We start from the raw sequence: 71,177 nt of genomic DNA, 5'->3' as shown, positions 1-71,177 counted from the left end.
ATCACACCATTGTGGTTATCTGGGTCGTGAAGATCTTTTTTGTATAGTCCTTACATGTATTCTTGCCACCTCTTCTTAATATTTTCTGCTTCCTTTAGGCCAACCATTTCTGTCCTTTAATGTGCCCATCTTTGCATGAAATGTTCCCTTGGTATCTCTAATTTTCTTGAATAGATCTCTAGTCTTTCCCATTCTATTGTTTCTCTTTATTTCTTTGCATTGATCACTGAGGAAGGCTTTCTTATCTCTCCTTGCTGTTCTTTGAAACTCTGCATTCAGATGATTGTATCTTTTCTTTTCTCCTTTGCCTTTAGCTTCTCTTCTTTTCTTAGCTATTTGTAAGGCCTCCTCAGACAACCATCTTGCCTTTTTGCATTTCTTTTTCTCGGGGATGGTCTTGATCACTGCCTCCGGTACAATGTCACAAACCTCCATCCACAGTTCTTCAGGCACTGTCTATCAGATCTAATCCCTTGAATCTGTTTGTCATTTCCACTGTATAATCATAAGCGATTTGATTTAGATCATACCTGAATGGTCTAGTGATTTTCTGTACTTTGCTCAATTTAAGTCTGAATTTGGCAATAAGGAGTTCATGATCTGAGCCACAGTCAGCTCCTGTTTTTGTTTTTGCTGATTGTATAGAGCTTCTCCATCTTTGGCTGCAAAGAATATAATCAGTCAGACTTTGGTATTGACCACTTGGTGATGTCCATGTGCAGAGTCATCTCTTGTGTTGTTTGGAAGAGGGTGTTTTGGTATGGCCAGTGCAGACTCTTGGAGGGCACAAACCAGGAGCCAGGAGAAAGGAGCAGTGTCCCCACAAGAGACTGAGCCAGACTTGCCTGAGAGTGTCCAGGTGTCTCCTGCAGAGGGGTGGGTCGACAGTGGTGGCTTGCTGGGGGTCAGGGGCACTGAATTCAGCAGTGCATGAACAAGTCCTTTTGAAAGAGGTGGCCATTCCCATCATTACCCCTACCATAGTCTGACCTCAGGCCAAACCACAGGGAGAGAACACAGGCCCATTCACCAACAAAAACTTGGATGAAAGATTTACTGACCATGGCCCTGCCCATCAGAATAAGACCCCACAGTCAGTCTCTCCCATCAGGAAGCTTCCATAAGCCTCTATCCTTATCCCTCAGAGGGCAGACAGAATGAAAACCACAATCACAGAAAAGTAACCAAACTGATCACATGGCCCACAGCCTTGACTAACTCAATGAAACGACGAGCCATGCTATGTCAGGCCACCCAAGATGGAAGGGTCGTGCTGGAGCGCTCTGACACAACGTGGTCTGCTGGAGAAGGGAATGGCAAACCACTTGAGTATTCTTGCCTTGAGAACCCCATGAACAGTATGAAAAGGCAAAAAAATAGGACACTGAAAGATGAACTCCCTGGGTTGATAGGTGCCCAATATGCTACCGGAGATCAGCGGAGAAATAACCCCAGAAAGAATGAAGAGATGGAGCCAAAATGAAAACAACGCCCAGTTGTGGATGTGACTGGTGATGGAAGTAGAGTCCGAAGCTATAAAGAACAATACTGCATAGGAACCTGGAATGTTACGTCTATGAATCAGGGTAAACTGGAAGTGGTCAAACGGGAAATGGCCAGAGTGAACATCGACATTTTAGGAATCAGTGCACTAAAATGGACTGGAATGGGTGAATTTAACTCAGATGACCATTATATCTACTACTGTGGGCAAGAATCCCTTAGAAGAAAGGGAGTAGCCATCATAGTCAACAAGAGTCTGACATGCAGTTGCTATTGCTATTGCTATTGCTAAGTCACTCCAGTCATGTCCGACTCTGTGCGACCCCATAGACGGCAGTCCACCAGGCTCCCCCGTCCCTGGGATTCTCCAGGAAAGAACACTGGAGTGGGTTGCCAATTCCTTCTCCAATGCATGAAAGTGAAAGGTGAAAGTGACGTCACTCAGTCATGTCCGACTTAGCGACCCCATGGACTGCAGCCTACCAGGCTCCTCCATCCATGGGATTTTCCAGGCAAGAGTACTGGAGTGGGATGCCAGACATGCAGTACTCAGGTGCAATTTCAAAAATGACATAATGATCTCTGTTTGTTTCCAAGGCAAATCATTCAATATCACAGTAATCCAAATCTATCCCCCAGCCACTAATGCTGAAGAAGCTGAAGTTGAGCGGTTCTGTGATGACCTACAAGACCTTCTAGAATTAACACGAAAAAAAGATGTCCTTTTCATTATAGGGGACTGGAATGCAAAAGTAGGAAGTCAAGAGATACCTGGAGTAACAGGCAATTTTGGCCTCAGAGTACAAAATGAAGCAGGGCAAAGGTGAACAGAGTTTTGCCAAGAGAGTGCACTGGTCATAGCCAATGCCCTCTTCCAACAACACAAGAGATGACTCTACACATGGACATTAGCTGATGGTCGATTTTATGTGTAAAATACCCTATTTTTAACAAATAAATGTTGGCAGTTTAAATTCCAGAAAGATGACAAAACGATGAAAAATTATTTTAAGCTCTTTGTAGGAAAGTCATTCATTTTGAAGTCTATCCTGACTGGCATCAGGTTTATAAACTGTGTTGACTATAAATGCATATCACTCATGAACACATGAGAAATAATACTTTCTTTTATTTCTGTGCTCACACTCTGAGCTCTGTGCTGTCCTTTTCTTAAGAAATGACCTCTGTCTGTAGCTGAGTCATGTTTTCTAAGCCAGGTTCCTCTTTATCGAACTTCTAAGAAAATCCCAAAGGCCTTTTGTATGCCTTGGTCTTGGTTGGACTTCCCAGATGGCTCAGACAGTAAAGAATCTGCCTGCAATGCAGGAGACCCAGGTTCGATCCCTGGGTTGGGAAGATCCTCTGGAGAAAGTGAGAGTGAAAGTGCTCAGTTGTGTCTGACTCTTTGACACCCCAGGGACTATAGTCATTGGAATTCTCCAGGCCAGAATACTAGAGTGGATAGCCTTTCCTTTCTCCAGTGGATCTTTCCAATGCAGGGATTGAACCCAGGTCTCCCACATTGCAGGTGGATTCTTTACTTGCTGAGCCAAAAGGGAAGCCCAAGAATACTGGAGTGGGTAGCCTATCCCTTCTCCCACAGTCCCTGGTGTCACAAAGTGTCAGACATGACTGGGTGACTAAGACTTGGTCTCTGTTAGGTCAAGCAAGCAAGCAAGCAAGCAAGTGGTATTTTTGCTGCCAAGGTTCTTTTTAAAGTGTTTGGTGTCCTGTCAATTTGATTGGGGTTCATGCCATTGGAAAAGCTACCCTCAAAATCTGAGGGAAGCATCATACCTTGGGCTTCCTGTGAAGCTTTGCAGGATGATGCCTTTAAAATTCTTAGGCTCTTAAGATCCTTAAAGGAATCTGAGGCACCAGCTTGAGTCTTTCCAGGGTCTTAATGAAGGGTTTTACAGTCTACAGCTTTTGCCTTTAGACCATGCTTTCCTCGACAGCACCCTAGGTTTGATCTTAGCCAAGAAGCCATTTCTGTCTTTTTGCATCATGTGAAAGGTGGAGATGCTGTAACGGGGATACAGATATTGAACCCAGTGAGTCCTGGTTCCTTTATATTTAATAATGCCCTTTTTTTTTTTTTTTTGTCTCATAGCTTATCCTTCTCATTGATTTTACTTTCAGCTGCTTCATAGCAAGCATCTCCGCCTCCCATGTTTTAGTGTCATTTTCTTCTCTTGCCTAGAAGCCGTCACTGGCAGCCTCTTCAAGGGCCATCAGGCTTCTGTTTACAAAGTCATGAAGCCCTTTGGGTTTTCATTTCTTTCTCTGCATCCATTCAGGTCCCACCTACATCCAGGTTCAAAAGCATTCTCACGTGTTTTCATTCTTTTTTAATGGCAATACCTCATTTTTGGGCATCACTGACTCGATGGACATGAGTTTGAGCAAGCTCCAGGAGCTGGTGATGGACAGGGAAGCCTGGTATGATGCAGTCCATGGGGTCACAAAGAGTCAGGTATGACTGAGTGAACTTCACTGAACCCCATTTTTAATATCAGTATCTGTGCCAGTTATTTATTGCTAAAAAATTGCATTAGAGATCACCCAAAGCCTAGTGACTCAAAACAGCATTTCCTTTGTTTACAAGTCTGCGTTGGGGCAAGGCTCAGTGAGTGAGGCCAGCTCATTTCTTCTCCAGTCCTTATCAGCTGGGATGTTGTGAAGGTGGGGACCGGGCTCATCTGAAGGCTTGTTCATGCACATGTCTGGCAATTGGAGCTGGCTTTTGGATGGGTCATTGGGTGGGGGTGGTCAGTGGGGACACTGACGTGCTCAGCATGTGGCCCGGGCTTCGTCATAGCGTGGTGACTGATGCTAAGAGTGGGTTCCCCACGGAGCAAGGTCAGAAGCTATTTAGCTTGAGAAATAACAGCAGTTCCCCCAGACTCTGTCCACTAGAATCAGTTACGGAGGCCAGCACATATTTAAGGGGAGGGAATTTCATGAGAAAAGTGTCAAAGAATTTGTAGACATGTTTGAAAACCACCAGGTCCACTCACCTCAACTTACCAAGTAATCATTCTGTCTAAATGAAAGTTCTTTCCAACTCTGTGTCGCTGAAATTCCAGCAAATATTTTTTGTTTGTTTGCTATGTTCTCTTATTCTGTGGAAAGTAACAAAGGGTTACAAGAAAGAGGCATTTTTTTGTTGTTCAGAAAAATGTATGGATCATCTCACTAAATTTTTAGAATGGGATATCTTTAGCCTTGTGAGTCATTTCTGTTTGGAATGCAATTCAAATTAGGAAAAACTATTTCTAGTTCAGAAAAAGGCTTATTGGATTAGAATCCATATTTACAAGATTTAGTCATTAGAGTCTTATTTTCACAATCTTCTTTTGGGAGGCATTTATTAACTCAGCCCTAGATAACTCAATACAGTATACCTCTAACTTCTTGAAAAACTATGGGACATATTGAGGGGAAGGAGCAAGAGATGTTCTGCTAAGGGGTGACTTGCAGTCATTCCATGGAGGAAAGATAGAAAAGTTTTATTATAAAACAATAAAAGAGTGTAAAATCAAGTGCAAATGTTGTGTGACAAAGATGATAACAGTGAAGAATATATTTTGTGACTCTTGGTGACTTCTTTCTTGATTCTCTGAGTAATTCCTGGTCCTACATTCAACAATACAGATATCATCATATTTAGTTGATCCTCAGTTTGTATGAGGCTGGGCTCAGTCCACTTCCCTCATTACCAAATGGTATTTGTTTTATTCTTGCAGACTGATGATCTTCCAGCAGAGCTGGAAACTGCACGTTCAGAATGTCTGCACATGAATGCAAAAATTCAAGTTCTTCAAGAGGAGTTATTATCAATGAAAGGAATGCAAAAGAAATGTGAAAAACTAGAGAAGAATAAAAACAAGTTGGAGCAAAAAGTAGTGAACCTCAAAGCTCATATAGAAATGAATATGATAGAATACAGTCAAGTAGAGCAGTATAAACAGGAGATTGAAGAAAGAGTGAGACAGGATCTAATAGAGAAATTAAGAGAAATCAACATGTTTTTACAGGTTAGTTTGTTGATCTGTCATGTACTTGAGTTCATCTCCCTGTAAATTACATTTTGGGTCTATACAGCTTATGTGTTTCCTCTGCTTCCCTTAGGACAGTTCGTTTTGTAGATTTCTGGAAGGAAGGGGGCACTTGTCTCTCCCTGAAGAGAGAAATATTTCAGTTTCCATCACAGTTATCACTAAATTGATCTTTCAGAATGATTCTCACTAGAGGATCCTTTTATTTATAAGACCAACTGGTATAAAACAAGACCATGAGGAAGGAAAAAAATACTGTGGTTAAGAATGGGTACCATCCTCTTGAATTATTCTCAAGTTGTCTTGTTCAGTTTTTAAAATTTTAAGTTGATCTTTTTATTCTTTGAATTATCAGGTTACATAAGTACTTCTATAACATTGATTCCACTTTAATTTTATAATTCACATTTAATTTATTTCACATTGACCATGATTATTTTAAAGTTTCACTTTTCTTTTTTTTGCCTTGAAAATTGCTCTCTGAATTACTGACTCAAAACTAAAGGGAACAAATATAATTATTCAGGTTATAATCATTAACAAAAGAAATATCTCTTTTAAAATTTGACTTAGATACAAGCAGCATCTCAAGATAGCTTAACGCAGTTACAAGAGAATAATGTTGCTTCGAAAATAAGTCAGATGGAACTCAGAATTAAAGAGTTGGAATTTGAACTCTCCAGGACAAAAACTTCTCAAGCAGAGTTGAAAATATATAGGAAACTCTACCTAGAAGAACTAAAAATTAGAAAGTCATTGGAAAATAAGCTAGACACGTAAGTCAAAACACAGAATCACAAAATAAATTTAGTTCATTAATTTGTCTCTAAAGCCTAATTTTTATAGAGCCAGGTTCCTGAAATTAGTACGAAGTGAAAGCTAACTAGATAGCCACTGCTAGAGGGCACCCTAAGACAAATTAGTAATACTATATCCTTGTAAGTTTTCCTACACTATGTAAAATCATGGTTGTGAACTCGGGGGAAATGAACGTAGAGGTGAATGGCAGGATAATTCACAAAGTGCCTAAAAATAACATGGTGACCTGACTGAGGGGGGTGTGGAGGGTGCAAAGGGCAGATCACGGCACCTCCAGTGCCGAGTCCAGGTTTCCCTACTACCTGAAAGCAGAGCACTCCTAGGAAGCCTTTCATAAGCCAAACCATAAACCAAAGAAGCAGGGACCCGAGGACACATTCTGCTAGTAGATGCATAAAATGAATGTGCACGAGTAAAGCACAGGTGCTCCCAGACAGGGTTCAGAGGTATGGCGACTTGATGCTGAGATGTGGGGTGTCGCTTCCGGGGAAGGAGCTCGGTGGGGCTGGTCTCCCTGTTTGGAACACGAGGCCTCTCGCTGTAAAAACACACACTGAACACCATATCAGCTTTCTGCCTTTTTAAATGAAACCAAAAATCCTCTTCAAATTTTTTTTTTATTATTCTGAAAAACAGATGCCTATGTAGGCCCTTCGTAGAAGTGAAGTAACGTAAAATGAACTTTGGAAAAGCAGGGGATGCTTGTAATTGTTCCTGGGGCTGTTATAGCCCTTTTCAGTCTCACCCAATGACTTTCTCATCCTACCCTCGAGATTGTGGCTCTAGGTTATTCCTCAGAGCAAATGCTTAATTTTTCTGAGGTCATGAGTGAAACATTTATACAAGGGTGGTGAAAGCAAATACTTGAAAGTGGCTTTGTGGGATTGTGTGTTTCTTCATCCCTGAACTGTTTCCTGGAGGCAGGTGTGTCCCAGAGGCAGCAGGTGTCACTGTGAGGCCACCTCCCTTTCTCTCTGATGCCCTTTCTCTCCTCTCCCAACTGTGACCTGTTACTTGAGGAGCCCCAGACACGTGTGTACTTCTTTAGAGCAAGGTTACAGCTATCATTGTTTACAGGAGGTCTGCTCTGTGCTTTCAGTGTTCAAACAGTTTAGTGGGACATTCCATTTACTATATGGCAACTTTAAAAATGGAAATCATTTAGGGAACCATGCTGTAAAGAGCAATATTGCATAGGAACCTGGAATCTTAGGTCCATGAATCAAGGCAAATTGGAAGTGGTCAAACAAGAGATGGCAAGAGTGAACGTCGACATTCTAGGAATCAGCGAACTAAAATGGACTGGAATGGGTGAATTTAACCTCAGATGACCACCATATCTACTACTGTGGGCAGGAATCCCTTATAAGAAATGGAGTAGCCATCATGCTCAACAAAAGAGTCCGAAATGCAGTACTTGGATGCAATCTCAAAAACGACAGAATGATCTCTGTTCGTTTCCAAGGCAAACCATTCAATATCACAGTAATCCAAGTCTATGCCCCAACCAGTAATGCTGAAGAAGCTGAAGTTGAACGGTTCTATGAAGACCTACAAGACCTTTTAGAACTAATACCCCCAAAAGATGTCCTTTTCATTATAGGGGACTGGAATGCAAAAGTAGGAAGTCAAGAAACACCTGGAGTAACAGGCAAATTTGGCCTTGGAATACAGAATGAAGCAGGGCAAAGGCTAATAGAGTTTTGCCAAGAGAACGCACTGGTCATAGCAAACACCCTCTTCCAACAACACAAGAGAAGACACTACACATGGACGTCACCAGATGGTCAACACCGAAATCAGACTGATTATATTCTTTGCAGCCAAAGATGGAGAAGCTCTATACAGTCAGGAAAAACAAGACCGGGAGCTGACTGTGGCTCAGATCATGATCTCCTTATTGCCAAATTCAGACTTAAATTGAAGAAAGTAGGGAAAACCACCAGACCATTCAGGTATGATCTAAATCAAATCCCTTATGATTATACAGTGGAAGTGAGAAAGATTTAAGGAACTAGATCTGATAGAGTGCCTGATGAACTATGGACTGAGGTTCATGACATTGTACAGGAGACAGGGATCAAGACCATCCCCATGGAAAAGAAATGCAAAAAGCAAAATGGCTGTCTGGGGAGGGCTTACAAATAGCTGTGAAAAGAAGAGAAGCAAAAAGCAAAGGAGAAAAGGAAAGATATAAGCATCTGAATGCAGAGTTCCAAAGAACAGCAAGGAGAGATAAGAAAGCCTTCTTCAGAGATCAATGCAAAGAAATAGAGGAAAACAACAGAATGGGAAAGACTAGATAGCTCTTCAAGAAAATTAGAGATACCAAGGGAACATTTCACACAAAGATGGGCTCGATAAAGGACAGAAATGGTCTGGACCTAACAGAAGCAGAAGATATTAAGAAGAGGTGGCAAGAATACATGGAAGGACTATACAAAAAAGATCTTCACGACCAAGATAATCACGATGGTGTGATCACTCATCTAGAGCCAGACATCCTGGAATGTGAAGTCAAGTGGGCCTTAGAAAACATCACTACGAACAAAGCTAGTGGAGGTAATGGAATTCCAGTTGAGCTATTTCAAATTCTAAAAGATGATGCTGTGAAAGTGCTGCACCCAATATGCCAGCAAATTTGGAAAACTCAGCAGTGGCCACAGGACTGGAAAAGGTCAGTTTTCATTCCAATCCCAAAGAAAGGCAATGCCAAACAATGCTCAAATTACCACACAATTGCACTCATCTCACATGCTAGTAAAGCAATGCTCAAAATTCTCCAAGCCAGGCTTCAGCAATAGGTGAACCGTGAACTTCCTGATGTTCAACCTGGTTTTAGAAAAGGCAGCGGAACCAGAGATCGAATTGCCAACATCTGCTGGATCATCAAAAAAGCAAGAGTTCCAGAAAAACATCTATTTCTGCTTATTGACTATGCCAAAGCCTTTGACTGTGTGGATCACAATAAACTGTGGAAAATTCTGAAAGAGATGGGAATACCAGACCACCTGACCTGCCTCTTGAGAAACCTGTATGCAGGTCAGGAAGCAACAGTTAGAACTGACATGGACCAACAGATTGGTTCCAAATAGGAAAAGGAGTACGTTAAGGCTGTATATTGTCACCCTGCTTATTTAACTTTTATGCAGAGTACAGCATGAGAAACGCTGGGCTGGAAGAAGCACAAGCTGGAATCAAGATTGCTGGGAGAAATATCAATAACCTCAGATATGCAGATGACACCACCCTTATGGCAGAAAGTGAAGAGGAACTAAAAAGCCTCTCGATGAAAGTGAAAGAGGAGAGTAAAAAAGTTGGCTTAAAGCTCAACATTCAGAAAACGAAGATCATGGCATCTGGTCCCATCACTTCATGGGAAATAGATGGGGAAACAGTGGAAGCAGTGTCAGACACTATTTTGGGGGGCTCCAAAATCATTGCAGATGGTGATTGCAGCCATGAAATTAAAAGACGCTTACTCCTTGGAAGAAAAGTAATGACCAAACTAGATAGCATATTGAAAAGCAGAGACATTACTTTGCCAACAAAGGTCTGTCTAGTCAAGGCTATGGTTTTTCCAGTGGTCATGTATGGATGTGAGAGTTGGACTGTGAAGAAAGCTGAGCGCCAAAGAATTGATGCTTTTGAACTGTGGTGTTGGAGAAGACTCTTGAGGGTCCCTTGGACTGCAAGGAGATCCAACCAGTCCATTCTGAAGGAGATCAACCCTGGGTGTTCTTTGGAAGGACTGATGCTAAAGCTGAAACTCCAATACTTTGGCCACCTCATGCAAAGAGTTGACTCATTGGAAAGACTTTGATGCTGGGAGGGATTGGGGGCAGGAGGAGAAGGGGATGACAGAGGATGAGATGGCTGGATGGCATCACTGGCTCGATGGACATGAGCCTGAGTGAACTCCGGGAGATGGTGATGGACAGGGAGGCCTGGCGTGCTGCAATTCATGGGGTCACAAAGAGTCAGACAGGACTGTGCGACTGAACTTAAAAAATGCAAGTCATTTTGGGAATCGTGAACAAAATTGGTGTTTTCCAACTTCTCCAGCACTGATGGGAGGCTGGCAGAGATGGGCACCAAACTTGAGGTGGAGAAACAGCAGGAAAGATCTTTACTGAGCACTCTCACCACTAGGCCAGTCCTGGAGCCACCCTGGCATTGAAAATTTCAATAATACTTCAATGTTCCTTATGAATCTTTCTCCAAAAGCAAACGTAGGATTTTCTACCTCAATTCCATGCCCTTCAAATAACAGCATGGTGACTTACTTGATCAAGATTAGTTCTACTATCTTTTTTTTCCTTGGGTTCAGGATTTCTGATATGATTCTTATTTTTAATTTGAACTTCTGGACTGTTTATTTGACTTATGTGCACTAAATAAAAGCCATAATTAACTGTGCTAATCAAGGAGAGAAAAATTTTATGATTTTTTTGTCCTAAATTTCTATTTTTGAGATACTTATTAACTTCTTAAATTTCTCGAAAAGCTGTATTTAAATTCTACTTTAGAAATGAAATCTTATACTTTCAGATATTTGACCTCCTTTGTAATTGATTTCACTTTGGCAAGTGTTCATAATCATCTCCAAGCTCTGCTGAACCCACTGCAGTTTTTCTACCCCTAAGCATAAGTGAATGACTGGCATCTAAACACTAAGCACATATGGATGTTTTTTTATTTGAAGGAATCCTAGATAAATCCTTTTTATGGATTAAACAAACTTGTAACACTTGTAACAGAAGATTAATTTCTAGTTTTAGGTTAACATTTTTGTAATTTTCTTACACAAGAGTGCATCTTTAATTTCTATTTTACTTAATAGCCTTGTTATTTAAATTTCTAAAAAATATTTTCTGAGCAATTGTAGAATGTTTCTAAATTTGTAGTTAAAGCAAACATGAAAAAATTTTAAATGAAGCTCACTTTTGTCTCTATATCAACAGCACCTGGATGATTGATGACTAAGATAGTAATGATGCGGAGTCTTTAAGTTGCAGCTAGTTTTCATTGTGTAATCACAGTGATTAAAATATCCATTTTAGTCAGAGCACATGGGTTTATGGTTTTGATGGTGTTTTCATGATGGTTATGGTGCAGATAAAAATAGCCCTTATTAAGTGCAGTCTCAACCTGTTTGCTCATTTGGCTCTTGCCATCACAGAAGAGCAATCTAAGGTTTCTTTGACAGCACTGCAGCTACTTTGGGTCTTAGTACTTGAGAGCCATGAAACTGGAAAACGTGCTTTAGCTGTGCAGTCATAGCAGGCCTCCAAACTTCATCCCAATCAGACACTTACTCCTGCAGGCCTAAGAGGAGGAAACCAATGTTCAGTCCCTGTCCCAGGGGCAGGATGCCTACAGCAGACCAAGTTCACGGTGCTGTGGGCACATACATCTTTTCAAAGAAGAGATTCGGAACCAAGCAAGCACTTCTTAGTTCCATGTCCCATACACACCTGTTAGGTAAATCTCCTTGCTTCTCATGAGGAGGGTAGGAGTATAAGTCCTCCCCTTGAAACTTCAGGCTGAGGAAATGAAGTTCAACTGTAATTTCTGACCGGATTTAGATTATAGTTGAGATTACACTCATACTTTTTGTATATACCAATTAACGATGAGAACTCGGATAGAAGTATGCTAAATAGTAAAGAGAGATCTTATATGTGTTTTAAATTTTGTCCTAAATAACTCAAAACATGGATAATTCATTTTGCTGACTCATTTTAATAAACCAGGTTTTCTGGAGGAAACGAACATCTTTTTTAGGCTAATCTCTTCAGTTTTGGCCTGCTTGATTCAACTAAAGATTTTCTTTTTCAAGTTTCCTGTCCTGTGTTTAAAAAATATCTATGCTTTACAAATTAACTATATCGACTGCTACAAATAGGAGTTTGATATTGATTTATTTTGTTCATGCATTTAAGACATATAATTTAAAACATTTATTAAATGCCACAAGCATTACTGAACTATGTAACAAGGTTTTACATATTCATTTTCTCTATGTTATAGTTAAAAATCTATATGTGTTTTCTTAATCTGAGGAAGTAGCTGGCATAGGACTCTAGACTCTTTTGCAGCATTGTAACTTTGACTAAATTAATGACTCTCATACCTTAAAAAAAGTTTTTTTTTCGAAGAAAACCACCTTTCTTTTTAAAAAACCTTCTGCACACAACCGCATTATATAAAAGAGACAAGCATAGAGTCACTTAGCTAAAGGAGTGGCCAGAGACGTCTCTGTCCCTCAACCCTTCAGGGACCCCATGGGGCCTTCCCCTTCTATGGGACATAGTTCAGGAACTAACACTTGGGAGAGAATCCTTCTCGCTAAACACCTTTAGAATGAAAACTTGCCAGTACATTGTTTTCTGGTGTATAATTTTCTCAACTTTCCGTTTTTGCTAAACGGAAAAGTTTAAAGAAAACTGCAGATGTGTTCTCCTTATTAATATTTGACTTCAAACTTCATTTGAACATGACCCTCACCTAGAAATCAAAATAAAGGTCTCAGAAGGATCTGTTAAGGGAGAAGATGGTGATCTTGTGGGTCATTACCAGGATTATGGGTCATTCCCTAATTCTCTGAAATTATGTGTACTCGATAGACTGATATTTATACTTTTTATCAGATTAATCTAAATAGCATTCCATATTTATGTTCTCTGTTATCTAAAAGCAGAATAAGTAGGAATTCATTTTCTTTTATTTATGTGATTATTTTTCTGCCTAAGTAATCTTCAAGTTAGGTCTAGTCTCTAAAAGTATTATTTAAATGTCACATGTAGTAAATTATATGTCACTCCTATGATAATATCTCTTGTTTAACTTAAACATACATAATATTTGACTTATTTCAGATGCAGCAGGAGTTGGACAGGAGTATAACCAGAGAACTAGAAGAAGGTATGTTGCCAAAATGTATGAATTAAATTTAGACATTGATTTCTGAAATACATGGTAAACAGTCAGTGGCATCTCTTTCCATTGTTTGGATAACAGTGGCTATCTTAAATATTTTTTCTTACATATAGCTAATGAAAAATGTGAAAGCACGAGCAGTCATAGTGAAAAATTCCTTCTTCTCATTTATTCACCGTGTTCCATTGCTTAAAATACAATCCCAAAAGGTCTATGTATTTCTTTTATTTCTGGCTATTTCCTTCTTCTACTGCCTCCATCCCTGTGGAACTATCCGCCTACACCCTTCACTATTCTCAGAAGACGTGGAGTTCATCAACTTCTCAAGTGTCTGATAGTGGTTAAGGCTAGGAAACCCAGACTGAAGCAGTCACGTTTGTGTAGCTGTCACTTGGTGAGTGACTTTAAAATTTCTCTCTTGTTGACTTTGTCACCAGTTTGTCTTTCACCCTCAGGAAAAGCTCCAAACACCCACATCAATTTGGTTCCTGCCAAAGTAGTTGACCTTATCTCTTTCGCACCTTACTCTGTCCCTCCACTCTGCATCTAACCAGCCAGACTGTGTAGGATCCCACAGGTGTGCTTCCTCACCTCTGGTCTTTGTACATGTTTTTCCCCTCTACCTCTTGTACTTTTTCCTCTCCTTCAGATAGCTACTTACTTATCACCTCCATCAGAAAGCTGGCAGTACTGACACAAAGCTGGCAGTCTCTTTTGAGCGTTCCTTGTACCATCTTTTATATCTTAGTATTTATGACTCTGTATGGAAATTGCCTGTTCATCTATTTTTCCAGTTTAGGGCATATCATTTTTCAGGGTGCAGTGGGTCACCTTCATCTTGTAATTCCAGTGCTTGTCACAGCACCTTTGCACATAGTTATTGAGTACATGAATGAAGAATGAGAAACCCAGAAGCCTTGATACTCAGCCACATGTGCGACCATGAACAGATTATATAATTGTAATCTTGTTTTTTGTGTTGTGTCTCTATAGATATATTTCATTCTTCAGAACACTTGGAAAGGTCTCAGTTTTGTTTTGTCTTTTTCTTAACTAATACTTAGTTAACTCAAGTATTTTAGGTAAAGAATATAATCCTTTCCTTTTCTTTCCAGTTGATGCTGAATTTGCATCTAATTCCTTTAGAGTGTCTCCTTGAGGATCTACAGATGGGTCAAATGTATATGAGGACATACTACTGAAAACATCACAAGAATATGTACAGACTTTGAAGAAAAAAGATATGATTTTAACAATAAATAGTAAAAGTTTCCCTACGGGACTGTTTCCATGAAGTTTTCATTGTTTCCCATTAAACATGATGAGAAATTATTTAAGGAAAATATTTTCATATTATGTGTGTATGATAAAAATGTATAGGGTATTTTAAGCGATGTTTCTCTGCATCTAACTTAGCAGACTTAAAAACCAGCACTGTTGAGTTTTCCATATTCAAAATGATACCGTTAGTCACTCAGCCATTTCGACTCTTTGTGATCCCATGGATGAGCCCACCAGATTCCTCTGTTCATGGAATTATCCAGGCAAGAATACTGGAGCAGGGAGCCATTCCCTTCTCCAGGGGATCTTCCAGTCCCAGGGATCAAACTCAGGTCACCTGAATTGCAGGTGGATTCTTTACCATTTGAGTGGCCCTTTATGAACTCAAACTGAGCCCTAATATCAGCTGTTTAAACAGCATCCAAACAACCAGACTTGTCATTAATATTTAGTGGTGTTGATTGATAGCTTTTTTGTATTTTCCAGTTTTTATCACTATATATAGACCTAAAGATTTAGATACTGCTGTTATGGCTATCGTCAATGGTTTGATGTATTACAACTGTTAATAGTGGCATAAAACTTACTATATGTAACTTTAAACATGGATTCATAGGTCTTTCCTCATGGAGAAATAAGATTTGCCTGAGTTTTTGCCTTTGCAATGAATTAACTTTAAAAAAAATTTTATTTTTAATTAGAGGATAATTACTTTACAATATCGTGATGGTTTCTGCCATACATTGAGTTGAATCGGCCATGGGTATGCATATGTCCCCTCCCTCTTGAACCTCCCTCCCCCCATCCTCCCCATTCCACCCTTCTAGTTTGTCACAAAGCACCAACTTTGGGTTCCCTGCATCATACAGCAAATTCCAAAAAGACACATGTACCCCAGTGTTCACTGCAGCACTATTTACAATAGCTAAGACATGGAAGTAACCTAGATGTCCATTAACAGATGAATTGGATAAAGAATCTGTATATTATTCAGCTAGAAAAAGAAATGCATTTGAGTTGGTTTTAATTTTGATTTACTTTTGGAAACAGTGTTAAAATGACAGAAAAGTTCCAAGTGCCAGACAAACAAGACATTTTTGCAAAAGTCCCCTATCTCCCATATATCCTCCTAAGGTACCATTTATATTTCTTAAATGTTTTTGTTATCAGTGCCCCTCCTTCCCAAGTCACCTGTTTTTCAGACGATGCCTTTTTGTCCTCCTCCCTGTCATTTATTAAGTAGTATATCAACCCCCAGTTGTAGCCCCTTCAAGTCACATTTCTTTGTGAACCTCTGCATGTTGTTGTTATCGTTCTGTTGCTCACTCATGTCCATCTCTTTGCAACCCCAAGGACTACAACATGCCAGGCTTCCCTGTCCTTCACCATCTCCCACAGTTTGCTCGAACTCAATGTCCATTTAGTTGAAGATGCCATCTAACTATCTCATCCTCTGTCGCCCCCCTTCTCCTCCGGCCACAATCTTTCCCAGCATCAGGGCCTTTTCCAGTAAGTCGGCTCTTCCCATCAAGTGGCCAAAGTATTGGAGCTTCAGCATCAGTCCTTCCAATGAATATTCAGGGTTGATCTCCTTCAGGATTGACTGGTTCGTTCTCCTTGCTGTCCAAGGGACTCTCAAGAGTCTTCTCCAGCACCACAGTTTGAAAGCATCAATTCTTCAGCACTCAGTCTTGTTTACGGTCCAACTCTCACATGTGTACATCATTCCCGGAAAGCTATTTAAATTTTTTTTTCTCATGGCTATCTGCTTTTGTCAATTTAACTGGCAGATTCCCAATAACTGAACCTAAGAGGGTGGAGGAAGCGTTTTCCTCCCCATCAGTTCCAAGAGCTGACATGTTACTAATGCTCTCTTAATCCTTGACCCTTGTCTTTCTGTCCTTTCAGTGATCTGACTTGGCAGAACTCCAGTTTCATATGAGACTGATGATCCTTCTGCCCCGTCACCCTCTCCAAGCGTCTCAGTGCTGCACTGCCCAGTGATCCTGCTACTTTTATTTAATTTGTATCTTCTGATAAGGATTTCAGATCTCTTCTCTACAAACTTCTCACCATGCTTCTCCCCTCTCACTTGTACCAGACAATCTTAGGTCCCACAAAAAACTTCTTGAAAGGTTCACCTGGATCCCTAGCAGTTCTAGACTGTCTTCCCTTTCTTTCCTCAAAACTACTCCCAAGTCACTCATGACTACCACGTCGCTGAATCAAAGCCGCACCTTTCCTGCCCTTGTCTATCTGAATTTCTCCTACCTCTTGGCGTTCACTCTAACTGACCTCTTGGAGACACTCCCTCCTTTTGGCTAGGCTTTCAGTATTCATTCCTTTTATCCTGAAGGCACGGACAGGTCATTGTGATCAGAGACACAGTTCTTATTAAATAGCTCACAGTAAATACAGGTGTTGCCCCCTCGCCCAGGACTGCACCTGGGGCCGTGTGTTGAGAGCAGCTGAGCTGTTCCACACCAGCAGGTGTAGAACGGAAGGAAACCTTGTTCCTGCTGCTGAGAAGGGCCTTCTCCTCTCCTGGGAAGGATGTCCTCCTTACTCTGGCCTTTGGTACGTAAGTAAAGATGTCACCCACCCCAAAAAGGGTCCTTCTACCCAATGTTTCTCTGCCAATGGAATGAGTTGTGTTGAGAAGCAAAGGAACTGAGAAGTGGGAGCACCCACTGTACAGTCCACACTCTCCAACAGGCCATGGGGCGGGGCTGCTCTGTAGGGCTCTCATCAGCGGGGGAGTGGGTGGAGTCGGCAGGGTTCTGGGGAGCAGAGATAGGCACAGCTGCTCCAGGTAATGGGGCTCACAGGGCTCATTGCCATCTTGCACTAAGGTGTCGTGTGCAGCGTCTCCACACACAGCACCCCCAGCCCAAGCAGGAGCATCGGCCAAGCTGGTTCACACCAGGAACTGGGGTTTGAAGACCCGGGAGCAAGGCCTCTGCACGAAACACCCGGCAAGCAAGAGAAACCAGACTAAGCACAAGGGAAAGGAGGTTAGTATTTTTATTCCTAATATTGTTTTTTTTGTTTGTCTTTTTAACCTGGTAACTGTTTATGGGCTTTGCTGGTAACAAAATCTCTCCAGAAGCCTGATCTGGAGTCTCCAAGGTTCTGGGCCTCATCCCTTCTTGAAATATAAATTCTTAGGGAGACGAAGCACCTTCGGGGGACCTACTCTGGGCTATAGCCTGCTCCTTGGGGAGATGAGACTATGAATTCTTTCAGATAGGAGCTATTAACTAGATGAACGGCTGCAGATGTCTACACTGAAGAGTCTCAGAAGATCTGGGCTTTTTACAAAACCGCTGAGAAATCCCAGGAAAGTTTATTTCCCCACAATTTCCCTCCTTGTTCCTAGAAGAGTTTTAGGCAGCAATTCAGCCACTGTAACCAGTCCAAGGAAACTTGAAGCTGATGGGCACCAAATCCTTTTGGCTTGTCTTGGGCAACATTTAATCAGCAAAACTCTTACTGAGCAAAAGAAAATGGTCTCAGCCGAAGTCCCTCAAGTCTTAGATTCAGGAATCTAAGCAAGTCCCCCCAAATTTTAGGGACTATTTTGGGAAGCAAGGTGGCTTCCTCCTTGTGTTTCCGTATTAACCTTTTCTACCTGATCCAGGATATTGTAGGGAAGCAAAATTTGTCACCTCAAAATGTGTCTCTTTGGCAAAAGAATGATTTTAGGAAGAATATTTTTAAGAAACAAAAGACTCAAAGCCTTTCTTTTGACCACCTCCTTAAATGTTGAATAGTTTAGATAAAGGGGCTGGCCCAGGAAAACAGCTACTACCAGAGATACTGAGAAAAAATGTGGGCCAGGTGTGGTCAGGGGAACTCCAAATATTTAGAGAGTTCCAAACACTTGCTTTTCCATCTCCATGTGAATCACCTTCCTCCACATTCTAGTCCCAAACCACTACCCACAATATTCTCCTTTGTTTCTAGCTGAAGATGGTATTTAAGGTGAGGGTTTCAACCATTCTTGGTGAGTTACTCAGGTTTTCTGGTTCTCACCCATGTATACAAAAGTATACATGTTGTTAGCCTTTTGTTTGCTTTTCTCCTGTTAATCTGTCTCATGTTAAGTCGCTTCTTAACCAGCCAGATGAACCTAGAAGGATAAAGTTTTTGTCCTCCCCCACAGGACACACCTGAGTACAGGTAGTTATGCTCATTTACAACTGGCATAGACTTTGCCTCGTCTGCAAGGAAGAGATCTCTGGTAAACTGTTATCTATACAGCAACACCAGCCAGTGAGCTGACACTCACTTGAAGGCCTTAGACATAAGTAGCGTCATCCTGTTACCAAGTCCTATTGCTTCCCGCAGGATGGGCCGATAAATCAAGAGATGAGTTGTTGGGGCAAGGAACAGCAACTTTGTTTGGAAAGCTGGTAGATCAAGATAATGGTGGACTCATGTCCGATAAGAACCATCTTGCCTGAGTTAGAATTCAGGCTTGGTTTACACTAAAAGGAGAAAGAGTAAAGTCAAACCTTCCCTGGTTCCCATCAGCCTCTGAAGGGAATGTGTTAATTCCCTTCCTGCAGTCATTGACAGGTGGGCTTGGTCAGGTTGTTTCCTGGGAGGTAAAGACAGGTATTTTAGCTTAATCCTCATTATGCAGGAGGCAGGGCTTCCAGCAAGGATCAGCTATGTATAAGATAAGCATAAAGGCAACATCCCTTTAGTGCTGAACTTGTAATAGAATACAAAAGGGTCTTCTCTATTACAGTTGTTCACTTCAGCAGAAGTCAGGGACAGATTTCATACTGGCTTTTCTGAAAGAAAAACCATGGAGTCGGTAACGCTCTCTAATTTGAGCAAACTCCATGAGATACTGAAGGACAGGAAAGCTTGGCATGCTGCAGTCCATGAGGTTGCAAAGAGTTGAACATGACTTAGCCAGTCAATGACAATAATGCTCCCTAAAGAGCTCTCTGAAACAGAGCCAGAAGGCCATTAACAAGTGTGACATAGGCATGTCTCAGCCTGGATGGAATCTGACCTTCCGATCATCTGTTGTCCTAATGAAGTCCTCCAAAACATCTGCCAAAAACTCAAGCTACTTCTCGGACCACCCCTGCCCTAAATAACTTGTGATTCCGTAAGGACAAATATTTCCTGGCTTTGTATCAGAGTCGCTCACAGTTTTCATCAGGCAATTTTTGACAACCTGTGGCCTTTTGTCTTCATAAACCCGTGACTCCTTTCCGGAACACTTTCAGTTTAACCTGAATCTGTTTCCCGAATTGCAATTTTTTTTCCCTTCCAGTTTTATTGAGATGTAATTAACACGCAGCAGTGTATAAGTTTAAGGTGCAGAGCATAATGATTTGACTTACAAGATGATTACCACAATGTATTTTACTATAATTATAAACATAACTATATTCCTGCTGCCTGGATATAGTGAAACATAACTAGAGCCACACTGCTGGAATACAGTAGAATTTTTAAGGTTCTCCAAAGGGGGAATAAAGACTGTAGGGGATTCACTATTATATCTATCCATCTGTCAGGAGACCTGAAATCTGTAGAGTGAGCCAGCAGACTGGAGATTCAGGGAAGAGTTGATGTTGCAGTCTTGAATCTGAATCCCCAGAACAATAGTCTGGAAACTCAGCCAGGGTTTCTATGCTTCAGACTTGAATTCCTTCCACTTTTCCGTTGCTGTTCAGTCGCTAAGTTGTGTTCCACTCTTTGTGACCCCATGGACTGCAGTCTTCAGGGCTCCTCTGTCCTCCTGTCTTTTGGAGTTAGCTCAAATTCATGTCCACTGAGTCGGTGACGCCATCCAAGCATCTTGTTCTGTGCTGCCCCTTTCTCCTCCTGCCTTCCATCCTTCTCAGCATTAAGGTCTTTTCCAAGAAATCGCTCTTTGCATCAGGTGGCCCAAATATTGGAGCTTCAGCTTCAGCATCAGTCCTTCCAATGAATATTCAGGGTTGATTTCCTTTCAGATTGACTGGTTTGATCTCCTTGCAGTCCAAAGGACTCTCAAGAGTCTTCTCTAGCACCACAATTTGAAAACATCCTTCCACTTTGAGGAACTTCAGTATTTGGGCTTGCAGCCTTCAGCTGACTGGATGAGGCCCATGACATTATGGGGGGTAATCAGTTTTATTCAAAGTTACTGCTTTAAATACTAATCACATCTAAAATATACCTTCACAAAAGCATCTAAACTGACTTTGGAAAAAATGAATGCATTTCTTGGTAAGCTAGAATAAAGAAAAATATGTGGCTTAGGTTTCCTAAGGACAAAAATAATTTTTTTAAAAAAACATATATTATTGGAGTATAGCCAACGAACAATGTGGTGATAGTTTCAGGTGCAAACAGAGTGACTCAGCCACACATATACATGCATCCATTCTCCCCCAAATTCAGGGAAGGGTTTTTAAAGGCACCGTTAGGGGTGATCAGATATAAAGCCTGATAGCTGGTGTACATCCTTCTGGATTGGTTGGTGGTGAGCTAAGTGGGTGCTTTTAGGAGTCAGTATCACCAACCATCAGGTTTCAATTGGTCTGGGGTCTACATAGGTGTAGTCAGCACGCGGTTAACTTTTTCCACCTGATGGGGGTTTCAGTATCTGCAGAACTCCAGGATATGGCTCAGAATGCTACAGCCCTTGAGGAGGAGTTGACTTTGATGTTTTAACTATTGTTATTTTGTCTTGGACCGTTTTCATGTTTCAGCATTTTCTCACTTCTCTGACTACGTTTGCTCTTTGGGACTTGGGCAAAGCCTCAGAGGCTAAAGCTTTTCTACAAACAAGAGGCAGGTGCCATGGGGAGGTCTTCACAGTGTTCTGCTCCATTTCCATTAGTTTTTCTTTTTGTGTGTCCTCCTTTATTTTAAATAGATTCAAGAGGTGGAGGGAATGTTCCTAGTTAGGAGTTTTTCATTTGTTACCCACCTAGTCTGAAAAGTCTAGAAAAAAATCTATCTTCTTAAAATACTGTGTGTCATATTCCCCCACCTCAGCTATTCAGTGAGGATCACGTCCTTAAGAAGCTGCACCCCCAAAACCAACCAAGTCCAGAGTCTAGTCTCTGTGCTGGATGCTAGAGATTCGAAAAGCAACAAAATGTGGCTGCTTCTCTCTCGTGGGTTGTTACTGGTTGTCATTGGGCCTCTCAATGCTCATGACCCATTGGACTGAATAAAGGTACTTTAGGAAACTGCAAATTTAATGGAAGGAAGTCATAGGAATGACCCCTTAGCATCTGAGATATTTATTAGGAGTTGGAGAGATTTGTTCTAAAGAGATATAAAGCCTTGTTCCAGCAGGAAACAATTTTTTTAAAGTTTTATTGAAGTATATTTGACTCACAGTGTTGTGTTAGTTTCAGTACAGCAAAGTGATTCAGTTATACATAAATATATATCTCCATTCTTTTCAGATTCTTTTCCCATATAGGTTATTATATAATACTGAGTAGAGTTCTCTGTGATATACAATAGGTCCTTGTTGGCTATCTGTTTTATGTGTTGTTGTTGTCATTCAGGGGCTCAGTCTTCTCCAAGTCTTTGTGACTCCATGGACTGCAGCATACCAGGCTTCCCTGTCCTTCACCATCTCCCAGAGCTTGCTCAAACCCATGTCCATTGAGCTGATGATGCCATCCAACCATCTAGTCCTCTGTCATCCCTTTCTCCTCCTGCCTTCAATCTTTCCCAGCATCGAGGTCTTTTCTAATGAGTCGGCTCTTTGCATTAGGTGGCCAAAATATTGGAGGTTCAGCTTCAGCATCAGTCCTTCCAGTGAATATTCAGGATTGATCTCCTTTAGGATTGACTGGTTAGATCTCCTTGCAGTCCAAGGGACTCTCAAGAGTCTTCACCAGCACCACAGCTCAAAAGCATCAGTTCTCTGGTGCTCAGCCTTCTTTATGGTCCAACTCTCACATCCATACATGACTACTGGAAAATCAGTTCAGTCATTCAGTCGTGTCTGACTCTTTGAGACCCTATGGACTGCAGCAAGCCAGGCTTCCCTGTCCATCGCTAACTCCTGGAGCTTGCTCAAACTCATGACCATCGAGTCGGTGATGTCATCCAACCATCTCATTATGAAGTCCCCTTCTCCTTCTTCCTTCAATCCTTCCCAGCATCAGGGTCTTTTCTAATGAGTCAGTTCTTCACATCAGGTGGTCAAAGTATTGGAACTTCAGCTTCAGCATCAGTCCTTTCAATGAATATTCAGGACTGATTTCCTTTAAGATTGACTGGTTTGATCTCCTTGCAGTCCAAAGGACTCTCAAGAGTCTTCTCTTTTGAACACCACAGTTCAAAAGCATCAATTCTTCAGCTCTCAGCTCTTCTTTATGGTCCAACTCTCACATCCATACATGACTACTGCAAAAACCATGCCTTTGACTAAATAGGACTGCTTTGGTATTACTTAACTACCAACACTATTTCATTTTTTTGTTTCTTTTATTTTTTATTGGGGTATAGCCAATTAACAATGTTGTGATAGTTTCAGGTGAACAATAAAGAGACTCAGCTATAGATATAATACATGTATCCATTCTCCCCCTTGGAGAAGACTCTTGAGAATCTCTTGGACAGTCAGGAGATCAAACCAGTGAATCCTAAAGGAAATCAACCCATAATATTCATTGGAAGGACTGACGCTGAAGCTCCAATACTTTGGCCACCTGATGTAAAGATCTGACTCACTGGAAAAGACCCTGATGCTGGGAAAGAATGAAAGCAGGAGGAAAAGGGGACGACAGAGAATGAAATGGTTGCATGGCATCACTGACTCAATGGACATGAGTTTAAGCAAGCTCCAGGAGATGGTGAAGGATAGGGAAGCCTGGTGTGCTGCAGTCCATGGGGTCACACAGAGTTGGACAGGATTGAGCAACTGAACAACAATTCTCCCCCAAACCCTTCTCCTATCCAGGCTGCCACATAACATTGAGCAGACTTCCCTGTGCTATACAGTAGGTCCTTGTTGGGATAGCTAGTGAATTTGAGACAGTCATGTACACACTGCTGTATTTAAAATGTTTTGTTTTTTAGTTTTGGTAATGCTGGGAGGGATTGGGGGCAGGAGGAGAAGGGGACGACAGAGGATGAGATGGCTGGATGGCATCACTGACTCGATGGACATGAGTCTGAATGAACTCTGGGAGTTGATGATGGACAGGGAGGGCTGGCATGCTGCGATTCATGGGGTTGCAAAGAGTCGGACACGACTGAGCGACTGAACTGAACTGAACTGAATGTAGTAACAAGAGTGAATGAAAAATCAAAAAGGAGAAACCAAGATACATGAAGGCTGGAATCTTGAAGAAGTGCTTCACAGAGGGAATGAATCCAGGGTAGAAGGGACATGAGAAAGCCAGTAAGGTGAGAATGGGCAAAATGTCTTGCTGTAACTGCACTTCCTAAGCACACAGTCAAATGAGACTTGCCCTTCTGATGGTTGTTTGGGGAGGCTGTTTCTTTATCCACAGAACTGTTTTTTAAAAAGGTAATACGCCTCCACTATATTTGGACCAACTTACTAGCAACAGAAGAAAATGTCTTGGGCTCAGTCAGCCAAAGCCCAAACCTCAAAATGTAAGCAGGCATATTAAGATGCGCTTTACTTAGCTGTATATCTTTCTGATGTTCTTCTTGTTTATGTAAGATCAGGAATCCCTTGTGGATTCATTCAGGAACTTTATTATGGTATGAATCTTCAGGTGTTCAAATGTCTAAGGAGGTGGACAGTCAGTACTGAAGACTGTGTGCATCTATTGATAACAGAATGCAATTGCTTTTGTAATAGTTACAGGTGAGCATGGTGACTGTGGAGCTCATGTGCTAAAACTGCACAGAGGACCCCACACACCTGTGCTCGTCTATATACCTGTGAAATGTGAGTAAGGGCCCTGATAGTAGCAATGTCATAGGAGTGTCAGTTTCTTCTTGTGACTGTACTCTAGTCGTAAGACATTAACTTTGGGGCAAGATGGGGAAAAGGTGCATGGGACTTCCCGGCTGTCTTTGCAAATTTCTGATAAGCTATAACTAGGAATTTCAAAACAGAAAATTAGAACAATGTCATCTGTGCAATAATCATTTAGCGAGATGTTTCCAGAAAAACATCACGCCTGGGACCCTTGCTATAGGCAGTGAGTGAGTGAGTGAGTGATAGTCGCTCAGTAGTGTCCGAATCTATGAGACCCCATGGACTGTAGCCTGCCAGGCTCCTCTGTCCATGGAATTCTCCAGGCAAGAATACTGAAGTGGGTTGCCATTTCCTTCTCCAGGGGATCTGAACATGTTCGTTACAGCTCTCTGCTCTATCATGGGAGGCAGTCTGAAACAGAAGGCTGGAGCAGTTAACCTCACAAGGACAGCAATGATGTTCTGTGGGGGAAGCCTGAGAGCAATGATGTTCTGTAGGGGAAGCCTGAGAGGCTATGGTGTGGAGGCTGACCAAGAGTGGGAATCTAAGATAGGCAGGAAAAGGTGGGGGTCTTTCTGCAAGGCCCACCACTTACCAGTCGGTCTTCCAGGCAGTCGACGGCGGCCCCCCGGGTCAGCAGGTACGGCACGCAGTCCGGGTGCCCCATGGAGGCAGCCTCGTGCAGAGAGAGCCTGCTTGTAGTCCTGGTTGACGGCTTCGATGTCCAGGTCCCAGGTGTCAACCAGATAGGCCAAGACGTCCCAGCAGCTGTGGCGCGTAGTGTGTGCAAGGAGCGTATCTCCGGCAGGCCCCGCGCAGTCCGCGCGCCCAGCCGCGTGCAGCTGCTCTCATCCAGCACCAACCAGCACAGCCGCCGCGGAACCCGGAGCGCGGTCTTGGCCACGGGCTCGGGTCCGGCGGGAACGCCCCGCGACCCTCCTCCGGGCCCCGCCTCCGAGGTCCTCCTCCACCCTGCCTGTCAGGACCCTTCCCCAGACGCCCCGACCTTCCCCCCACCCAACCCTGAGGTTCCCGGCTGACCACGCGACCCGCGGGCCGCAGCGAACGCACACGCGGAGACTGCCGCTCGCACTGGTTTCATTTTGAGGAGAAAGATTAGGTGAAACCCGGGGACCACCACCTCAGGTCCTGCCACAAGCGCGCGAGCCCGCGAGGACGGGGTGGGGCCCGTGCGGCCCCGCCTGTGGCCCCGCCCTCCGCGGCCGGTCCCGCCCATAGTATTGGCCCCGCCCCCGCGGCCGGTTCCGCCCATACTCTTGGCCCCGCCCATCGCGCCGGCCGCAGCCCCTCCGTGAGCCCCTAAGCTCGGAGGAACTCTGGGAAAGTTACTGCTCGCCTCTTCCGCCCTGGCGGAAGCGCAGAGGGGGCGGGGCCTGCTAGCGGTAGCGCGGATCAGCATCCCGATTGGTCGCCGCAGCAGTCCGTCAAGTGCACCCTTCCTCTTGCGTGCTTCAATTGGCCGGTGATGCATTCCGTCGGCGTCGGCGGCGGGCTCTTCGCGGCCCTGCGGCGGCGGCGGAGCTGGTGGAGGAAGTCCACGGCCTGCAGGGGCTCGCACTGCCCCTGGGAAGCCGCGACCGGGAACCCGGGTGGCCCGGGACCTGAGGCGGCGGCGGCGAGAGCCCTGATGCGGGTCGCCATAGTGCGTGAGGTCGCCGGCGTGGTGGGGGCGCGGAAGGGCCCGGTCGCGTGGACGCTGAGTCTCTGGGGTCTTTAGCGGGTCTGGTCTCTGCGAGATATGGTCCTCGGGGGTGGTGGAGCGCTGGCTGGGGCTAGGGCGGATGAGAGAGCGGCAGGCTGGGGCGCTGTCAGTGATGTGGGCGTCGCCGGAACGTGGCCTCGGCCGTGGGCAGCCAGCATTTCCTTCCCTGCTGCTCAGCTGTTTTGACCTTGGGCGAGTCATTTTGTGGCATCCTTTTGCCTCTTGCATTTGCAGTTGCCCTCCCCATAACCTGAATATTGGGAAAACTGGGGTAATGTGGGGGGCCTGGAGCTGGTGTAGAGTCTGTGAGTTCTGAGCAAGCTGTGCGGGGTGGGGGCGGACGTGAGGGTCGCTGTTGACTTCTTTACCTGATCTTCCGAGGTGCTCGTCGTTTAATCCTCCTGGTGTTTTCTGTCCCTTCCGAGGGAAAATGGGAGTAGCTCTGCTTTTCAGGCCTGGAAATCGTTATACTTTGCATCTTGTATCGCACTGTGGTTTACAAAATACTTTACGGTAGTTACCTCACCCGCAAACAAGCCTGTAAGGCCTCATGGCAACCCACTCAGGTGGGGAAATTGAGGCCTGAAGAAGTTAGGGATTTTCCTCCGGGAGGATAAAGATCTCTGGAAGGAAGGATGGTAGCCGCCAGTGAGGCCTGCTCGTGCCTGGTAATCTGCTCAAATAAGGAAAATAAAATGAAAAAAGATCTCTGACATGAAAGCAAGCTCATTTTGCTCATGAGCGGATTGAATTTGATTAACTGAGTAGTAAGAATAGTCGTTGGAGACAGAATCAGGTCCGGTATCAGCTTTACCAAAGTTACTGTTCCCTTCTGTCTCACCACTTCAAGAAAAAAAAAGGAAGGCATGAAAGTTCTTTAAGGTTCACTAAGTTTTAGGAAATGCCTGGGGTTGTTCTTACTGCAGCCGTTGGTATTGGTGCAAGTGCTTGAAATTGAGATATCTGGTAGCTCCACACAGTTTTTTGCTGCTATCCTTCCCCTGCCCACCCGCCCCCCCCGCCCCCATCCTTATTACCAGTTGACTTCCTGGAGAAGGGAAAGGCTACCCACTCCAGTATTCTGGCCTGGAGAATTCCATGGACTGTATAGTCCATGGGGTCGCAAAGAGCCGGATATGGCTGAGCAACTTTCACTTCACTTTCACTTTCCACCTTTTCTTGGGTTAAGCCTCCAGTTCCCTTGCTTTTAAAAACGAAACACATATTTACAGTATAGGACAGAATATTTTAAATTCAGATGATTGGTTGTTTAACTGGTGTCTCACAGGCAATTCTACTCCTGTATTCTTTTTTTTTCTAAGAGTTTTATTTATTAATTTGGCTGCACCAGGTCTTTGTTGTGGCATGCAGGATCTAGTGCCCTGACCAGGGGTCGAACCCGGCCTCTGCATTGGGAGTGTGGTGTCTCAGCCACAGGACCACCAGAGAAGCCCCACTTCTGTCTTCTTTAGGAACTGATTTTGGCCTGTATCCTCCTTTCAGCAGCTAGAGGACAGTGAATGTGGATCTATTCACAGATTGTCTAGAGCAAAAGCTTGCTCTGCAGGGGACAGACCTTGACAACATGCTTGCAGAAGGAGATGTTCTGGGGTCTTACTGGTTTCCCCATTTTTGCTTGTCCCTTTTGTGCAGGTGTGTGGAATTTGTGGTATGCCCTGTAGTAATTCATTTCTCCCGTGGCTTGCCTTGGCATCATTGCTACTTGCCTAACCTCTTTCCTTTTCCTCTCTTTTTTTTTCGTGGTTCCGTTGCATTCCGCAATTGTCATCAGAGGGTGTCCTGATGGGTTGACAAGTTTTGTGGCCTCTGAGTGTGCGAATACTAGACTCTTGTTCATAGACTTAGAACTCTAATTTCAGATTTGTTGTCATCCTCTCTCTCTGCTTATTGTCCCCCTCTGTCCTTCCTAAGCTGATTTTATTTAAAGATTGTGAGTTCCGTCTTCATCGATCTGTGGAATCGTCTGCTCTTAGAGCATCTCACCAAAGCACCTCAAATCTTCTGTCTCCAGCTGTCACTTACAGATGTTTTGAGGGCTAGTTTCCTATTTCAAAGTACCTCCTGGAACTTAACCTGTCACTCGACAGATAATTTGAAAACAAAACAAGCAAGCGTTTTCAAAACTGAAAACTTTCATTCTCCCTTGACTCCTGGAAGAAGGGACTAAAATGCAAACACGATTTCTTCTTTACTCCTCAGCGTGCTTAATGCTGTTATCACTGAGATCTGGCTAGCAATGTCAGTTTCCTGTGTTTTTTCTCTTCTGATCTCTCTCGTGCAGTGTTGGTCTTCACTTTCCCCTTCTCCCTGTTTTTGCCACTGCTACCCTCAGTCCTTCACCAGCTCTTGCCTCTGTTAGTAACGTGACTTTCTGCCTTGTTTCCCTGACAGTCGGTGTGTTTACTCATCCTCTGCCTGCCTCCAGAGCTCCCATTCTAAGGTGTAAATTTGCCCAGGCATTAACCCTGCTTAGAAAAGTGAGATAATTCTCTGAATCCCTCTAAGATAAAGTCCAAGTGCATTAGCATTATACTTGAGGGCCTTTGTACTCTGTTTCCAAATTGCCTTTTCATCCTTGTGAGCCTCTCCGTGTGATGAAACCCGACTTCCCACCACTCCACTGCCATGTGTTTCTTTCGCCTTCCTGGATCCTGCTCATCTTGTGAGGCTGATCTCTTCATAAAGCCTTTTTCATCATTCCTAACTGCTCACTTGTCTTTACTCCCATAGCATTTCATAAATGTGTTTGTGTAGCACCTGGCTGGATGGCATCACGGACTCGATGGACGTGAATCTGAGTGAACTCCAGGAGATGGTGATGGACAGGGAGGCCTGGCGTGCTGCGATTCATGGGGTCGCAAAGAGTCAGACACGACTGAGCAACTGAACTGAACTGAACTGAGCACCTGTCATGCCTTATGTATAGTAACTTGTGTGTGTGTTGAGAGCTACCTTGTGGACAGGTGAAATCATTCATTTTTAAATCTGCAGTGTCTCAGGTAGCATGTGACCCCAGAGATGCCAAGAGAGGAAGCCCTCGAAATGTTTTTCATGAATCTGGGGCATCATAAGTACTTACACGTGGTTGTAGGATGAATTGACAGTAGAAAAAGCCTTTCAAATCTTTAGAAATACAGTCTAGTCCATACATCATGATCATTTCTTGTTTTTCCTTTCTTTCTCCATTCCTGAAACACACATAGGAAAAAAAGCTGTCTCCATCCTCGCTTGCTGTAGCAAGTGGTTGCTGCTCCACAAGACGAGCAGGTATTTGTAGGCATCAGAGAGCCTAACTGGGGGCCTGTGAGAGCAGGCCTTTGGGTTTGTGGGACACAGGGACTTGGCCCTACATTGAGAGCAAGTCCTTGGAGGAGCTAGCACATTTGCTTCTCACACAGCTCACACTTCCAATGAATTCAAAAATATTTAGAGCTTTTTCCATTTTGAGTGTATAGTGTTTAGTGATGTCATGTTCACACTTTTCTGATGGGCGTCCCTGGTGGCTCAGACAGTCAAGAATCTGCCCGTAATGCAGGAGACCCAGCTTCGATCCCTCGGTCAGGAGGATCCCCTGGAAGAGAGCATGGCTACACACTCCAGTATTTTTGCTTGAAGAATTCCATGGACAGAAGAGCCTGGTGGGCTCCAGTCCTTGGGGTTGCAATGAGTCAGACACAACTGAAGGATTAACACTTCCACTCTCCTTACACTTAGGTCTTCTAAGTACTGGAAGTTGGAGCTTTGGTTATGGTGTTCCACAGTGGTTTCTAAAAAAGGGACAGAGAATTTAAACCTGAGGTTTTTAGAAGCTGCTTTGAATCTTTCTGGTGGATTTGGAAGGAAGAATATTATCTTTCCTTTTTTTTTTTTTCTTTTGGCCACACAGCATGTGGGATCTTAGTTCCCTGACCAAGGATCAAATCTGCATCCCCTGTAGTGGAAGCAAGCATGGAATATTAACCACTGGACCACCAGGGAAACCCTGAGAATATTACCTTCCATAGAGAGAACTCTGGACTTGAGGAGTCAGAAGGCCTAAGTTGTATCACCTACAACTGTTGTGATTTCAGGCAAGTTTTCCCTGAGCCCCAGTTTCATCCTGGCGCAATCACAGGGTTGGGCAGAAGTCAGATGAGAATTTGTGAAAGAACTTCAAAAGCTATGAAGCTCATTGGCACACTGAGATAGTGTAGGATGTCAAAACCAAAGAAGACAACCTCAGCTTCTCCAGAGGGCAGTGCCGTAGTTGGTACATTTGTTCATTCCATTCATTCATTCATTTCCTTAATATTTATGGAGCAGTGGGTGTTGGGTGCCTTTCTCCTCCCTCCCACCCAACTGTAAAGCTTTCATCTAGGGCTAGAAGACATGCTGATACACACCTAAACAGTGGTTTGAAAGTGAAAGTCGCTCAGTCGTGTCCGACACTTTGTGACCCCGTGGACTATACAGTCCGTGGGATTCTCCAGGCCAGAATACTGGAGTGGGTAGCCTTTCCCTTCTCCAGGGGATTTTCCCAACCCAAGGATTGAACCCAGGTCTCCCACATTGCAGATGTATTCTTTACCCCTGAGCCACAAGGGAAGCCCAAGAATTCTGGAGTGGGTAGCTCATCCCTCTCCAGTGGATCTTCCTGACCCAGGAATGAACTGGGGTCCCCTGCATTGTAGGCGGATTCTTTACCAACTGAGCTATCAGGGAACATGTTAATAAAATATAGTAATATCAGTCTGTACATGAACAACTCGTGTTAAGTACATAGTTGTACAGGTAATCACTGCATATGTCTCAGACACATACAGGATGGTTTCACTGCTGCACAGCCTTGCCTGGGTTGAATGAATACTTTCTGTCTCACTGAGGTTGGGGACTACCACCATCCATGCTGCTGAGATTGGGGTCTTAGATCTCCCAGGGCACATTTGACCTGTGAAGTACCCAACTCTTGGTAACAATGGGCCTGCCGCAGCGCACCTCCGCTGTCTCGCCAGAAACAAGAGGGTGTCTACTTGACCTGCACTGAGCCTCTCAGAGAAGGGCAAGAAGCTTGTGGGAGCGAATGGGATGATGTTGGGTTTCTCTTGATTGGTAAAACCTCCCAGTGTACCTCATGTTAGGAGCTGTCGCTCTCGTCACGCCCCTGTGCCAGAGTTACCTTGATTTTCCTTTTTCACATTTTTATTTAATAATCTTTCTCTCCAGGAGTTGTAGGTATTTATTATCTTCAGTGTGTCCATTTAGGTAGGTAACCTGCACATCTTGGAGGCCTGTTTGGTATGAATTCTGATTAATGAAGGTTAGGAATGCAAAAAAGTGAGTTGGTGTCAATTTCAGGTGACCCTGGAATGGTTAGGATGGGCATGACCTCAGTAACAAACATATCCAAACACACAGTGACCTCAGGACTCCAGCTCGTTTCTCTGTCTTAGAGCAGTTTCAAGTGACTGTAGGAGGTGGGGTGTGTGTGTGTGTGTGTGTCTGTGTGTGTGTCTGTCTGTGTGTGTGTGTCTGGGTGTGTGTACGTACTCTGGTGGTTTAGTCACTAAGTCATGTCTGACTCTTTGCGACCCCATAGTCTGTAGTCCACCAGGCTCCTCTGTGGGATTTCCCAGGCAAGAGTACTGGAGTGGGTTGCCATTTCCTTCTCCAGGGAATCTTCCTGACCCAGGGAATCTTCCTGACCCAGGGACCGAGCTCAGGTCTTCTACATTGTAGGCAGATTCTTTACCAACTGAGCCAGCAGGGAAGTACTGGTGCTTTTTAAAGCAGTAAGGACCCAGGCTGTTGGAGGGTCTTCCTTTTTGAATGTGTGGCCTCCAGGTTTCCCTGGGGTCACCGTCCTGTTCCCTGGACGGGACTAGAGCCCGGAGGAAGGGGCAGGAGAGGCTTTACTGGCCGGGCTTGGGAGAGGTGCACACTCCTCCGTGTGTTCCCTGGGGCCCCAGCTCCCGGCACCACGGGGAGGCATGGACCAGCCGTGTGCCGAGGAGGGAGGGGACTGGCTGTCTTCACCAGGAAACCAGGAGCACCCTGTTCCGCTTTGGGTGACTTGGCTTATAAAATGTCTTGCAATCGGGAGGATGAGAAAATGAAGCCAAGCGGATTCCAGCAGAATTGAGGCGTCCTAGCACGTACTTCTCATTCAGTCAGCGCTGGAGTAGCTGTGATTTGCGGAGTGTAGTGCTGAGTGCTTTGAGGAAGAAGTTGAGGGGACGTGTCCCTGCCTTCCCAGGGCTGGGGTGTCTTGTGCAGGTGTAGTGATGATCAATATAGTAATGGTCGTTCCGGGGGCCTGAGGAGAATCTAGTCTTCGGCTGTGTGCTTGACCTGGGGCGCCGGTGGAGTGATGACAGTCAGCAAGGTGAAGAGTACAGTGATTGGCAGAGGGCTCCAGGTACTCACCACTACTGGGACTCACACTTGCAGTGCTAGTGGTCTGCCAAGCAGAGTGGGGTTGGGGAGGGCAACTCTAGCAACGGGGGCCCAGCGATGGAGGATCTATGAGGCATCTCGCTGTAAGAGAGCCGTCATAGGAAAAGCAGCATGGGATGGGCAAAATCTTGTTTGACAAGTGGTTTTCCTGCCTTCCCAGTGTTTTTCTGTCGTGACATAAGGGATATGACACTGTGGTCAGCTCTGGAGGCACAGGTGCCCGCTGGCGCCTGGAGACGATTCTGCTGGACCCTTCTAGGGCCTTGCATAGTTTGGAAAGCCCACCAGCAAGTGTCATGTCCCTCCATCCCTCTTAATGGTACACTTTCATCACAGTGCACTTTAGCTGCTTCCTAAAGAATCACGAGCATCTTCTAATAAGTGCCCTTGGAGAGCCATGCAGAGAACACCTGCTGTTTGGAGGAGGGGACCTCACGAGGTCTGGGGACTCAGGGAAGGAAGGGGTAGCTTTTGAGCATCCTTATTCTGGTAAACTTAGGTTTAAGCTCCTGATTTTAAAATATATTAACAAGGCTAGAAGCTGGTTAGAATTTTACTATAGTAATTCTAAACACTTTCACAAGAACATTGAGGCTGTTAGAACGTAGCATCTTTTAAGAGGCTCATCATGGCATGGTCCACATGTAATTCTGAGCTGATAGGCTGTGTCAGCCTCCCTGTGGGTGTCGCTAGGTGCTTCTGTCTGTCTGTTTGGAACCGTGTGACTGTGGTGTAAACTCTGCGTGTCAGCTCCTCAGGGTCCTCGTTGTGACTCGGCTGTGAGTGATCGCATACAGGAGGCCTCCCCGCTCCAGATCGGAGCGCATCACACGGCCTCAGATGCCTTGCTAACTCCCGAGCTGGTGGCAGGGGCCCTGGCTCCCACGCAGTGAAGCACGGAGACCTGAGAGGCAGGAAAAGCATTCTTGGTTTCTGATCTCTTGCTGAAGTCAGAGGAGGAAGTAAGCAGTAAAAGTGCCACCTCTGCCTCCCAGGTGTGTAGTCAGGGCCGTGGGGACCATTCCGGATGGACAGGGCAGGCAGCCTTGCTGGTGCCCAGAGGCCAGATGGCCCCACCTGGGCACCTCTGTGCCAGCAATGGCTTCATGCAGGAATACTCTGGGCTGTACCCAAAGGCTGGAAGCAGAATACTCGCGCAGGTCTGTGCCAGCACCAAGGCCCTGGGTCATGTGAATTTGGGGGTTTGACATTGGTAATCTTTGTGATTTTATCTATGAAAACTTTCTCTCCAGGCCAGCTTACCTATAGACCTTCACCTTCTTTAAATAAGACATTCTCCGACTATCGGTAGCTTTCCTCAGCTGTCTCCAGTTCTAATTCTGGACATTGGGTTTGCCAGCTCTGAAACAGTTGGGCATGTTGGAGGAGGAAGCCGACATGAGTCACATAACTGGGACCTACAGGGTTGGTGGGTTTATTGGCTGGAATTCTGCAGCTGCTCCTGTAGTTGAACCGAGTGGGTTTGGAGCACCTGAACAAGCGGCCAGGGTTCGTCACTGTAGTCGTCCCAAGGTACCCGCAGGGGATTCCTTCCAGAACCCTCCACGGCACCAAAACCCCAGCGAGCTCAGGTCGCTCAGAGTCTACCCTGTGGACAGGGACCTCTGACTCCTGTAGCCTCAGATGCATGCAGCCACGGGTCACGTTAGTGTTGGTCTGTGGCTGATTAGCTTAGTGACATGAAAGATTCTGAGCGGGAGAGGCAAACTTTCATGTCTTACTTTTTAAAAGAGAATAATCAGACTTTAAGCTTATTTTTTTTCAATATAGAAAACTTTTAAATTTATCTTTTATTTTTTTATTATAGAAAAACAACTTTTTTTTTTCCTTCCCTCCGTGAGTATGAATAAGACTTGGTTTTTAGTGTAGAGGAATATGTTCCACAATGAAATAATGAAATTTATAAAACCATTACCGTGGAAGGGATATTTTCTGATCATAATAAGAGATTAAAACATATGACTTGGCTTTATGAAAGGTGTTTTCAGTAATACAGAACAGGCTGTAACTGGACTGCTGACATACTTCATGTCTTGCCATTAGGTACTGTCTTTATAATTTGAAAGTTATTTCAATGTTTTATGCAATCACATCTAAGCTTTGTTCCAGAAAATAAGCAGATGGGTAAATTTGTGTCGAGTTTTATAGTTTGACAAGTCTTTTGGGGTGTGTTTTCTCATTTAATCATTATAGCACCCCTGAGCCTTCAAGAAGCTAAGTGACTGGGGTCCTCTGGTGGCATTTTAACTCTGATTTCAGATAGTTAAAAGGTCTCTCTAGCATACTTTCAGAGGGCCTTGTAGAGCTATTTTCGTGTGGAGAAATAATTTTCTGTAAGTCTTGAAATATCCATGAAGTTTTTTTAAAACTTCTGTTAAACCTTCAAAAAATGAATTGAAATTTTGAAGCATCGTTTCTGAAAAAGCTACTGGCTAAGGGGGGGTGGGGTGGGTCATTGATTAATAATATAAATTATACTAGATACACGTATTAGTGTCTTGGTTTTAGATGTTTTCAGGGTTACAGGAAATGCTGAGTGGGATTCTGACGTGAGACGTTACAGTTTACTCGAATGTTTTTAGGCCCTGTGGCAGTACGGAGCTGGCAGGAAGTCGCTTCTGTGGGCCATCTGTAAAGGGCCACTTTAATTCTCTTCATGTGTTCTTCTCCCCTTTTACCGTTTTTTTAAAATGTAACTATTCTGTTTTACAGTAGTGTAACTGTTGTATTTAATGACATCGGAGGGGTTAGATCGTAAATGCGATAATATGCAGAAACAGGAAGAGCATCAGCTAAATATGGAAAATAATTACCTGGCAGAAAATGCCTGATATAAATATGTCAGTACTCTCAAGACAGAACTCTGGGCTCAGTTGCTGTTGTGTTGCTGAGGGCGATTATGAAACTTCGTCCCATGTAGATGCTGAAGAGTGGTCTCAATTCTTTTCCTCTCGGGGGCCTTGCTACCATCCTTTTCACACCAGTGCTGAATGTTGGGGCGCTCGGTGGGTCGGGGTGTGCCTGGGGGCGGGCGGGGGCATGCAGGGCTGAGCTACCCCTTGGGGAGCCCGCAGGGACTGTCCCTAGTGCCTTCTGCTCCTGCCATTTGGGGAAGCTGGTGTATTCAGGGGACAATGTCTGAGTTTATTTTTAAAAAGCTACAGCTAGCTCTTAAAATATATATGGTTAATACAGGAATATAAAGGGCCTGGGTGAAGTCAGCAAAAGATGACAGATCTCTGTGTGGGCAATAGTGGCAACTTTTCAAACGAGCATTTCATGATCAGGGCTTCTAGAAAGCATGATAGGCAAAAAAGAAGGTTATTTTAGGATTCTAAAATCCTGAGGAGGAGATGCTAAGAAACTATGAGAGACTAAAAATTGATGGGAAAGTAGAGAAGATGGAAAGGGCTGGCTCGGGTGGTCCACAGTCACCATATTCCTAAAAATTAAGTTTAATTTGCTGACTTGCTTGTAGAATTTCTGATAACTAACAAGAGTCCCATTTCTTCTGCCCTTTGGTACAAAACAGTGAGACGGTTTAAGCGGAAGCATCTTACAGCCATTGAGTGCCAACATCTCGCTCAGAGTCACTTGGCTGCGTCCCAGTCCTTTGGTCAAAGATGGACAAGCAGAGACCCGAACCACGGTCTCTATCCTAGACCCAGAACCAAAAGAGGGACCAGGGGTATGTCTTTCCCCCAAATACCTTGCATTTCAGAATCTATAGTGTGTATGGCCTTTGAGTATCTCAGTATTTGTAAATGTTGTTATAGTGATCTTACAGTCCTGTTGCAATAGTCTGACCACATGATAGAGCCTGATATAAATATTTTTTGTGTTAAGCTTTATATGTAATCAGTAGACCAATAAGTATATCCTTGTCTCTTTCCCGTGCTAAAATAGATTCTCTTTCCCGTGCTAAAATAGATAATTGAAAATTAGTTTGTCTCATTCGGGTCAGCGAAGGGTCATCAGTCCTTCCTCATTTCTCCTGTGTTCTTTGTGGGTTCTCTGTCTAGGTCGAGGATGCCTGAGATACAGCCGTGACTTCTTCCTCGCTGGCCAGCAGCAGTGCACCAATGACATGGCCAAAAGCAATTCTGTGGGCCAGGACAGCTCTAAGGACTCAGAGGATGAAATGATCTTCGCGGCAGGGAGCCCCTGTGCCCTGCCTCCAGGGGGAGAGGGAGAAGCCAGGCTGCACTCGCCAGGGTCCGCTTTGCCTGCAAGGAAGCGGTCTCGGTCCTTAGAGGATGAGAGGAATCCAGCCCCAGGGACCAGTCCGTGGGATGGGGTGTCTAAGAAGACCCCATGGCATCACTCGTCCCCATCCTGCACACAGCCCTGGGAAGCCAGGCTGGAAGCAGAGGTTGGGGTGGGGCAGCTCAGCGTGCAGCCTGGAGAACCCAGCCAGGAGGTGGGGGACATTGGTCCAGACCCTGTTCCTGACTCTCACTATGGGCTCCTTGGGACCTTGCCCTGCCAGGAGCCCCCGAGCCACATCTGCAGCTTGCCCAGCGAGGTCCTGAGGCACATCTTTGCTTTCCTGCCCGTGGAAGACCTCTACTGGAACCTGAGCTTGGTGTGCCGCCTCTGGAGGGAGGTCATCAGCGATCCGCTGGTATGGAACGCGCTCTTCGTTCTCTGATGTTTGCTCTAAATCTTCACGGATTCGCCTCGCTTAACGCGTCCTCCTGACGATGGCGTTTCTTCAGAAATGTTAGTGTCCGTTGTCCTCCAGAATCAAACCCCAGCCCCTGGAGGCCCCTGAGACCTTCCGTGTGTGTCCCACCTTGTTAGTTATTCCAGGCTTACTGCTGACTTCTCTCCAGTCCACCTTGGTAATCTGTCCACAGCACACGGTGTGCCGCCGCTCAGCTGGGGGCTGCGTGGTACTTCCCTTACGTTGCTCTAATCTGCACCCCACAGCCGACCAGTCCAAAGAGCCCCTCATATCTCTGTTGACATCTCACCTCTTCCAGGCTGCACTCCAAGTAACTCCTCTTCTCTGTTCCATCCCACGGAAGTCACCCTCTCTCTCTTCCTTACGCTATTATAGTGATTTATACCTCTGTTCAAGCCTGTGATGTTCTGCTATGATCTTAGAGAGCCTTCCTCCTTCATTTAACAGTAGAGCACTGCTGGAGGGCTGGTTGTCCTGTTTGTGCATTCTCCACTATGTGCTCCACTGTGTCTCACAGTAGTTTACACGTATTAATAGGAGGTGATTGCTAAATGAGTGTTGCGTGTAGTCACAGGAGTACCTTCTGAGAATGACACAGGGGCAACCCACGCTCTCAGAAAGGATTTCCTGGTACCGTTAGCCCACAGCCTGTGCTTCCGTTTGTTGTGTCATTATACTTCCCAGGTTCAGGTTTCCAGGAGGGCTCGGAGAATGTTCTGCTTAGCTGGTGTGTCCCTTAGACCAGCCATTAGGAATAAGGCAGAGGTAGAGTTTAACCTGGAGAAGGCATTGGCAACCCACTGCAGTGTTCTTGCCTGGAGAATCCCAGGGATGGGGGAGCCTGGTGGGCTGCCGTCTATGGGGTCACACAGAGTCGGACACGACTGAAGTGACTTAGCAGCAGCAGCAGAGTTTAACCCATTCTTCAAATGTGTGTGTTTAGTCACTCAGTTTTGTCCAACTCTTTGCGACCTCACGGATGTAACCCACCAGGCTCCTCTGTCCATGGGATTCTCCAGGCAAGGATACTAGAGTGGGTTGCCATGCTCTCCTCTAGGGGATCTTCCCAACCTAGGGATGGAACCCAAGTCTCCCACATTGCAGGCAGATTCTTTACCGAGTGAGAAGTTGAAAACCTTGGAGAGGGAGGGCAAGATGGATATGTTAAGAATTAGAACATTTCTCTCTTCCAAGCCCAAAGAATTTTGGAGGAAATTTCTCATCACTCTTGCTCCATATTTTGCTTGGGGTCTTGTCTCCTACCTTCAGACAAATATCTTTTTGTTTTTAGTTGTGAACTTTATTTTGGGTCAGTATTTCTGGGCATTTGATTAAGGTCTCTGGTGGGAAATGGGGATAAGTGAGGGTTCCTGCCGTTCTGCTTGAGAAGATTTTGGGAAGATATCACAGCTTATTCTTACATCTTGAAATGTTAGAACGATGCCCTTTTTATCATCACCAGCAATGACACGATGGTGTTACTTTCAGTGACCTTGCCACAGCTCTCATTTTCTTTTTATTTCTTGTGGTATCTTTGTCTACCTTTGGTATAAGGTTATGCTGGCCTCAGAATAAGTCTGGAGTGCTCCCTCCTCTTCAGTTATTTTGAAGAATTTGAGGGAGATTGATACTACTTCTTCAAATGTTCTGTAGAATTTTTCAGTGAAGTAGTCTAGTCCTGGATGATTCCTTTTGGGGAGACTTGATTATTGATCCAGTCTCCTTCCTCATTGGGCTTCCCTGGTGGCTCAGATGGTAAAGAGCCCGTCTGCAATGCAGTTGACCCAGGTTTAATCCCTGGGTCAGGAAGATTCCCCTGGACCAGGAAGTGGCAACCCACTCCAGTAGTCTTGCCTGGAAAATCTCATGGATGGAGGAGCCTGGCGGGCTCATTATCGATCTGTTCAGATTTTGTTTCTCCATGATTCGGTCTTGGTAGGTTGTGTGTTCCTAGGGATTTATTCATTTCTTCTAGAGTGTCTGGTTGGTTGACCTGAAACTATTTGAAGTATTCTTATAGCCCTTCTTATTTCAGTGACATCAGTTGTAACATTGCTCTTTCATTTCTGATTTTGGTTATTTAAATGTTCCCTTTTTTCCATAATGTATCTAATTGTTGTCAATTTTGTTGATCTTTAAAAAAAAAAAAAAACTCTTATTAGTTTTATTGATTTTTTTCCCCCTATTTTTCTGTTCTGTATTTCATTTATTTCTCCTCTATAGTCTCTTTTATTTCCTTCCTTCTGCTAGTTTTGGATTTAGTTTGTTCTTTTTCTAGTTCCTTTAAGTGTAAATTTAGGTTGTTGATTTGTGATCTTTTTTAATGTAATTTTTATAGCTATAAACTTAACTCTTAGCATTGCTTGCATTTCATCCCATGCGTTTTGGCACCTCTGTTTTTATTTGTCTTAAGGTGTTTTCTAATTTCTTTGTGATTTCCCTTTGGACCCATTGGTTGCTTTAAAAATGTGTTGTTTAATTTTCTTATATTTGTGGGTTTTCCAGTTTTCTTTCTGCTGCTAATTTCCAGTTTCATTCTGTAGTGATTGAAAAACGTACTTTCTATCATTTCAGTCTTTTAAATGGATTAAGACTTACTTCGTGGCCACATGCGTGGTCTCTCCTGGACAGCGTTCTGTGTGTACTTGAGAAGATTGTATACTGTGGTAGGGTAGAGTGTTCTTTATACGTCAGTTGGGTTCAGTTGGTCTAGTGTTGTTTGTGCTATCTGTTCTTGAAAGTGGAGCGTCAGAGTCTCCTGTTGTCTGTTTCTCTCTTCACTTCTGCCCATATGTACTTCCTAGATTTAGGGCGTTGATATTTGGTACATGTGTATTTATAATTGTTACAGCTCCTTGGTGAACTGACCCTTTTATCCTTATGTAATCTTGTTCTTTGTCTCTCCTAAAATTTTGGACTTACAGTCTGTTTTGTTTACTATTAGTATAGCTGCAGCTCTGATGTTGTTTAACCCTAGTTGAAACTCTTGAGTCATCAGTGTCTCGACAGGCACCAGACTGTTTCAGACAGGAAAGCTGAAGCTCTAGCTCTCCCCAGATTCTGTAACAAGTTGGTGTTAGAACCAAGAAAATGAGACCCACCTTCTCGTTTTTGACTAGAATCTGTGTGATGTTTCTGCCCTTTTGTCCAGCTTTAGAGTTGTGAGCTGTAGTTGTTTTCTAAACAGCTGTCTATATATGTAGCCTGGTCTCTAATAGCCATTGCCTGCATGTCGTTTTGGATTTCTTAAACTATCTAGTTCATTCCTTGGAAAAAGCTGTATCACCGGTACCTGATGAATGAAGAGCAAGCTGTCAACAAGGTGGATGGCATCCTGTCGAGCTATGGCATAGAGAAGGAGTCAGACCTGTGCGTGCTGAACCTCATCCGGTAAGTCACCGTCCTGTGGGAGGAAGTGGGTTTCTGAAGTTCTTTCTGAGAGATCAGCACTTAATGCATCATTTTCCCACGGACACTGCTGTGAATGTCTTAACAGCTACACAGCCACCACGAAGTGCTCCCCGAGTGTGGACCCTGGACAGGCGTTGTGGAGTCTGAGGGATCACCTCCTCCTCCCCGAGGCAGAAGCCTGCGTGCGCCAGCACCTCCCTGACCTCTGTGCTGCCCCTGCCGTACGTGAAGAGGCTGTGGGGGGGGCTGGGGAGGTGGCCCCTTTCCTCTTGGGAAGAAAATGTCTCGATGGTCAGGTGTGGCTGAAGGTTGTTTTAGATTTATTTTTAAAATCTTGCTTAAATCTCTGTTTTGAAGCCTTAATCTTTGTCATTTGTCCCATAGAGAAATGAATGGCCACAGATTCTTTAATTTGGAAGGAATTTTAAAAAGCACTTCATCCAGTTGTCTATTCTGTTGAGCAGTTTCAACAGAGGATGGTCATCTAGCCTCCAAACACTTGGATTGTAAGAGTTTCTTTACAAGGCAGCCCATTGTATTGGTGACAACTTGGATTTTCTGAAAGTGAAAGTCGCTCAGTCATGTCTGACTCTTTGTGACCCTGTGGATTATACAGTCCATGGAATTCTCCAGGCCAGAATATTGGAGTGGGTAGCCTTTCCCTTCTCCAGGTCGTCTTCCCAACCCACAGATTGAACCCAGGTCTCACGCATTGCAGTTGGATTCTTTACCAGCTGAGCCACAAGGGAAGCCCGGAAAAATGATGGGCTTTGTACTGACACATGGTGAGTTAATGAGATGCTGGAAATAGTCCTCAGTGTCCTGACTCCATCTTCTGGAATTGTCATCTAGATCAAGGGTTCTTCTTAAATGTTCTCTTGGAAACTGCGTGCAACCCCAGCCTTATTCTGCAACCAGTAGAAGGTTGGAAATCTAGGCCCTGTGCATTTCTCTGCCTTTCGTGAAGTGACTGTCAATGGTGGAGTGAGGTTTGTTTCATAGGACGATTGTAGTGAGAAATGTGCAGAACTTTCCTTTCATGGGAGGCTTGCAAGGAGTTAAGAATAGTAGTATCTATTTTTGATATTTCCGTGTTAATGAACGTTTTCTCAGACATTGATAACTGGAGCATACTGTGTCCATACACTTTGAATAATTTATTTACTACTTATTAAACTTAATATTTAATAAATATTTTTTTAAATTCTACCTATCTTTTCTTTTTTAAAAAAGTTTTTTAGATTTATTTGGCTGCACGGGGTCTAGTTGCAGTATGTGGGATCTTTAGTTGTGGTATGTGATCTCTTAGCTGTGTCATGGGGATCTGATTCCCCAATCAGGGACCAACTCCAGGCCCTTGCCATTGGGAGTGCAGAGACTTAGCCACTGGACCACCAGGGAAGTTCCATTAATAAGTTATTAACTAATTGTAATGTAAAGTAAGTCGTAGATTAGCATTTCTTTTTAAAAATTTATTTTTTAGGCTATGCTGGGACTTCATTCTGCACGGGCTTTTCTTTAGTTGCAGCAAGCAGGGGCTCCTCCCCAGTTGTGATGTTCAGGCCTCTCATTGCGGTGGCTTCTCTTGTAGTGCACAGGCTCGCGGGCGAGTGGGCTTAAATAGTTGCTGCTCACAGGCTCCAGAGCAGAGGCTCAGCAGTTGTGGCACACAGGCTTAGCTGCTCCGCGGCATGTGGGATCTTTCTGGATCAGGGATCAGACCCTTGTCTCCTGCATTGGCAAGTGGATTCCTTACCACTGAGCCACCAGGGAAGGCCAGTAGTAAATTAACATCTTCATGCCATTGAATTGTCAGCCTTGATTTCTCTGTAAAGACTGCTGTTTTCTTGTTACCCGCCCTTTTTGGCACATTTATTAGTAAGCTTATTGGACTTGAGTGTCTGGACCTGAGAGCTCACACTGACCTGGGTGGGGAGAGCGTGGATTACCTCTGTGCAGGGTCTTATATTAGGGACTTTATAAATATTATTCAGTCGATGGAAACTGAGAAATCAGATCCAAAAGATGAGAAGGAAGGAATCCAGGGTAAGAGGAGACGTTCCCTTTGTTTCCCAAGTGTCATTTGGGAAGTTGGCCACCTTGCAGCGGGTCTGTAGGAGACACGTGAACCCTGAGCCTGACTTTCCTCATTGTCGTCCCGTGTGCTTCTCACCGACTGTGTTTCGGGTCTCCTCTCTCACCCACTCCGCCTCCCTCCTCAGGGCGTCAACGTGTGGGCCTTGGTGGCGGCCATCGTGCTCCTGTCTAGCAGCGTCAGCGACATCCAGCAGCTGCTCTTCTGCCTGCGGCGGCCCAGCTCCACTGTGACCGTGCCGGACGTCACCGAGACCCTGTACTGCCTCGCCGTGCTGCTCTACGCCATGCGGGAGAAGGGGATCAGTATCAGCAACCGGTATGGGCCCCGGGCAAGCCCCCCGCCCACCCCGCCCCAGGTTCTCGGAGAGACCAGAGTGCAACGGTGCCAGCAAGCAAGCGCACTCTGGGGACAGGAGGCACTGTTCGGTCACGCAACATCCCGGGGCCACGTGCGCACTCGCAGCTGCGTCCTGTTCCCCCAAGAGCATGTGCCAGTCTCTCCTCTGGCCCCTGCAGCCAGGCCTCTCTCCCAGAACATGCTCTCCGGATATTTACCTGCACTGCTGCTTACCTCCAACAGTGCAGCTAAAGACACCTCAGCTTTTGGTATATTTAAGCCCTTTGCTTCTCTCTCTTTTTTTTTTTGGAAAATAATAGTACATATTTTCTTTTTAGCAACAATTAGGAGTCTGAGGAAAAGTAATATACAGATTGTGACTGAATATGAAAATCTCTAATCTCCTTTCTTCCTGTTAGGATTCACTACAACATTTTCTATTGCCTGTATCTTCAGGAGAATTCCTGTGCTCAGGCCTCAGGAGACAAAGAGGAACCATCGGTCTGGTCGGGGTACGTCCATCTGCAGATGTGTTGTGCTGTGTTGTCCCCTTTGATTCGTGACTGTCACGCTTAAGGAGAAAAAGGGTTTTGTATTAAGCACTTTATTGAGTTATAGTTTACATTGCATAAAAATCACCATTTTAATTGTTAAATTCAGTAATTTTCAGTAGATTTACTGAGTGTTCAGCTAACATCATAATCTAGTTTTAGAACGTTTTTATCACTCTAAAGGACCACCCTCTCCTTTTTCTCTTTTTCTTAAAGAAGAGAGCATTCTTTTTTAAAAATAATTTTATTTTTAAAATTTTTGGCTCTGTTGGGTCTTCACTGCTGCACAGGCTTTTCTCTCGTTGCAGTGAGCAGGATCTACTCCTAAGTCAGTGATGTGCAGGCTTCTCCTTGTGGTGGCTTCTCTTGTGGAACCACGGGCTCTAGGCACAGTAGTTGTGACTTGCAGGCTGTAGAGCGCAGGCTTGATAGTTGTGGCTCATAGGCTTAGTTGCTCCATGGCCTGTGGGATCTGCCAGGACCGGGGAGTGAACTTGTCTCTCCTGCTTTGGCAGGTGGATTCTTATCCACTGCGCCACCAGGAAAGTCCCTTCTTTTTTTTTTCTGGTTAAATTTTATTCATTCCATTTGGTTTTTCCTATTTGGTTTTTGGTAGTCTATCCCTGATCTTTTCAATTCCTTGCTCTTTTCCTGATTTCTCTTCTATAATGATTAGAAAGAAAACAACCATCCAGCTGACACATGAACAACAGCTGATCCTAAGCCATAAGATGGAGCCTCTCCAGGTGGTGAAAATAATGGCATTTGCAGGTAAGGGGCTGCCACTCCTGAAGGCCTCTTGTCGCTGCCTCCCCCTTCCCTCTACCTGCTGGAGCATCTTACCATCACCTGTTATTCCCCTTCTGCAATTAAATCATTTAAAAAGCAGTTGTCAAGGAATAATTGTGTTTTCTTACCACTCCAGGGAGCATCCACCCTGGAGTTCCTGGGGGCAGATGGTCCATAGTTTGTGGGATTGACCCAGCCTGTTATGTGTCATCGTATGGCTGTTGGGGCAGCAGGTCCCAGTTCCTGGCTTTCTGTAGAGTGAAACCTAAAACGGCTTCTGCCTTCTGATTCTAACCTGCATCCCAAGAAGTGTGGTCCAGTGTTTTGCCTCAGTCAGCGAATTATGCTAGCTGGCTCCTAAAGTACTTGGTCACTCTTTGTCTGACCTTTGCTCGTAGTGCTTTTTCTCCTTGTGTGTATCATGCACACGGTTGAGGAGCAGACCAAAGCTCAAGGAAATCAGTGGGCCCCTCGCTAGAGCAGCTGGGGCTGTGACCCCAACCTGGGTGGCTCTGTCTCAGCTTTGCTGCTCCTTTCACTGCGTGGCTTCTGGTTCTCATCTGTGCTGGAGGACTTGCCACTGTCGGGTCCCAGGCCGGTGGCGAGATGAGCACGGGAAGATGCTGATTAGGGCGCCGTTGGAGCAGTTCTTCCTGGTCAGAGGGTGACCTCCCTTCCTCTTGGCGTCTCCAGGCACCGGGAAGACCTCCACGCTGGTCAAGTATGCTGAGAAGTGGTCTCAGAGCAGGTTTCTATACGTGACCTTCAACAAGAGCATTGCCAAGCAGGCAGAGCTCGTCTTCCCCAGCAACGTCATCTGCAAGACCTTCCACTCCATGGCCTATGGTCACATCGGGCGCAAGTGAGCATCACGGTGCCGCTTTCACATTGCAGTCAGCGCACCGCAGTGACGGGGGCAAACGTAGTACCTTATCTCCGTTTACAAGCAGGGAATATAAGGAAAGATTTAGCGATTTATACTTCTACCCTAGAGGGATACATTGTCAACTGAGGGAGGCATGCTCATTTCTCTGGAGTTGAGGCACAGGTCAGATGACCATGTCTGAAGTCCCAGGTACCACCAGCCTGGTTGATCAGTTCAGGTTCTTCTTGGAAGTGGGAAGGGAGAGGATGGGGCTGAGGGGCACTAGACCCAGGCTCCAGGGCCCTGAGCCACGCCCTGTTGGATGAGAAGGCTGTAGGGAGGTTCAAGGTCCTCCCGGGGCCTCCTGGAGTTGGGTCCACACCATGAAACAGCGGTGTCTGCTGTGAGCCCCTTTGTCTCCTGGGTTATTAGATCTGAATACTGGAAAGCCTAGAGGAGCCCTTTCTGGTCCTACAGGGACCTCACTCAGCCCCTCGCTGGTTTCCTCACCTGGAGAAGCCAGTGCCGGCAACCTGGTGGTGTCATTTGGAGAGAAGGTGGGGAGGCCCGGGGGCACACAAGTCCTGTGTGGCCAGGAAGGCCGACCCTGTGCCCTCAGAACGTGCGTTGCAGGTACCAGTTGAAGAAGAAGCTGAATCTCTTCAAGTTAACCCCCTTCATGGTCAACTCCGTCCTCACTGAAGGGAAGGGTGGCTTCATCAGGGCCAAACTTGTGTGCAAGACTCTGGAAAACTTCTTCGCCTCTGCCGATGAGGAGCTGACAATTGACCATGTGCCCATCTGGTGCAAGAACAGCCAGGGGCAACGAGTCATGGTGGAACAGAGTGAAAAGCTGGTAGGCGGCTCAGTCTCCCTGGAGTTAATGCTTGGGAGGTTGAGGGTGTGACCTGGGGCCGAGTTGTCCCAGCCTTTGGTGTCTTCAGAGCTGCTGGCGGGAGGCAGAGGCGGAGGCAGGCCACAGGCGGGTGTGGCAGCAGGGTGTCCAGAGTCTCCTGTGCAGTGTGGTCGTCTCCCGGGGCCCTCAGCCTGGCCTGCACTGCATCGACCTGCTCCCGCCAGGGTTATCAGAGCTCCTCATGGGGCCGGCTAGTCCTAGGATCTGGGGATGAAGTATCTCTCTTCTAATTTTTATCAGTGCTTTTCAGACATTGGTCACCTTTTTTTCCCTCACTCCCACTGCACAGCATGTGGGATCCTAGTTCCCTGACGGGGGATCTAGCGTGTGCCCCGTGGAGTGGAAGCACAGAGCCCTCATCTCCAGACTGCTAGGGAAGTCCCTGGCACACTCCTTATGAATTATTATCACCATGGGTCATGAATCTAGAGGAGTCATCCAGCCTCTCCTAGTTTGTTGGATGCTGTGCTCCCGGAGAGATTGTCTGCTGCTGGGTGTGGTCCAGCCCTGGCTGCTTGCTGTCTGGGTGCCTGATGGTGTCACGAGGCCCTCATGGAGCCGGGGGAGGTCAGAGGGGCTGCCACTCACCATGTGCTGGAGCCTTCTGTCTGACCCATGTGCACACGTGAACCCCTTATTTCTGGGCCCTGACCTCAGCGTCACCGTGTCACTTGCTTTCTAGAATGGAGTCCTTGAAGCGAGCCGGCTTTGGGACAACATGCGGAAGTTGGGCGAGTGCAAGGAGGAGGCTTACCATATGACGCACGATGGTACGCATGGGCCTGTCCTGACCCCTGACCCCATGTGGACCCACCTCACCCCATGTTCTGACCCTTCTGCCCCTTCTCCTAGGCTACTTGAAACTCTGGCAGCTCAGCAAGCCCCTGCTGGCCTCTTTTGACGCCATCTTTGTGGACGAGGCCCAGGACTGCACCCCAGGTGATAAAGCATTCAGGACACCAGTAGTCTCAAACACACAGAAACTGCATCATGCATGTCAGAGAACGTGTGCAGTGAGTCCGTGGTTCTTATCTGTAGTAGGAGAAGGGGTGTCTGATGCTTAGTCACTCTGAAATCCTTTACTCTTTGATTCCAGATTTCAACAGTCTCTGCCCTCACCTCCACCCAAGGGAGACTTATTTTCCTCTAAATGTTTTGCTTGGGTTATTCTTAAAATATTGGCTGAGCCTAGGTCATCACATTATTAGGACAAAGACTCATGCCGAAGGAAAAAGGTAGTCAATTCAGGATGAACAATGTTTTTTTTTTTTTAGTGGCTGATAGAAAATAATGTGATTTGGTAGGTCATCTTTAAGCCCCAAGTTATTACATTAAAGAGGATAATTTGCATCATTTTATATTTGCCTCTATGATTTCTTAGACACAGTCGCACGTTCAGGAGTAAAAATAGTGTGCATTCGTAGGATTAGAGACTGTTCGCCTGTCATAAGCTTGTTTCTTGGGGACTTCTGGATGGTCCATGGTTAGGACAGCGTGCTTCCAGTACAGAGGACGCGGGTTCAGTCCCTGGTCAGGAACTGAGATCTCACCCGCCTTGCAGCATGTCCAGAGATACACGGATGAAAACTGTTGCCCTGGACTGAGTGCATGTACCCTGCAGGGAAGGGTACCCCGCCATCCAGTGTGCAAGTGTTCTTGCCCTTTCCTGTCTCCCATTTGGTTTCTTTTTGCTGTGTGGGTGGGCCTTGCGTCAGAGCGCTCACTTGCCCCTTCTGGATTGCAGCCATCATGAACATCGTTCTGTCTCAGCCCTGTGGGAAGATCTTCGTGGGAGACCCCCACCAGCAGATCTACACCTTCCGCGGCGCCGTCAATGCTCTGTTCACGGTCCCTCACACACACGTCTTCTATCTCACACAGGTAGGACTCTTCTTTGCTTCCCAGCCCCCAGATGCATGCACACATACACACACACACACACACACACAACACAAGTCTATGTGGGGCTCCTCACCCCGGTATCCAGTGCTGCCTGTGTGCTGGGCCCCGTGGAAGGTTTTGCCTGAGCTCACAGTGTGCAGCAAATCCACGCCTCTAAGTAGGGGCTCTCCATGGTTCTCGGGGGTCTGCAAAGTCAGAATGGTTTTCAAAATAGTCACTTACCTTTTGCGCCGTGACATTTGCACTGGGATGATGCAGAGCCAGTAGTGAGCCGTGGCCTCAGTGCCAGCCCGCCCTTGCAGTCTGTATTCTTCAATGCAAGGCGCTCACTAAGAGCATCCCTAATAGCAGAGGGAAGAAAGTTTCTGTCCTGCAGACCCTGAGCCCGTCTCTCTAGCAGTCCGTGTGCGGAATGGGAAGGAGAGGGACGTCCTTCTGCCCCTGCAGTGTGCCAGCCGCTCTCACTTGGGGCACTTCTGTGACTGTGTTGTGAGCTCCACTGGCTGCTGCTTCCTTTTGTACTTGAATGAACAGTTGACAGACCAACTCTGGTTGTTCAGACTTGAGGATGTGGCATTTTCTGAGGAATGAATGCGATGAGCCACGTCTTGAAGGGGAACAGCTAACAAATGTTCATTGCCAAAAAAAAGTCTTACTTTCAAGTGAAATCCAGATTTTTAAAAACTAGTTTCCAACACGAGCACAGCAACCCCTGGAGCCTTGATTGCCCGGAAAGACTCAGCGCGCGTCTGTGTGAAGCCATCACACCAGGCTGGACACCCACAGAACCCCGAGAATCGACTCTCCTCTCTTAAGCTGGGAACTAAAGAGATTTGTAAAAATGTAAAAGTAGTGACACTCTTGTCTCTAAAATATTTTTTAGGAGGAGGGGAGACTACAGTTTTTGAAAAATGTGTCCTTTCTGTTATCATGTAATGAGATGATTGTTGTTTAAATTAACTAAAGTTACTAATGTGGTAATTGTAGATAGATAAAACTCACATAAATACAAGCTTCCTTGGGTCCTTACTAGTTTTCTGAAGCGTGAGGAAGCCCTGAGACAGAAATCTGTGGGAACCACTGCTTTTAGGGAGCTCCCAGTTAGGGAGTGTGCGCGGTGCCGAGGCACATGGACATATCTGCACCGTGAGTTCTGCTCTGGGGAGCCCTGGCCTCCAGTCTGTGACGCTGTCCCCAGGCTTTCTCTTACTGTTTGCTCTAGCAATCTAGGACGACGTCAGCACAGAGGAATTTTTTATAATGGACGTTTTTAGTTTCAGATTTAGAAAAAAGTCGAGAAGACAGTACGGACAGTTCTTACACATGTTGCACTCAGCGTCCTCCAGTATTCAGGTGATGAGTTTGCCACAGTTAACGTGTCAGTGTGGGCACATTATTATCAACTATAGTTCAGTTTATTCAGATTCCCTGGTTCTTACCAAATTCTTACCCTTTTCCTATTCCAGACTCTTGTTCAGGTGACCCCACTGCACTTAGCTGTCAAGTCTTCTATAGGCTCCTGTTGACTGCTGTGTGGTTTCTCTGGCTTGCCTTGGTCCTGGTGACCTTGAAGGGCACCAGTTAGGTGTCTTGTCACATGGCCCTCTGATGGCATTTGTCTGGTGGTTACACTGATACTTGGGTCCATACCATCAACATGATTTACAACTGATGACGTTGTCTTGGTGGCCTGGCTGAGCTGGGGTGTGGCAGGTGCTTCCCACCTTCACCTCCATCTCCTCTTTCCACACTGTGTGCCCTGAAAGGAAGTCATGGCTCGCAGCCCTCAGTTAAGAACAAGAGTTGGAATATCCACATAGATTATTTGGAATTCTATGTGAAGGAGATACTGTTTCTTCTCTTCAGTTTATTTATTTATTCATTTGTTTGTTTGTATCAGCATGGACTTGTAGATCTTGATAATTTGGGGATGGCTCACTTAGAATAGGAAACATCAAGATGGTGGAGTAGAGAACCCTGTGAACAGTATGAAAGGGTAAAAAGATATGACACCAAAAGATGAACTCCCCAGATCAGTAGGTCCCCAATATGCTGCTGGAGAAGAGAGGAGAAATAGCTCCAGAAGGATTGAAGAAACTGAGCCAAAGTGGAAACAACTTCCAATTTTGGATGTATCTGGTGGTGAAAGTAAATTCCGATGCTGTAAAGAACAATACTGCATAGGAACCTGGAATGTTAGGTCCATGAATCAAGGTAAACTGGAAGTGGTTAAATAGGAGATGGCAAGAGAAAACATCGACATTTTAGGAATGAGTGAACTAAAATGGACTGAAATGGGCAAATTTAATTCAGATGACCACTATATCTACTGCTGTGGGCAAGAATCCCTTAGAAGAAAGGGAGTAGCCCTCTTGGTCAACAAGAGTCTGAAATGCAGTACTTGGGTACAATTTCAAAAATGATAGAATGATATCTGTTCATTTCCAAGGCAAACCATTCAGTATCATAGTAATCCAAGTCTCTGCTCCAACCACTAATGCCAAAGAAGCTAAAGTTGACTGGTTCTATGAAGACCTTCTAGAACACACCAAAAAAAAGATGTCCTTCTTATCATAGGGGTGAGTAAAAGTCACTCAGTCATGTGCAATCCCATGGAATATACAGTCCATGGAATTCTTCAGGCCAGAATACTGGAGTGGGTAGCCTTTCCATTCTCCAGGGGATCTTCCCAACCCAGGGATCTAATCCAGGTCTCCTGCATTGCAGGCAGATTCTTTACCAGCTGAGCCACTAGGGAAGCCCAGGAATACTGACGTGGGCTATCTCTTCTCCAGCAGATCTTCCCGACTCAGGAATCAAACCAGATCACCTGCATTGCAGGCAGATTCTTTACCAACTGAGCTTTCAGGAAAGCCTCATCTTTGGGGACTGCAATGCAAAGGTAGGAAATCAAAAGATACATGGAGTAAACGGAAAGTTTGCCTTGAGTACAAAATGAAGCAGGACAAAGGCGAACAGAGTTTTGCCAGGAGAATGCACTAGTCATAGCAAACACCCTCTTCCAACAGCGCAAGAGACAACTCTACACATGGACATGACCAAATGGTCAATACCAAAATCACGTTGTGTTATTTGCAGGCAAAGATGGAGAAGCTCCATAGATGCTCTGTATAGAAGAGAAGCTCTATATAGATGGAGAAGCTCTCAGCAAAAGTAAGCCCAGGAGCTGACTGTGGCTCAGATCATGCACTCCTACTGTAAAATTCAGACTCAAACAAAGTAGGGAAAACCACTAGGACATTCAGGTATGTGGAGAAGGCAATGGCACCCCACTCCAGTACTCTTGCCTGGACAATCCCATGGATGGAGGAGCCTGGTGGACTGCAGTCCATGGGGTCGCTACGAGTCAAATACGACTGAGCGACTTCACTTTTACTTTTCACTTTCATGCATTGGAGAAGGAAATGGCAACCCACTCCAGTGTTCTTGCCTGGAGAATCCCAGGGATGGGGGAGCCTGGTGGGCTACTGTCTATGGGGTCGCACAGAGTCAGACATGACTGAAGTGACTTAGCAGCAGCTTTCAGATATGACCTAAATAAAATCCTTTACGATTATACAGTGGAAGTGACAGATAGATTCAAGGGACTGAATCTGATAGAGTCCCTGAAGAACTATAGATGGAGGTTCATTGCATTGTACAGGAGGCAATGATCAAAACCATCCCTAAGAAAAAGAAATGCAAAAAGGCAAAATGGTTGTCTGAGGAGGCCTTACACATAGCTGAGAAAAGAAGAGAAGCAAAAGGCAAAGAAAAAAAGGAAAGATAGATCCATCTGAATGCAGAGTTCTGAAGAATAGCAAGGAGGGACAAGAAAGCCTAAGTAAACAATGCAAAGAAATAGAGGAAAAAATGGAATGGGAAAGACTAGAGATCTCTTCAAGGAAATTGGTGATAAAGAGGGAACATTTCTTACAAAGATGAGTACAATAAAGGACAGAAATGGTATGGACCTAACAGAAGTGGAAGAGATTAAGAAGAGCAAGAATATACAGAACTATACAAGAAAGATCTTAATGACCCAGGTAACCATGGTGATGTGATCACTCACCTAGAGCCAGACATCCTGGAGTGCAAAGTCAAGTGGGCCTTAGGAAGCATCACTATAAACAAAGCTAGTGGAGGTGATGGAATTCCAGCTGAGCTATTTCAAATCCTAAAAGATGCTGCTGCTAAAGTGCTGCACTCAGTATGCTAGCAAATTTGGAAAACTCAGCAGTGGACACAGGACTGGAAAAGGTCAGCTTTCATTCCAATCCCAAAGAAAGGCAATGCCAAAGAATGTTTAAACTATTACACAATTGTGTTCATTTCACACATTAGCAAAATAATGCTCAAAATTCTCCAAGCTAGGCTTCAACAGTACATGAACCAAGAACTTCCAGATGCTCAGGCTGGATTTAGAAAAGGCAGAGGAACCAGAGATCAAATTACCAACATCCTATGATTGTTGGATCATAGAAAAAGCCAGAGAATTACAGAAAAACATCTACTTCTGCGTGATTGACTATGCTAAAGCCTTTGACTGTGTGAATCACAATAAATTTGTGTGGAAAATTCTTAAAGCAGTGGGAATACCAGACCACCTTACCTGCCTCCTGTGAAACCTGTATGCAAGTCAAGAAACAACAGTTAGAACCAGACATGGAACAACAGACTGGTTCCAAATCAGGAAAGGAGTACATCAAGGCTGTATATTGTCACCCTGCTTATTTAACTTACATGCTGAGTACATTATGAAAAATGCTGGGCTGGATGAAACACAGGCTAAGATTTCTGGGAGAAATATCAGTAACCTCAGATATGCAGGTCACATCACCCTATGGCAGAAAGCGAAGAACTAAAGAGTCCCTTGATGAAAATGAAAGAGGAGAGTGAAAAAGCTGGCTTAAAACTCAGCATTCAAAAAACAAAGATCGTGGCATCAGATCCCATCACTTTGTGGCAACTAGATGGGGAAACAATGGAAACAGTGACAGACTTTATCTTCTTGGGCTTTAGAATCATTGCAAATGGTGACTGTGACCATGAAATTAAAAGACACTTGATCCTTGGAAGAAAAGCTATGGCCAACCTAGATAGCATGTTAAAAAGCAGAAACATTACTTTGCTGGCAAAGGTCCGTCTAGTCAAAGCTATGGTTTTTCCAGTAGTCATGTATGTATGTGAGAGTTGGACTGTAAAGAAAGCTGAACGCCGAAGAATTGATGCCTTTGAACTGTGGTGTTCGAGATAACTCTTGAGAGACCCTTGGACTGCAAGGAGATCAAACCAGTCCATCCTAAAGGAAATCAGTCCTAAATATTCATTGGAAAGACTGATGCTGAAGCTGAAACTCCAATACTTTGGCCACCTGATGCGAAGAACTGACACATTGGAAAAGACCCTGATGCAGAGAAAGATTGAAGATGGGAAGAGAAGGGGACGACAGAGGACGAGATGGTTAGAAGACCTCACTGACTCAGCGGACATGAGTTTGAGCAAACTCCAGGAGACAGTGGAGGACAGGGAAGCCTGGTGGATGCATTCCATGGGGTTGCAAGGAGTGAGAAACGACTGATCAACTCTGAACAGCACCACTTAGAATAGTTCTGTAGCAGCAAAGTACTACTTATTGAAAATCTCACTCTCTTTCAACTGTGTTCTTGCTGGCCACCCAAATATGTAGTACTTCTTTACCTCAAATTATAAATGGGTGGGAAAAGGCAGTAAACACCATGAGTTTGGGCAAAAGCACTGACTTTCCAGCTGCAGAGGTCAAGGAATTAGTGCGTTGGGCGCTGCTTCGAAGGGTAGGAAGTTATTTTGCCATATGCAGTGGGCGGGGACGAGAGGGGGCAGGAAATGCTCAGGACTTGGTGATCTTTCTCACGGCTTGTTCAGTAGAGCAGTGGTTTTATTTATTTATTTTTCCCGAGAAACATTGTGCTCAGTACAGTAAGAGTAGCTGTGGGTAATGCTGTGTGTTGTAATGTCCACTTTCATCTCATCTGTGCTTTCCTCAGTGGGGCAGTGGCTCTCATTGGTGTTGAAGGAGCCTCACAGGGCAGGGAGTTGCACCCTCCCCCCTTGATCTTCTGTGTATAATTCATGTAATTTATGTTCTTTCTTCAGGTGGTGTTTGGAAAGAATGAGGGATTTGCTTAGAAGGAAAGTCTGCTGCTGGTCTCAGGGAACAAAGGGGCTGAGAGGGTCCTGAGAGTCCACACCCTACCTCTTTCTTCGTGGGTTGCTCTTCCTGTTTGCGGCGAGGCACAGGGCTTTATGAAAGTGTGTGGCAGAGGATTCATCTGGCTGAGAGAAGGGGCAGGAGAGGAGGGTTGGAGGCCAAGCAGGTGAGACATGAGGCGGGAGTTTCTGAGCTATGCTGGGAGCAGCGATAAGAGTGTAGAAAATGTGGTGAAAAGATTGTCAGAGTTTGGATTCAGGGGCAAGACATAAAGACAAAAGGTCAGTCTCAGGTTTCAAGATAGAAAACGCTGTTTTGAAACCTAGAATAGTGATGTCTGCCACTGAGGCTCCTGCTCCATGTGAGTGGCTGTGCAGGAGGGAATTTCCAAGGACCCTCTCAAGGTTGGATGAGTCAGGAAAGCGCTGCAGGGTTTGCAGAGGCCGGGCCTCGGTGGTGACGGCAGTGTGCTCTCATTCTTTAGGGGGTGCTAACACCATTTGTTCTGTTCTTCTCCCAGAGTTTCCGGTTTGGTGTGGAGATAGCCTACGTGGGAGCTACCATCTTGGATGTCTGCAAGCGAGTGAGAAAGAAGACATTGGTTGGAGGCAACCATCAGAGTAAGGCTGCAGTTCCTCGTGTTTGTTGCACAGATGAGCTTCCCTCGTTGCCTGGATCTGCCCCAGAGTTTGTGCTCTCTCACTCAAGGTGGCATCCGGGGTGACTCGAAGGGGCAGGTTGCTCTTCTGTCCCGCACCAACGCCAACGTGTTTGACGAGGCCGTCCGGGTCACAGAGGGAGAGGTGCCTGCCCGGATTCACTTGATCGGGGTAGGAGTGCATGTCTGTCCTCCACTCTCACTCGGAAACCTCACCCACACACAGAGCCGATGAAAGTGCCCCCACGCGCTCAGACTCATCCTGCACACAGCAGTTGGGGTGACTGTCCTGTGTCTGCGCTGGGAGACACTCCCCCCCGGTTGTTCTGCTCCAGCGAGTCCTGTAAAGTAAGGCCCAGCAAGGACCGCAGACCTTTTCCCCTGCTCTCTCTAAAAAAGTGCATGCCCTTCTTGCCTGTGTGCACACACAGAAGCTCGCCGCATTTATGCTCTGGGTGCAGTTTAAGAGTCGGTTCCAAGAAGCCAGCTCATTTCAAAATCCCACCTGTACATCCTCTTTACTTTGTCTTGTTAACAACAGTAACAAAAACAAAAAGACGAAAAGAAGCCCAAAGTTTCACCAGCAAACTTTTTCAGGGGATTAAATCGTTTGGATTGGACAGAATCATTGATATTTGGACACTTCTCCAGCCAGAAGAAGAACGGAAGAAACGTGAGTACTGCCTGGCCGTGTGGGGCAGGCACAGGCACCCTGGTGTCGGGTGGGAGGTGCACTGAGTTGCTTGATGTCTGCCCTGGAGGAGCCGATGTGCTGCTTCTGGTGGTGGCGCAGTACCCGAGGCTGCCTGTTCTCAGAGGTGATGACAGCTCTTTCCAGGCCCTGTTCTCGGGAGTTTAGATCTCTCTCTCACACACTGGCCCCGCGGCCATCGTCCTCACTCTCCTTTTGTTCCGTCTGCCTGAGGACCTTACACGTGGTGACTTCTACCTGGGCCCTGTGCGATCGTTTCTAACACTTCCATAGCATGCTTGCTTTTTCATTACTGCGTTGTTTCAAATCCCCAACGAGCAGGGATCTCAAGGGCAGGGCTCTTGACCCCAAACTTGATGCATGGGTCACTGTGCTGACTCACCGCGGCGCCCAGGGCAAGCTTTGGTGCCATCAGGCCTGGACCCAGGTCTCCAGCTCTGAGATCATTCATTTGTCTCATGGTCTGTTAAGAATGCGGAACTGCCACCACTGATATGGGTGCAGCTGCGTCCCCCTGACCCACATGCATGTTCCCTCTAGGAAACCTCGTCATTAAGGACAAGTTCATCAGGAGGTGGGCGCGCAAAGAGGGCTTCAGCGGCTTCAAGCGGTACGTGACCGCAGCCGAGGACAAGGAGCTGGAAGCCAAGATCGCAGTCGTGGAGAAGTACAACATCCGCCTTCCAGAGCTGGTGGCAAGGATAGAGCGGTGCCACATAGAGGACTTGGACTTCGCAGGTGAGGACGTGGGGTGGGGGTGGCCTCCGGGCCTCTTGCCAGCGTGGACTTCACTGACCGGGGCGGCCGCACCAGCCGAGGGGAGCCGGGCTGCCTTCCTCCCACCCCCCTCTCTTTCTGCTCTACTTCCAGCTGGAAAAAGGGGCCCCTGAGCCCCAGCTCTGCCACTGTGGCAAGCCGCTGCCCTCCCCAGGGCCTCTGTCCCCTCGTGTGCAGGAAGTGGGTGGCAGGTGGTAGCCGTGAGCTCTGGACCGGACTCTGCTGTGTCCTCAGCCCCTGCAGTGGGTTTCTCATTCCCCTCATCTGTTTATTGTCTCCCTCCCTCCCTTTTTTTTTTTTCAAACTGAGGTTCCCTCTTCTGCAGAGCTGCACCCAGGCGAGAAAACGCAGTTAGGGCAGCATACGCCTTCTCCCCTCCCCTCTCTCCCCCTGCCTGCCCTGGCTGACGGTTGGCTGTGTTTCTGCTGCAGAGTACATCCTGGGCACCGTGCACAAGGCCAAGGGCCTGGAGTTTGACACCGTGCACGTCCTGGACGATTTTGTGAAAGTGCCCTGTGCCAGGCACAACCTCGCGCAGCTGCCCCACTTCAGAGTCGGTGAGCAGACAGAGTCCTCCTTGTGGGGCTGCCTTGCTTTTTCCGGGATGGTGTGGCCTCTTGGAAGGATCCTCCTAGAACAGAAAGGTCCTCCTGGTCCTAAATGTATTATTCCTAGACTGTGGTTTTTAGAAAAACTGAAGCTTCCAGGGCCTACCTCCGTCAGGCTTCTCCAAGGGCAGGTGGGTTTATCGCGTCTTGATTTTCCCCATCAGACAGAAGCTCTAAATCATAGTTTACCTACCCACCAGAGTGTATTTTTCTGTATTTTTTTTTTTTAATTAAAGAGGCCTGAGAATCTTAAAAGGTGTCAGTGTACACTATCATTTGTCTTCTTTTGTATCAGTTTATACTTGAGGCTACCTGTTAAACTCTAAGCATCAGTGCTGTTGGTTTGGGATTTAATTCTTAGAATGAAACCATATGAAGTCTTCCTAATCTCTCTCTTAGTCATGGGTCAAAATTTGGGTCATAGCCTGCACGGGCGAGCCCCAAATAGAAATACTAAAAATTCCTTAATCTCTGACAAATATATTCCTAAAACAAGAGGAAGACACAGTGGTGAGCATACGTTGCTTTGGAGCAGGGAGACGCAGCGGTCATAGTGATACCAGCTGCTCTGTCCTGAAGAAGTGAAGTTTATTTAATAATGCAATGGAGTGGCCTCATGCAGCCCTTACCAGGATTGTCACTGTGCCTTCCGATTACTGCCGGATTATTAGCAGTCCTGCTCTCTCATTGGTTGGTGCCCCAGGGGCCCCTCCCACAGACAGCCGGCTGTCAGGGAGCGACTTTGAGCGGTCCATTCAGCCAGCTGTCAGCGGACTGGTGGTCATTAGGAGAGTGAGGTGAGAGGCGGAGCCTGGCTTTCTCCCTGGGGCCCTTCAGCTCACCCAGCCCTGGACCAGCACGTGAGCCAGGGCCCCCAGGGAACAGGCTGGGGGCCTTGTCCTGCAGGGCTCCAGAGCCTTCACCAGGACTGCACCCTGGCTGGGCCCACGCCTTGAGATGGTGACCCGGTCCCTGATCCCCGCCTCTGAGACCTCACGGCAGCGGCCGCCTGCGTGTGTCACAGTCTGTGGGGCCTGCCCCCACTGTACTAGCAGCCTGCAGAGCCGGAGGGCTGTTAGGGCCTGGGTGCCCAGTTCCCTCAGTGATGACAGCCACACAGGGTCTGGAGGCCTGGCCCCGAGGGAGCCACCAGCTGAGATCTGCCTGCCCTCAGCCAGGACCGGACCTCAGAGGGTGACGGTTGTGCCTGGGGACTGTGTCCTTTCTTATCAGAACAGAGCATAATATTCACTTGGTGGAGGTTTACAGGAGCATCGTTCCCTGACCGTGACCTGACCTCAGGAACACAGGCTCTGCCACCAAAATGTTGCCAACAACTCACTCATCCCTCCCTCCCCTGCCCTAGAAAAGGGCTTTGCTGAGAGGTCTCAAGGAGTTTGGGCTGTTTAGGGCACAAGCCATCCAACTCCTTGCAGGGCCCTGCATTAAACTCTTCTCTGCTCCACAGTTCAGTGTTGTGGTGTTTGGCCTCATCCTGTGCCCACCCTTCTAGGGTGGATGGCACAGTTCCTCATGTGTTCCCAGACCCCCACCCCTTGTGGAGGGCTCCTGTGTGCAGGCACTGACAGGGCGGAAACCGCGCAAGCCCGTCCAGACTGGCTGAGGGAGAGGGACAGCGTTTGGAGGGAAGAGCATAGCCCCCGAGGCAGGAGGCGCAGGCGCCCCGGGACCCTTGTGTGGCTGTGGCTGAGGCCTGTCTGTCCAGGGACTTCACCTCCATCAGCCTGATTTCTGCCAGCCTCCTGGTTGCCATGACGATGCTCCAGGCTCGTCACTGCTGACCATGCACCAGGTGCTGGCTGACCAGTGAACAAGCCCCCAGGACTCGCCAGAGGCAGCACAAACAAGAACTCAAGGTCCTGTGTCCCTTATCTTGTAAGGTTTTGTTTGTTTCTGGAGTTGGTGTTTGTAGGAAAGCTTCATTTATGAAGCCAGCAGATCTTTAGGGATTTTTGCAGGGTAGGTGGGGAGTAGTAAATGTTTCGATGAAAACATAAATTTTTGTAAGCAGGCTTGTGTGTTGATATATTTTTTTCCCTTTTCTTTCTTTAGAGTCATTTTCTGAGGATGAGTGGAATTTACTGTATGTAGCAGTAACTCGTGCCAAAAAGCGGCTCATCATGACCAGATCTCTGGAGAACATTTTGACTTTGGCTGGGGTAAGCACAGACCGTTGTTTGCTGACTCCTGATTTATAGATAAGCCTGGCTTTTCTTAGTCTAAACCAGTACCCCAGAGAGTGAAATAAGAGAGTAAATTTTATGTACAAATAATCTCTACCTGTTGTGTGAGTTTCTGCATGAACTTTGATCTTATGTATTCTTAAAACCTGCAGCGTGGTTTTCTTGAAGAACCTGCAGCGTGGTTTTCTTGAAGAACCTGCGTTACGGTAGTGGTTAGATCTGTAACAAAAGCAAATTATCACATTGCCAATTGATAACAGATGGCTTGTAGAGTAGTGATACCATTTCACAACATGGGTTACAAGAGGAGATCTGAGACAATGATATATTGCAGTCCTATGTCTGCGTATGTTTGGAGTCCATGTCTCTCAAACACCAGGGATTTTTCTTTCATATCCACAGCCCCTGTTATTGTATCAAAATTTATGGTGATTCCACATGGCCTCTACCACTCGATCCATAATCATACTTTTATGATTATCTCAGAAATGTCTTTTTACAGTTGGTTTGTTCAGATCAGGACCCAGACAGACATTTGGTTATTAGGTCTGTTAAACTTCTTTATGTAGAGCAGCCCAGGAACCCCTCCCTCATCCCTGGCACTTGTGACTGTTTGTGAAAACTGCGTTAATTGTTCCCCAGAACGTCCTCTCTTCTCTGTTTGCTCTGCGGTCGCCTGCCCCGGGTCGCCATCACGGGAAGTCACCTGGGGGCGGTGACTGGGCTGGGGTCGAACTGTTCTGGCAGGAAGCCTCCACAGTGCAGGGGCAGCAGGCTTCGCTCTAGGCTGTATCCCGTCAGGAGGCAGTGGTTTCAGATTCTCTCCGTCTTAGTGATGCTCAGACTGTTAACCTCTTTAGCAGACAGAGCTAGGAAATCCATATTTTTGACACTGATCATTTCAACCCCAGTTTTTAATTTAAGCTTCTTGTTAAATGCAACACAGATACATTAAATAGACACACAGGTGCAACGAGCAGGAGGTGGGCTGCCCTCTGTCTGCGCCGTTGGGAGCTGGTGGCCAACTGCACTTATAACCCTCGTCACTTGTGGTTCTCAGCTCAGTCCTTTAAGGATTTTTACTTCTTTACACATTACACAGTTTACTTTCTTTTACATTTGAATCTTTTCTCTTATACTGAAAATCTTGATTCAGAACTATATTTATTAATGGCTTATTTATATTATTCTGGGTGTAAAATTTTTCAAGTAGTACCAGTATTACTGTTGACAGAATACTGTGTGGAATTAAAGATTTCCTAACAGCTCTCTCTCTCAATATTCCGCTGAAGATGTGTAGTCAGAGTACAGTGTTTTGAAGTACCATGCTTGAAATGAGTCTTTTCCCCTCTGTGTGACTTGATCACCAGTTTAAGTGCAGGTAGATGTATTTGTTTATCTGCAGCCCCTACAAGGATTGCTGTCCTTTTTCATTATCTTTTTTGAATGTATAAAACTTATGTTTCTGAAATCAGAACTTTGTAACGGTGTCCTTTGAGAAGTCTTGTTCCCTCCCTATCTCCTGTAGACTCTCTTTCCTTCCATCATTGATAGCTAGTTTTTAAAAATTAGTTGTTGATATTTTCTTTTGCAGATATTGAAAAATATGTATAGATGTATTTTTCTGTTTTCCACGGAAGGTAGCATTCTGTAATATTCAATACCTCACTTTTTATCAGTTTCTAAAGCTTTTTCTTCTTCTTTTTACAGCTGAGTAGTATTCACTGCATCCATCTGACATGATTTATATAGTTCCCCACCCATTGGATATTGGACTTTTTCCAGTCTTTCGCTTTTAATACTTTTGCCACCAGGCATGATCTTAGGCACAAGTCATTTTCTGTTTTAGCTAATGCATCTTGGGGATACAATTCTACAGTCAAAATTTCGGGGTAAAGGATAATGAATGTATCGCTTTTCTAGGTATTACCATATTCATTACGGGAATTGTATGTCTTGGAGTCCCACAGGTTTTGTGTTAGAGTCTAGCAGACTTTTTAAAGCTAACTGGAAGCATGTCAGTTGCTTATGCACACATTTTATGGGCGGAGAGCTTTCTCCAAGGAGAAAAGAACACAGACTCTGGAGAAGTACTTCCTTCTCACTAAGGCTGGTTAGGAGACATCTGTTGCACAGCCCATTTGTATAACCAGATGATTCTTAGTCTGAAGGACCTTGCATGAGGGAAGAACTTCTGCTTTTTCTCTGTTGTGGCTTATGACTCCATCTGGGAGCATCCTGTTTCAGACGTGGTGAAGTCCACCCTGGTCAGCAGTTAGTTGTTCGTATACACTGGCAGGAACATGAGCATTTGTAGATTTTCTGTTCTTTGCTGTAGCAGGTAGGCAGACCCTGAAAGACAGAAAAACCACATAAATCAGAACCATAGACCTGGATTTTGGGGAAAAAAAATTTGGATAAATAGCTAGTTGTAATTCAGAAAAACCCATGAAATCATCCTTGCTTTGTCGGCAAGCATTGGAGGTCTTTCTGGTGTGCCAGCCCTGGTTGCCCTCCTCTGCAGCGGCGGCCGACCAGACCCTGGTGCCTGTTCTCGGGGCGTCTCCCATCTGGGAGGGTGCTGGCATTTGACACGGTGTCCACTGTGTGCAGACGACATGTGCCTGGCACACGCTATTGTGCATCTTCCTCCAGCAGCCAGCTGACCTGGGTGCTGGGTCCGTGCCTTTTGCAGGTAAAGCAGCAGAGGCTCAGAGCTCGCGCACGGGAACAGCCAGGGGCTTGGGGAAGTGTGCATGCACAGGTGTTTGAAGCTCACTGGGCTGTGAAGAGAACATGCAGATCATGTTTAATGTCGCAGAGGCAGGTCAGCCTCAGATAAAATCCAGAAGTAGTCCTAAAATATTATAGCCAATAGTGTCACACGTTTGTCCATTAAACCTTTTTTTTAAACCAGTCATTTTAGTAAGAATGCAGCTGGACTGGGTCCCGCTGTGCATCTTCTTTCAGAGTTGGTGTTACGCCTAAGGAAAAGGCAGAGAAACAAGGGAAGCTGCTGTGGTCCATGCTTTTCTTATCTTGGGACTCATATGATGGCCTAGAGTGTTGGACGTCAGGTAGAAAATTGCAGAGGCACTGCAGTGACACCCTTGCTCTCTCCTTCCCAGGAATACTTCTTGCAGGCGGAGCTGACGAGTAACGTGCTGAAGACAGGCGTGGTGCGCTGCTGCGTGGGCCAGTGCAGCAACGCCATCCCTGTGGACGCCGTGCTCACCATGCGCAAGCTGCCCATCACCTACGTATGTGTCTTGGCCGCTGCCTCTGCCCTTCCCAGCGTTTAGCTCAGTCATCCGAGCTTTATCGCCAGGCAGCCGTGAGCCTGTCTGGGCCATGGGTGAGGGAGGTGAAGGGGAAGCTTGTCTGATCCTTCCATGAGGAGGTCTGGAGGTGCACTGTGGACCTCAGCGTCACAGACACTGGACCCCGTGGGGCCAAGCCAGGTGGCAGTCTGGGAGGCAGGCTGGTGCAGACGCTCAGGTGAGGACTGTTTCCTGGGGGCCCGGCTAGCTTTTTCCTGGCTTTTTCATCTCGTGCCTTAATATACCCTGGGAACTTGATAAAGCAGAGTCCACGCTGGATGCTTTGCTGGAGGAGGTGTGACCTCAGGGCCACATGGCAGGTCTGAAAGCATCAGAGTCTGATGGAGGGAGGTCACACTTATTGGTGAAAAACGCTTGTCCTCCAACTGTCCCCCTCCCCTCCTTTCCTACCCTCCCCTGCAGAGCAACAGGAAGGAGAACAAGGGTGGGTACCTGTGCCACTCGTGTGTGGAGCAGCGCATCGGGCCACTGGCCTTCCTGACCGCCTCCCCTGAGCAGGTGCGCGCCATGGACCGCACGGTGGAGAACGTCGTGCTACCCCGGCATGAGGCCCTGCTCTTCCTCGTCTTCTGAGCGCTGGGATGCCCGGGGGGCTCCTGCCCCTGCAGACGGCGGCGTGGGGGGCTCCCTCCCTGAGGCCAGACTCGCTCACAGAGCATTTTCCAAGGATGATGACGGCAGCCAGAGTTGGACCTGCTTTGTCTTCACCCCTGGAGGTAGCCAGACCCTGCCGCCCCTCCTCCACGTCAGGGGCCAGGAACGCGGGGGATGGTCTTTTGATAAAGAAAAAAAAACATTTTATGTATTTAAACTTTTATTACAAGGTCTCAATTAAACAGGCATTGTAGCACTGGCATTCCACTGTGTGAGGCCCCTGCCTTCACCCCCGCTGTTTCCGGACTTTGCGTTTCTCCACTTACTGTTGTCAAAGCTCTGTGACTGTTCATATCACACAATGAACAGAGTAGGAGGCTTTATGTCCAGGCACAGTTGACACATCAGAAACGAGATGTCTCCTGCTCTGGGGAGCCGGGCTCCTGTGAGACCCAGGGTGCGCCCTTTCGTCTGGGGCTCCCAGCCTGGACAGGGAGGCACGTGACACACAAGTGCCCAGTGACTGTAGCTAGACGCCTCGCGTCCCTGCCGGTGGGCAGAAGACCAGAGCGCGAGGGCGGGGCGAGGCCGGCCAGCCACCACGCGGGACACAGGCAGTTGGTTCCTGGGTGGGTGCTGGGGCTGTCAGCAACACAGCTGTTCTCACGGAGGCGTGGCTTGTCCACACGTGGGTCCGGTGTTTGCACGTTTTCGCCGTGCAGCACATCAGGGATGCAGACGGCAGGTGGGGCACTGCCGGAGCTCCGTGGCTCTGGTGTCTGAGCCCAGGCCGCTGAGTGGGGGGCAGGCTTCCTGCCTTGTGCGGCTCCCCTGTCCCTCCCATGCCGGGCCTCTACTGGAGCTTAGCGAGCGAGTAGGCCGGTGAGGAAAGCAAGGGTGCTGGCGGACAGGGTGGCTGTGTGGAGAGGGTGAGGGCTGCGCTAACATCTGCGCGGGGAGGAGGATTCACGCGGTGGGCCGTGAGCACAGCTGGGGCGGACTTCCTCAACCCCCTGCCGTGCTCCTGGCCCAGCCTCACTTGGTGCTCCTGGATCACTCGGAACAAAGCAGCGAGTGGGAGGGAGTGGTTTGGATTTGCAGGGCACAGTGTTCAGAGTCTTTCAGTAGAAGGATTTGGGGAGGGGATGGCTAGAGAGGGCCCTACAAACACATTTTCTGAAAGTCTGGTTTTGCTCACTGGAGAGGAAGGCGCTTGCGGTTGTTGGAGAAGTATATCCTAGGCTTCCACTGAGCACCTGTTGGGCAGGCCCGCCCATGGGTGTCTGGAATCACATGCAGTCCTGACTCGGAGCAGGCAATCAGGACTGTGATGCTGTGCCGGGGGAGGGTTAGAGAAGGGCGTCCAGAGCTGGAGCCGCACTGCTGCTCTGGGGCCCAAGAGGCGTCCATCAGAGTGGAGGGTGGGGGACCACCAGAACGGGTGGTGCTCAAGCTGTGTTTAATATCAGCGTGAATGGCTAGCTACCTACTAAAGAAGGAGAGAACCTTCTGGAAAGAAGGAGCAACGTGAAGGACAAACATGTTTGTGGTCACGGTGCCACAGTAAAACATCAGTGTTAGTGTTTTGGTACTTATTTTAAAAATAACAGTATCCAGGAATTGATACTGGTACTTTATTTTTCAAGTGTTATATAAGGATTTCTGAAATGTCAGTAAAATCAAATAGTTGGTGTGTTTCAAATAGAAAAATAATTTTTAAATACACAGTAAAAATAGAAATGTTATTTATTTTAGTTTCTTAAGGAAATCAGTAATCAGTTTATTAAGATAGAAATTCCTATATAAAATTTATAGTTTTGTTAAATATACTTATAAAGTTAATTATATTTATTTTTATTACAGATTTTTTAATTGAAGTATAGTTGATTTACAATATTATGTTAGTTTCAGGTGTACAACATGATAATTTAATATTTTTATAGATTACACTCCATTTTAAATTATTAAAAATGGTTATATTTCCCTGTGCTGTACAATATATCTTTGTTGCTTATTTATACATAATAGTTTGCATCTTCTAATCCCATACCCTTGTGTATAAGTGTTAAATACCCATTATCATTTTAATATGAGTGATTAGATGAAAAAAATAAAAGTGTTATTCAAAAATTTAAACTAAGCACTACATGGAAATGAAAATCTTTTAGATCCTTTATAAAGGTTAGTCTTTAAAACATGGAGCTTCCCTGATTTCATTTAGTTGTGAATGTGTTTTTGTGCACATTTTCTGTAGAGATTTTTTTGTTTTTACACCACATAAATTGGGAGAATAAGGAAAATAATTATAAGCTAGTTCCAGATATTTTTCTTTGGTTCATTCATTTTTAAGTAACCCCTTCTCGTTGATAACTTAAATGAGATCTTTTTAAATTTGTTTAAGAATGTGCAGTCTGCTAATAGCAAGTTCTAGTTTTTTATTTCAAAGTTAGGATTTCTGATTTGTCTCCATCTTCTTTGATTTTATCGTGTATATAGAGGTTCTGATGCAGAATTACCCATATAAAAACAAATTCTGTTATGTCATGTCATATTCCATTTGTTTAGAAGTTATTGGAAATAAAAATTATTCTTGAAATAGAATTGTTAAACTATCATAGTGCATTGTAGATTATGCATTGCTTTGTCCTTTCATATAATTATTCTCAAGGCATATTTCAGATTTTAGATTTTTTAAAAAAACTAGGTGATAGCATTTGACCAACCTAAAGTATTGGTACAGAGAAATTTTAAAATAGCACAGAATATCAGCAACTGAAATTGCAGTCACTAAAGGTATGACCTGTAGGAGATGAGATGTGTTTGGCTGGGCGTGTGTGCAGTAGGAGCAGGCTAGGGGGGGACCAGGTCACCAAGGACGCTGGACACGAAGGAGTGTGGGTGGTGTGCTCAAAAATTATGAGAGGTCAGTGAGAAATTGTAAGACATTAGATTTTCTTTTCAGGAAGAGCATTGGAGGATGTTTTGAGAAGGTCAGCTCAGTTAAGAGGCTCAGAGTCATGATTTCAGCTAGAAATGACATCTGCTGGGCTAGACCAGCACAGGCGAAGTGGTCCAATGAGGTGGGCTTGTCCTCTAGTGAGTGGTCCTCAGAGTGTGGCCCCCAGGGGAGCAGTGTCACATCCCCTGGGACCTTGATATAAAGGCACATTCTGTTCTTCACCCACATCTGCTGGGTCAGAACTCGGGAGACTGAGGCCAGCAGTTAGTATTCTTTTATTATTATTACTTTTTATTAGAATGTCTTTGCTTTACAATGCTGTTAGTTTCAATGTACAGCAGTGTAACTCAGTTACGATACATATACATGCATCCCCTCTCTTTTGGGTTTCCTTCCCATTTACATCATCATAGAGTATCGAGTACAGTTCCCTGTGCTTAGTCATCAGTTTTATACATGGTACTGTATATACGTCTATCCCTGTCTCCCAGTTCATCCCATTCCTATCCTCCCCACTTGGTGTCCATATGTTTGTTCTCTGCACCTGTCTCTTCATTTCTACGTTGCACTTGAATTCATCTGTACCATTTCTCTAGGTTCCACATATAAGCGATATTTGTTTTACTCTTTCTGACTCACTTCATTCTTTCTAACGGCCTCTGTGTCCATCCGCCTCTCTGCAAATGGCACAGTTTTGTTCCTTTTTGTGGCTGAATAATACTCCATTGTATACATGTACCACGTCTTCTTTATCCATTCGTCTGTTGAGGGACATTTGGTTGATGTTGATGTTTAACAAGCCCTACAAGTGATTCTGATGTGCACTGAGTTCTGAGAACTTCTGCTCTCGGGATTAAAGAGGTCAAATCAGTAGGACTTAGGGCTTCATTGGGGGTAGTAAGTCGGTGGTAGGAATCCTGACAGGACTCCTAGGTTTCTGGCTCGTTTGCAGTGTGGCTGAGGGTACCCTTCATTGGGACAGAAAACACAGGGTGTAGTAGGTTTGTGCAAAAACACTGATGGACTTGGTTTTGACTTGTCAAGTTTGGGTACTTACAAGAAACCCAAGTAGGTTTGCTGGTGGGGACACGGGTCTGTAGGTCAACAGACTGGCATGGACTGGAAGCAGTTTAGAGTTATTGTGTGTAAGTGGCGTTGAAGAAGACCAGCATGAGGGTTTTGATGAGTCCACTCCACCATAGTGTCCAGAAAGGAAAGTGCAGAGGAACACCAGGCTTGAGCTGAGAAAGGGAGAGCATTCTTTGAAGAGGCAACAGCCAGTTCCCAAAGATGGAGTTGCTGCTGAATTCAGGAGAGGAAGGGGTTTAAGTGGAAGTGGCTTCAGCGTCCAGCACTGCCCGGACCAGCAGGGGTGGGGAATAAAGTTGCAAAGCCAGAGGCGATGTTAGCATGGTCAGTTCAGTGAGGCCAGGAGCTGGACCGTGGGGACCAACGTGCGTGGGGCCTCCAGGTAACCAAGCATGATCATGGACCAATCCTACGTGTGTACTTTGGTTGCTTCCTGAAGCCATACTTCAGGGACAACAAATAGGAACCTTTTTTAAAGGCATAATAAACCTGTTCGGACAAAGACAACAGAGAGAAAGTGACAGCCACAAGAGTCTGGAGGTTGGGAAGCAGAGAAGTGAGTGATGACTGACAGCTCTCCAGGCCCAAGAACTCTGACAAGGGGCGGGGCTCGCTGGTGCTGGGACCACGGGAATTAGGAGTAAAGGTGGAGCAGGGACAGTGGCAGAGAGTGTGGAGAAAAGCCAGCTACATCCTCATGTTCTTGCTGTCCTGTGAAACTGGGCAACGTCTCGTCTTCAACCCTGGCGGAATCCAGAGCTTTGGTCTCTGAGGAGGATGAACCAGGAGGCTCTCCTGAAAGAGACCAGGCACAGCTGAGGGCCAGGGCCACGGTGGACAAAGGCCATCATCGTCATGAGCTCAGGTGCCTGCAGCAGAAGGCTTGAAACCTACAGACTCCAACTCCTCCCAGCTCTGGAAGCCGCGAGTGTGAGGGGAAGGCACTGGCAGGTGTGTCACCTGTTGAGCACCTGCTTCCTGGTTCACGGAGAGCCTCTTCTCACTGTCCTCACTTGAGGAAGGAGCAGGGAGCTCTTGGGTCTGTTTCCAGGACGCTGATCCCATCCCGAGGGCTTCACCCCATGACCTCATCACCCCAAAGGCCCCATCTCCTGACACCATCCCCTTGGGGGGCAGTGTGGTTAGGAATAACATCCTTGTTTTACACACACATGCATGCACGTGCTAGGTGGGAGACCAACAGCTTCTGTAGGGAGTAGAAGCAACTTCAGCAAAAATACCCAGTGATGTAGATTCCTTGGGCGACTGGCCCCCAGGAACCCGCGTCGGCATCAGACTACCCAAATGCTCGGGGTTTCAAACAAGTTTTTAGCGCTCGACCCTTAAATAGGAGCAGCAGGCCAACCAAATGTGGATCTCCAGCCATCTGAAAAGAGCTCCAAGACGAAAGTGGGATATCAAAACAGAAAAGAATCAACTTGAAAGAAATGGTCTGTACAAGGAAAAGAAAAATCTAAATCTCTTAAATGTATTCAAAGAATGCATGAGATAACAGGATCGGTTGTGTGTGTGTGTATTTGGAGACAAAAGTATAAAATGAAAAACCAATAGAATAGTTGCAAGAAATAAGTTGAAAAAATAATACAGGAAGTTGAACAAAAGATTGAAAGGAGATACGTGGTCAGAGCCACCTTAAGAGGTTGAGCATCTCAATGCCAAAGGAGTTTCAGGAAAAGAAAACAGGCTGGCAACTTTCATTTTTAATTATGAAAAATCACCCAGAACTGAATTATGAGTTTCCAGGTTGAAATGCTCAGCAAAGTATATGACGATAGACCTCCAGCGAGCCCACTGTGGTGCAGTTTCAGGAACACCAGAGATGGAGATTCTACAGGAAGAGCATTACCTGTGTGCAAAGGTCCAGGAGTGGAAACGTCTTCAGGTTATGTGACTCCACGCCTAGGAGCTGCACCTTGAAACCCAGGGAAAGCGATTTCCAGCCTCACATCCCAAACCCAACCAAAGGACCAGTAAAATAAAGGCACTTTTATGTGTAAAAATGTCATCCACCATGCTGCCTTCCTCGGGAAGCTGCAGGAAGGCTGAATCCCAGCAAAGTAAAGGGCCAGTCAGGATGAGGAGGGCCTTCCCCAGCAAACAGCAAGCCTGACCCAGGACAGGGGAGTCCTGGGCAGAATATTTCTGTAGAGGGCAGAGTGTGGGCTGGAGTTGGTGATGCATACAGAGTAATCCAGATTTGCTTTCCTGGAGTCTGGGTGAGGTCCGCTTCCTTTGATGTACACGACAGTGTGGAAGAGAATTAATACACCAAAGTGGGAACTCATTTGAGAAGGAGGGAGGAAGCAGGCAGCCACTGGGGCCTGGTTGTCCAGTATTTGCATTGACCTTATTCAGGAAGCAACTTCAATGTTTATGAGCCTGGTAGACACACTTGGGACACCAAGTGTCACCTTGTTCAGCTCTCCCGACAAACCTGGGGGAGCAGATGGTGAGGCAGGCTTTAGGGTGATTGATCAGTAGCACATAGCATAGTGCTCGGGTTGAAACCAGTGTGATCTCCAAACCCATGGTGTTTCTACCACCAGCACGTCAACGTTTGGAACTAGAGCTCTTCCGAAAACCCAGATCTGTCAGAAACAAAGCATAGAAGGCTTTCAGATGTTCTCAGCCATGGCATTCTTCAAACCAAATTTTACTCACAATAAATGTAGCTGCCATAATTAGAACTCAGGGTAGCAGCTAGAATTCCTTCTAAGCTCTCCCCTGGGAAGCCCCCAAGCTGAGCAGCTTCTAAGGGTTCTGGGAACAGACCAGAGTCTGCAGCCACATGTAGCCCAGGGGGCGCTGGACCTCTTGGAGTTAGAGCAACTCTGGCGCCTGCCTGATCTCAGTTTTCTCAGACTGAAGATTCCATGCATGTTTTGTAATTAGTACCTTCGGCTCTCTGCCCAGATATGTGAAGAAAGAGTCCTGTACAGATAACCAAGTTCATGGTGATGGAATTCATGAGAAAGGGCCCCCTGGGTAGTGCCTGGGACTTGAGCAGGACCCAAAGATTCTGCTGATTGCAACCAGTCCCTGCACAACCTTCACTCTTCTAGACTGCTTTTGTTTCAGTTTGTTTATATAATAGTCACTGAGCAATCCTCCTGGAACCAGCTAGGGTCACAGCGACCCCTGGAGTGGGGGAGGGGGTTGTAGGAGAACCACAAAGCTGCACAGTTGGTGAGTGTGCCATTCCAGGCCACTCCTGCTCCGTCTCAGGCTGTTAGCAGAGCTTATGCTGTCCTTCTGTCAGCTGTAAGGCAGATCACCATTCAAAGTTACTCCTCCTTCCCTACTTCTCTGTGATTAGCAACACTTGCTTCTACTACCAAATTGTTCTGGTGGGACTGCTTCGGTTACAAGCAATGGAAACTGAGTCTGTAATAAGGAAAGAAGATGCACTGGAAGAACGTTGGGAGCTCGGAGGATCACAGGAATTTGGAGGATTAGGTTGGGAAAGCTGGGAGGAACCGAGGCAGCCGGGAGAGCTAAGACAATGGCAGCGTGACAGCCACGTGGTGCTTCTGAAGCATTGCCGGGTGCCGCTCCATCACTTCTGTCGTGTTCGCTCATTCCATACTCGGTGCTCCTCACCAGGTGGGGGCATCCGACGGGCCTCACGTGGGTCTGGGTCTGCACCCTGGTGGGAGCCAGAGAAGGGGATATCAGCCTCTCTGCGTGTGGGCGGGAGGTCTCCCAACATCATTGCAGGTCACTTTG

At 46.0% G+C, this 71,177-nt stretch overlaps 2 protein-coding genes across 2 annotated transcripts in view; both read left to right on the top strand.

The window, feature by feature from the left end:
• LOC120868620 (ankyrin repeat domain-containing protein 26-like) overlaps positions 1-7,582 on the top strand; it is a 73,735-nt gene extending 66,153 nt beyond the window's left edge. The window contains exons 28-29 of the mRNA XM_040247331.1: positions 5,253-5,543; positions 6,138-7,582. Of these exons, the coding sequence (XP_040103265.1) occupies positions 5,253-5,543; positions 6,138-6,344 (498 nt within the window). The 3' untranslated portion in view covers positions 6,345-7,582. The remainder of the gene's footprint in view (positions 1-5,252; positions 5,544-6,137) is intronic.
• An 18,474-nt stretch (positions 7,583-26,056) lies between these two features.
• Positions 26,057-65,991, top strand: FBH1 (F-box DNA helicase 1). Its single transcript, XM_040248259.1, has 21 exons — positions 26,057-26,209; positions 36,276-36,431; positions 36,766-37,367; positions 40,690-40,820; positions 40,927-41,062; positions 43,064-43,254; positions 43,695-43,787; positions 44,503-44,597; positions 45,309-45,477; positions 46,114-46,336; positions 47,079-47,166; positions 47,249-47,335; positions 48,141-48,277; positions 55,009-55,108; positions 55,197-55,318; positions 55,744-55,819; positions 56,399-56,596; positions 57,067-57,192; positions 59,317-59,423; positions 62,576-62,707; positions 63,191-65,991. Coding segments are annotated over exons 1-21 (3,141 nt in total). The 5' UTR covers positions 26,057-26,208; the 3' UTR covers positions 63,362-65,991.
• The last annotated feature ends 5,186 nt before the right edge of the window (positions 65,992-71,177 follow it).

Source organism: Oryx dammah, unplaced genomic scaffold (assembly GCF_014754425.2).
Source record: "Oryx dammah isolate SB20612 unplaced genomic scaffold, SCBI_Odam_1.1 HiC_scaffold_10, whole genome shotgun sequence".
In the NCBI taxonomy this organism is placed as follows: Eukaryota; Metazoa; Chordata; class Mammalia; order Artiodactyla; family Bovidae; genus Oryx; species Oryx dammah.
Note: the sequence above shows the minus strand (reverse complement) of the source record. Positions and strands in the feature narration are given on the sequence as shown.

Coding starts and splice junctions, on each gene's coding strand:
- FBH1 (XM_040248259.1), top strand. Junction 40,821..40,926: donor TGCGTGCTGAACCTCATCCG/GTAAGTCACCGT, acceptor ATGTCTTAACAG/CTACACAGCCACCACGAAGT. Junction 55,319..55,743: donor CCCGGATTCACTTGATCGGG/GTAGGAGTGCAT, acceptor AAACTTTTTCAG/GGGATTAAATCGTTTGGATT.